At 37.8% G+C, this 72089-nt stretch overlaps 1 protein-coding gene and 1 pseudogene across 4 annotated transcripts; both read right to left on the bottom strand.

The window, feature by feature from the left end:
- Window positions 1-12225: 12225 nt before the first annotated feature.
- LOC119623864 (glycoprotein-N-acetylgalactosamine 3-beta-galactosyltransferase 1 pseudogene) lies at window positions 12226-13851 on the bottom strand (annotated as a pseudogene).
- A 9657-nt stretch (window positions 13852-23508) lies between these two features.
- CPSF6 (cleavage and polyadenylation specific factor 6) lies at window positions 23509-57937 on the bottom strand. 4 transcript variants are annotated; one of them, XM_008003978.3, is made up of 11 exons: window positions 57790-57936; window positions 46553-46762; window positions 44749-44852; window positions 41087-41232; window positions 40025-40198; window positions 39785-39895; window positions 38839-39343; window positions 38391-38506; window positions 37740-37893; window positions 35360-35549; window positions 23509-28341 (listed from the first exon to the last, which is right to left on the bottom strand). In XM_008003978.3, the coding sequence occupies exons 1-10, from the start codon at window positions 57847-57849 to the stop codon at window positions 35363-35365; spliced, it is 1767 nt and encodes a 588-aa protein (XP_008002169.1). In that variant the 5' UTR covers window positions 57850-57936; the 3' UTR covers window positions 23509-28341; window positions 35360-35362. The 4 variants fall into 4 exon arrangements, with proteins under 4 accessions (XP_008002169.1, XP_008002171.1, XP_008002168.1 ...); XM_008003977.3 differs by having other exon boundaries at window positions 27914-28341; window positions 35360-35552; window positions 57790-57937; XM_008003980.3 differs by lacking the exon at window positions 39785-39895 and having other exon boundaries at window positions 57790-57934.
- Between the last annotated feature and the right edge of the window lie 14152 nt (window positions 57938-72089).

Genomic DNA, 72089 nt, shown 5'->3' with positions numbered 1-72089 from the left:
CAACAAAAGAAATTAAATTAGTGGAAGAAAAAATTCAGTCAGCGCAAACAAGTAGAATAGATCCCTTAGCCCCACTCCAACTTTTGATTTTTGCTACTGCACATTCTCCAACAGGCGTCATTGTTCAAAATACTGATCTTGTGGAGTGGTCATTCCTTCCTCACAGTACAATTAAGACTTTTACATTGTACTTAGATGAAATAGCTACATTAATTGGTCAGGCAAGATTACAAATAATAAAATTGTGTGGTAATGACCCAGACAAAATAGTTGTTCCCTTAACCAAGGAACAAGTTATACAAGCCTTTATCAATTCTGGTGCATGGCAGATTGGTCTTGCTGATTTTGTGGGAATTATTGATAATCATTACCCAAAAACAAAAATCTTCCAGTTTTTAAAATTGACTACTTGGATTTTACCTAAAATTACCAGACATGAACCTCTAGAAAATGCTCTGACAGTATTTACTGATGGCCCCAGAAAGCGGCTTACACAGGGCCAAAAGAGTGAGTAATCAAAACTCAATATCAATTGGCTCAAAGGGCAGAGTTGGTTGCAGTCATTACAGTGTTAGTGTTACAAGATTTTAATCAACCTGTTAATATTATATCAGATTCTGCATATGTAGTACAGGCTACAAGGGATGTTGAGACAGCTCTAATTAAATGTAGTACGGATGATCAGTTAAACCAGCTGTTCAATTTACTACAACAAACTGTAAGAAAAAGGAATTTCCCATTTTATATTACTCATATTCGAGCACACACTAATTTACTAGGACCTTTAACTAAAGCAAATGAACAAGCTGACTTACTGGTATCCTCTGCATTCATAAAAGCACAAGAACTTCATGCTTTGACTCATGTAAATGCAGCAGGGTTAAAAAACAAATTTAATGTCACATGGAAACAGGCAAAAGATATTGTACAACATCGCACCCAGTGTCAAGTACTACACCTGCCCACTCAAGAGGCAGGAGTTAATCCCAGAGGTCTGTGTCCTAATGCATTATGGCAAATGGATGTTACACATGTACCTTCATTTGGAAAATTATCATATGTTCACGTAACAGTTGATACTTATTCACATTTCATATGGGCAACCTGCCAGACAGGAGAAAGTACTTTCCATGTTAAAAAACATTTATTATCTTGTTTTGCTGTAATGGGAGTTCCAGAAAAAATTAAAACTGACAATGGACCAAGATATTGTAGTAAAGCTTTCCAAAAATTCTTAAATCAGGGGAAAATTACACATACAACAGGAATTCCTTATAATTCCCAAAGACAGGCCATAGTTGAAAGAACTAATAGAACACTCAAAACTCAGTTAAACAAAAAGAAGGGGGAGATAGTAAGGAGTGTACCACTCCTCAGATGCAGCTTAATCTAGCACTCTATACTTTAAATTTTTAAAACATTTATAGAAATCACACTACTACTTCTGCAGAACAACATCTTGCTGGTAAAAAGAACAGTCCACATGAAGGAAAACTGATCTGGTGGAAAGACAACAAAAATAAGACATGGGAAATAGGGAAGGTGATAACCTGAGGAAGAGGTTTTGCTTGTGTTTCACCAGGAGAAAATCAGCTTCCTGTTTGGATACCCACTAGACATTTGAAGTTCTACAAAGAACCCATCGGAGATGCAAAGAAAAGTGCCTACATGGAGATGGTAGTGTGCCAGACTAGTCAAAGAATCCCGTGTCAAAATCGAGAGAACGAACAAGCCTTCATCGCCATGGCACATTTATATAGAAGAAAAGGGAGAGAGGATGTTGCGGGAAGTCAGGGACCTTGAACGGAGGGACTGGCTGAAGCCATGGCAGAAAAACATAAAATGTAAAGATTTCATGGACATTTATTAGTTCTCCCAAATTAATACGTTTATAACTGCCTATGTCTGCCTTTAATCTCTTAATCCCATCATCTTTGTAAGCTGAAGATGATATATGTCACCTCAGGACCCTGTGATGATTGCATTAGCTGCACAAATTGTTTGCAGAGCATGTGTGTTTGAACAATATGAAATCTGGGCATCTTGAAAAAAGAACAGGATAACAGCGATGTTCAGGGAACAAGGGAGGTAACCTTGAACTGGCCGCCGGTGAGCTGGATGGAACAGAGCCATATTTCTCCTCTTTTTAAAAGCAAATAGGAGAAATATCACTGAATTCTTTTTCTCAGCAAGGAATATCCCTGAGAAAGAAAATGAGCTCTGAGGGTAGGCCTATAAATGACCCCCTTGGAAGCGTGCTGCCTTTTACGGTTGAAGCCGAAGGGATGAAATAAGCCCCGGTCTCCTGTAGTGCTCCCAGGCTTATTAGGACGAGGAAATTCCCACCTAATAAATTTTGGTCAGACAGGTTGTCTGCTCTCAAACCCTGTTTCCTGATAAGATGTTATCAATGACAAAGCTTGCCTGAAATTTCATTAGCAATTTTAATTTTAATTTTAATTTTAATGCCATCCTGTGATCTCATCCTGCCTCCACTTGCTTTGTGATATTTTATTACTTTGTGAAGTATGTGATCTCTGTGTTGGTACCAGAAACTGAGACAATTGCAGGAGTTGCTGATGGCCTCGCAAATCTTAACTCTGTCACTTTGGTTAAGACCATCTAAAGTACTACTATTGTAAATTTCATATTAATCCTTGTGTGCCTGTTCTGTCTGCTGTTAGTCGGCAGGTATACCCAACAGTTCCAAAGAGACAGTGACCATTGAAAAACGAGCCATGATGACAATGGTGGTTTTGTTGAAAAGGGGAAAATGTGGGGAAAAGAAAGATCAGACTGTTACTGTGTCTATATAGAAAGAAGTAGACATAAGAGACTCCATTTTGTTCTGTATTTGAGATGCTGTTAATCTGTGACCCTACCCCCAACCTTGTCCTTGCAAGAGACATGTGCTATGGTGACTCAAGGTTTAAAGGATTTTGGGCTGTGCAGAGTGTGCTTTGTTAAACAAGTGCCTGAAGGCAGCTTGTTGGTTAAATGTCATCACCATTCTCTTAATCTCAAGTACCCAGGGATACACACACTGCCAAAGGTCGCAGGGACCTCTGCCTAGGAAAGCTAGGTATTGTCCAAGGTTTCTCCCCATGTGATGGTCTGAAATATGGCCTCGTGGGAAGGGAAAGACCTGATCGTCTCCCAGCCTGACACCCGTGAAGGGTCTGTGCTGAGGAGGACTAGTACAAGAGGAAAGAAGGCCTCTTGGCAGTTGTTAGCAGTTGAGATAGAGAAAAGCATCTGTCTCCTGCCCGTCCCTGGAAAATGGAACATCTCGGTATAAAACCCGATTGTATGTTGTTTACTGAGAAAGGAGAAAACTGCCTTAGGGCGAAAGGCGGGACTTGCTAGCATAATGCTGCTCTTTATGCAGTAAAAAGGTTTATAGAGATGTTTACATATGCATATCAAGGCATAGCACGTTTCCTTAAACTTATTCATGTCACAGAGAACTTTATTCATATGTCTTACTGCTGACTTTCTCCCTACAATGATCCTATTATCCTGCCACTTCCTTTTCTTTAAGATGGTAAAGATAATTACCAATAAATACTAAGGGAACTCAGGGCCCACTTTTTCTTTCTCTATACTTTGTCTCTGTGTCTCATTTCTTTTCTCAAGTCTCTCGTTCCACCTAACGAGAAACACCCACAGGTGTGGAGGGGCAGGCCACCCCTTCAAAATATTAGCGGTATTAGTGCTGACAGTGGACAATCTTGCTTTATTCCTAATCTTAGAGAAAAAGCTTTCAATCTTTCTCCACTGAGTGTCATATATGACCTATATATACATATACATAAAGAGACAGGGTCTCGCTATGTTGCCCAGGCTGGGGCACAGTGGCTATTCACAGGCATGATTCCATTACTGATCAGCACAGGAGTTTTGACCTGCTCCTTTTCCGACCTGGGCCAGTTCACCCCTCCTTAGGCAACCTGGTTGTCTCCCACTCTGTAAGGTCACCATATTGATGCCCAACTTAGTACAGACACCTGATCAGCATAGCGCACCACAGCCCAGAACTTCTGGGCTCAAGTGATCCTCTTGCCTCAGCCTCTGAGTAGCCAGGAATACAGGCATGTGCCACCATGCCCAGGGGACCTTTATTCGATTGAGGTGAATTCCTTATCTACCTATTTTGTTGCTACTGTACTAATCCAAAATGTTGGTCCATCGTTTTCTTGTTGTATTTTTGTTTTCAGTATCAGGGTACTGCTATAAACCTCTCTCTCACTTCTACTTTCACTGCATTCCATAAGTGTGATATGTTGCCTTTTTGTTTTCATTTATTTCCAGATAGTTTCTTTTTTTTTTTTTTTTGAGACGGAGTCTTGCTCTGTAGCCCAGGCTGGAGTGCAGTGGCCAGATCTCAGCTCACTGCAAGCTCCGCCTCCCGGGTTTACACCATTCTCCTGCCTCAGCCTCCGGAGTAGCTGGGACTACAGGCGCCTGCCACCTCGCCCGGCTAGTTTTTTGTATTTTTAGTAGAGACAGGGTTTCACCGTGTTAGTCAGGATGGTCTCGATCTCCTGACCTCGTGATCTGCCCGTCTCGGCCTCCCAAAGTGCTGGGATTACAGGCTTGAGCCACCGCGCCCGGCCTATTTCCAGATAGTTTCTAAATTCACTGGTGTTTTCTTCTCTGACCATTCATCAAGAGGGCACTGCTTAGTTTCCACAAATTCATGAACTTTGTTTTCCTTCTGCTATTGATTTATTGTTTTATTTCATTGTGATTGGAGAAGATACTTTGTATGATTTCAATCTCCTTAAATTTGTCAAGATTTGTTTTATGGCCTAACATGTGGTCTATCTTGGAGAATGCTCCACGAGTACTTAAGAATGTGTATTCTGCTGTTATTGAGTGGACATCAGTTAGAGACAACTGATCTATATATACTGTTGTTCATGTCTTCTGTTTCCTTGTCGATCTTCTGTATGGTTGTTCTGGCCATAAATGGAAGAGGAGTATTATGTCTCCTGCTATTACTGTGTTGCTGTTAATTTCTTCTTTCAGTCCTGTCAATGCTTCACCTATGTGGGAGTTCTAACATTAGATGTGCATATATTTATAATTGTTATACGATCCTGATGAATGGACCCTTTATCATTACATAACATCCTTTCTTGTCCTCCTGACAGTTTCTATTTAAAGACTATCTTGTTTAATATTACATATGGCTACCCCTGCTCTCTTTTAGCTTCCTATTTACATGGAACTGTTTTCCATCCCTTCACATTTAGATTTTGTGTGTCCCTAAGTCTAAGGTAAGTCTCTTGTAAAGAGCATATAGTTGGACCTTGTTTTTTGTTTTTTTTTGTTTTTAAATCCATTCAGCCAATCTATGTCTTTAATTAGTGTTCATCACATCTACCTTTAAAGTAATTGCTGATAGGAAATAACTCACTATTGCCATTTTGTTGTTTTCTGTATGTCATGTAGCTTTTTTGTCCCTACTTTCTTCCCTTGCTGTCTTTTTTGTTTTGTTGTGTTTTTTGTTTGTTTCTTTTGTAGTGACATGCTTTGATTCCCTTCTCATTTCCCTTTGTGTATATTTTGTAGGTATTTTCTTTGAGGTTACCATTGCAATTACATAAAACACCTAAACATTGTAACATTCTATTTGAAACAGCTAACAACTTCATTCATGTATAAAAACTCTACTCCTTTACATCTCTGCCCCCCTTCACTTTGTAATTAATAACACAATTTTCTTTTTTTTATAATGAGTATCCATTAACTCAAATATATAATTACTTTTTACACTTTTGTTTTTTGTATTCAAAACCGGTACCTGGGCATGTGGTGCACACCTGTAGCCCCAACTACTCAGAGGGTAAGGCAGGAGGACTGCTTGAGCCAAAAATTCAAGACCAGCTTGGGCAACAAAGCTAGACCTCATCTTTAAAAATAATAAATGATAAATTCTATGCTAGAATTAAATGTAATTTACACACCTACATTACAATATTATAGGTCTGTATATATTTCTATGCATTTACCTTATCAGGAAGTTCTTTGCTTTGAATATATCATCCCATTCCCTTCTAGTCTGCAAGGTTTCTGCTGAGAAATCTGCTAATAATTAAGAGCCCTCTTGTACATGATGAGTGCTTTTCTCTTGCTGCTTTCTTGATTCTGTTTTTGATATTTTATTATGATGTGTCTTGGTGTGGTCTCTTGAGATTTATCTTTGCTGGCATTTTCTTAATTTCTTTTATATGTCAGTTTCTCTCATATCTAGGAAATTTTTTGCTGTTATTTCTTTAAATAGGTCTGTGCCTTCTTCTCTATTTTCCTTCTGAAACTCCCATAATGTGGTTCTATTTGATGGTGTCCCATAAGCCCCTTAGGCTCTCTTCATATGTTTTCATTCTCCTATGCCTCAGCAATTTTGAAAGTCCTGTCTTTGAGTTCACTGATTTTTTCTTCTGCCTTTCCAAGTCTGTTCAATCCCTATAGAGATTTTTTTTTTTTCCATTCAGTTATTCTTCAGTTGCAGAATTTGTTTGGTACTTCTTTACAGTTTCTGTCTCTTTGATGATACTCTCAATCTGTTTATCCATGACTTTCTTGGTTTTGTTTAGCTATCTATGCTCTATTTTAATTAAGCATTTTTATAATGGTATTTCTTAATTCTCTGGCACCTCATTTACCTCCATTTATTTCAAGTTAGTTTGTGGAAATTTAATTGGTTTCTTAAATGTGCCATGTTTCCATTTCTTTGTTATGTCTCATTAATTTTTGTTGGGATTTTAGTATTGAAGAATCAGCCATCTCACCCAGATTTTCTCATCTCGTTTTCTATATCAAAGACTTTCTCCATTCACCCTGCCTAGAGATTCTAGAGGCTTCTTAAGCCTTTTCTGGGAATGCATCCTCTTTAGGCTTGTGTGTGAATTCTACTTGAAGAGGTTTGCGGTTCTAATCAGAAGTTCCCCTGCAATACCGTGGCGTCTTGGGTGCTATAGCAAGTCACGAAACTGGAGCTTCGCCTAGTGTCTGTCTGTGGTACTGCAGACTCCAGAGCAGTTTGCTCCCAGAGATTACAGCTGGTGCTCCGTTGCTGTTAGTGCTCAGATTCAGGCAAAAATACAGAAAGCAGTCCCTCAGCCAGGCCCCCAAAACTTAGAATGTTGGATATATGTTCTATATATATCTGTTCTATATATGTATGTTCTATATATACCTTTCCCTCTGCAGATAGAAGTTTGAAGGTTTCCTCCCAATTGCTCCTCGCTGTGTGGGGGTTGGGGGGCTGGGAGGCTCTGGCAAGCGACAGGTCGCTGAATTTACCTACCTGGATTTGATGCTGTTGATTTTAGTCTCACCTGTGGTAAAGCAACCTGTAACTGGTTTCTGGACTTCTCACAGAGGAATCTGGTCTATCATTGTTAAATTCATTTATCCATGACAGAAGAAGGGTCTTGGGCTTCCTGTTCCATCGCCTTGCTGACATGCTACAGTACTCTTTTAAAGACCATTTCTGGGATGGGCACAGTGGCTCACGCCTGTAATACTCACACTTTGGGAGGCCAAGGCAGGAGGATAACTTGAGTCCAGGAGTTCAAGACCAGCCTGGGCAACATAGTAAGACCTCATCTCTACAAAATTTTTTAAAATTGCCAGGGTTGGTGGTGAATACTTGTAGTCCCAGTCACTTGGGAGGCTGAGGTGGAAGGACTGCTGGAGCCCAGGAGGTTGAGGCTGCAATGAGCCATAATCACATCACTGCACTCCAGCCTGGGTGACAGGACAAGACCCAATCTCCACAAACAAACAAGCAAACAATAAAACTGTTTTCACTATCTCCCCTCTTGTTCCCTCCTCAGTTCACTCAAATCATCCTTTTGTCCTCACCACTTCACTCAAACCATACTACTCAGCCACTAATGAACTTAATTGTCAAATCAAAAGGTCAATTCAGTCTTCATCTTAGTCAATCCTTCAGTAGTATGCCAGACACTTAATGTTTCTCCCTCTTTTATGAAACTCTGCTTCAAGGTCACCCAACTCCCTAATTTTTTCTCTTTCTCTCAGTTCTCTTACCTCACAGGTTGTCCCCTCAGTCTTCTTTATTGAGTCACTCTAATTTTCTCTATCTTAAATATAGAACCCCAGGGGTTCAGCCTGCTGACCTTTTAACTATCATTCTCTCAGTGAGCTCATCTGGTCCCACTGCTTTAAATACTATTTATACACCCATAGTTGCCACAATTTTTTTTTTTTTGAGACGGAGTCTCACTCTGTCACCCAGTGGCGTGATCTTGGCTCACTGCAACCTCCACCTCCTGGGTTCAAGCAATTCTCCTGCTTCAGCCTCCCAAGTAGGTGGGACTACAGGTGCCCGCCACCACACCTGGCTAATTTTTTATGTATTTTTAGGAGAGACGGGGTTTCACCGTGTTAGCCAGGATAGTCTTGATCTCCTGACCTCATGATCTGCCTGCTTTGGCCTCCCAAAGTGCTGGGATTACAGGCTTGGGCCACCGTGCCTGGCCCTATACTTCCCACAATTCTATCTCTAGCCCTGACACTGACCTTGAATTCCCAACATGTATATTCAAAGGACTACTTGATGTGTCCACTTGGTGGTCTGTTTTCTCAAACTCAACATACCCAGCATGAAATTTTTGATACCGACCCCCTCAAAAGTTTCCACCCCATTCCCCAGTCTTCTTTCAGTATTAGATGACTTATTTTTTCCTTCATTTTCTTAGTCAAAAACTTTGGAGATATTTTTTTCTCATATTCACCTATACAGCAACAGATGAAGTTAGTTTTACCTTAAAAATAAACTCGGAATCTTTGTTTCCACTGCTATTATCCTAATCTAAGAAACTATACTTTTCTCTCTTACCCATATTAAAGCCTTTGCTTTAATTCCAATTGGTCCACCTGCTTCTGGAATTGTTCCCTAACAGCTTATTCTTCAAATAGTAACCAGTGATAAAATGTAGGATTATACCTTATCTGCTCATATGCTTCCAAATTTTGTCATTCCCATATAAAGCCCTACAAAATCATGTCCCCAAATATCTTCTTGAACCCATTTCTGGTCATTCTTCTTTTCCCTCATTCTATCAGCCTTTTGCTGCCTCAATTACACTTTAGGGCACTTGCACTATTACTTCTGTGAGAATGTTTTCTCTGGCTGGCCACCGTGGCTCACACCTGTAATCCCAGCATTTTGGAAGGCCAAGGTTGGTGGATCACCTGAGGTCAAGAGTTCGAGACAAGCCTGGCCAACATGGTGAAACTCCATCTCTACTAAAAATACAAAAAAATTAGCCAGCATGGTGGCGGCCACCTGTAATCCCAGCTACTCAGGAGGCTCAGGCAGGAGAATTGCTTGAACCCGGGAGGCAGAGGTTGCAGTAAGCCAAGGTCGCGCCATTGCACTCCAGCCTGGGCAACAAGAGTGAAACTCCATCTTAAAAAAAAAAAGTGGTTTTCTCCCTGATAGCCACATGACTATCACTCCCTCTCTCTCTTCAGTTCTGTTCAAATCACACCTTATAACGATCTTCCATGACAAACATATATAGTAATACCTTGCTTCATATTGCTTAATAATTTTTAACACAAATCGATATATTTGATCACTGTCTGCCTTTCCTGACTATAAATAATCTTCAAGAGATGAGAGATGTTATGTTATATTCACGGCTATGTTCATTTTGGCACCTGTATATGCGACCAGAATATTTGTTAAACGAATCCTACCTGAAGAGATACTAACTATATCTTACCTGATTCAGATCCCATGACCTCACATAAACTCTTCTTCCAAGACATAAGACATCCTGAATACTGCAGCACCACCTCTTTTTGGCTAACCCTGAAAAGTGCATATATGTGAAAGCCCAAAAAATGAATAATTCCTGAGCTACATCTTTTCTAAGTTATCTCTATAAGATTCAACAAGATCTCAGACAAAGCAGATTGGAAGCCCTACAGATTGAGCAAAATAGCTGGGTTCAGTGGCAGGCACCTGTGGTTCCAGCTACCCAGGAGTCTGAGGCAGGAGGATCACTTGATCCTAGGAGTTCAAGTCTAGCCTGGGCAACATAGTGAGACCCTGTCTCTAAGAAGATTAAAATATTCACTGCTTCATGCAAATATTAGCTAATCTTGAAGTGGAGTTTTTAGTTTGACCCTAGCACAGTGCCTGACATCTAATGGGCAACTCAGTAATTCTGAATGAATGAATACACAGAACCCAACAGTACTTAAGGTTTCTCAAATGTTGGAAGACACTATTCATCATCACCAAAATCCTGTCTTCCCCAACACATCTTGGCAAGCTGTCATGTAATGGTAGTTGCTTTCAACAATGTTAAGGTTTAATCTGTCCTAGAAAGACTATGGTTCTGGTAATCTCTACCTTGGCCAATTTCTCCAGGAAGCAGGCTCCAATTGAGGTCATCATTCTGAGATTTGAGAGCTGTTAGGACTCTAAAAAGTATTTGGAAAAACGAGATACCACACCACCACAAGGGCAGAAATGGTTTGGCACAGGTAGATTACCACCAGCTGCAAACATGTCAGGAAGATATACAGGCTCAGCAGAGTGGCCCCAAGTTGCATGGAATTCTACAGTTGTCTGCTTCATAAGGGAGGATGACTGTTAGGTCTCCATTCAGGTACATTAATTGTACTGATCACTATGTCCCAATCAAGACAACAAATAGAGAAATTTTTGTGTGTCATCAACTGCAAATCAAAGTTTCAAACTGTTTACCTTGCTGTGGACCTAGAGATACCATAATTGGTAACTGAAGTCCTCCCAACCCCCAGTCCAGTACTTGGGATGCTGGTGACCAGGCCCTTGGCTTTGTCCACCTGGTGCTGTATGAAGACTAATTTTGTGGCTATCTGGAGAGAAGTGGTGTTATATGCTCACTTCTGATAAATATACGCCTTATACTCTCCTTTGATATTATTTGAAAGAAAATATATCAAAGCAGTAAGTTTCAAAATACGCTTTTGCAAACTACATGTTCCTCTCTCTCATGTTGAGATTCTCTGATAGAGCAGAAGACTGTTTATAACATTAACTATTTGTTACTTCCATGCGCTCACTGGACTATTATCTCCTACTTCAAGTAAAATGTACTAAAACAAAATTGCAGATAATATAAATAGAAAATTATTTAAAAGTAGTATTTGTCATGTTTTTGGAAAAATACCTAAGCATTATTTTAAATATTTATTACTACCACCTTCTAGTTATGATGGTCAAACTCTAGAATTCAGCTACACATACAATAGTAAGCATATTTCTATCATTTTATTGATTATAAAATACATCATACTTGTGTATTAAAATATATACTGTCCAAAGAGTAAAAAGGCTTGGGTGCCAGCCATTCTGGTTGGTTACGGCACATTAGATGCCCTGTGAGACCTCCTCCTTGATTACATCCCTCTACCCTCCTGCCCCTAGAAAACTATGCTGAATTTTATTAATGGTTTCTTACGTTGCTTTTCTAATATGTCTCTAAATGTTAGAATCTCTAATATAAATGGAATACTGTGTGAATTTGTCTGTGACTTCCTTATTCCAGTAAAGAAGGTTTTTTTTTCTTTTTTTTTAGAGTTTCGCTCTGTTGCTCAGGTTGCAGTGCAGTGGCGTGACCTCGGCTCACTGCAGCCTCTGCCTCTTGGATTCAAGCAATTCTCTGCCTCAGCCTCCTGAGTAGCTGCGATTACAGGGCGCCTGCCACCACATCCGGCTAATTTTTGTAATTTTAGTAGAGACAGGGTTTCATCATCTTGGCCAGGCTGGTCTTGAACTCCTGACTTCATAATCCACCGCACTCGGCCAATGTTAAGATCTTTTTATGTTCATGTGTATAACTAGTTCTTACATTTTCAGGTTCCACATTATTTTATTGTATGAATGTCCTACTATTTATTCTATTGGTGGATATTTGAGGTGTTTCCAGTTTTCTGCTATTACAAATGGTGTTGCTATAAACATTCTTGTAAATGTCTCCTAGTATAAAGATATGAGTTTCTCCTGGGAATATATGCACATTTACTTTACCAAGTAATGTTAAACTAGATTCCAAAATCGTTGTATGAATTTATACCCCTTCCAGCAGTATTTTCCCTTGCACCATATACTAGCCAATAGATTACATTTTGAACAATTTTTTCCCAATATTGTAGGTAAAAAATGGCACCTGTGATTTTAATATGCACTTTCCAGAATAAAATTAAATTTTATTTCATGTATTTATAAACTTTCTTCTGTGAAATGTCAGTTCATGTCTGTTGTCCATTTTAAAAAAATTTTCTTTGGGGCAGATCTGTTTATTACTAACATGGTGCAGTATAGTTTTAGCAAATTTAATTGTTTTAGTTTCTCAGTGACAATAATAATACAGATGGTCAAAAACAGGCAACAAAATATCTTTTCTAGTTCCTTTACCTGGCCACCATTTTAAAAACACAAATTCTTCATATATATAGATATACTTATGTATTACTGTATGAAAACACATTTTAACAGACTTCACAGGTCATTTAAAGCTTCAGTTTATAGTCATTCATGTGAAAAATTTCTCCATGGAATGTTCACTTAGAATTCCTCACTGGGATTCCTGTGTTCTATGTTAGAAATGCAGAAGTCCTTCTTCAGTGCAGTGCTAGACGTTTTACCTTTGTTCATCACAACTTCCATTCAAGGGTTTCCTAACCTCACTTTTGTATCTTCATTTTTGTTTGCTTGACTAATCTCCTTTAGTATATTTTCAGGTAAGGTAGGTTGATGCCTGTATAAATAATTGTATAGATGAAGATGATAAACAAGGTATCCTAACTCATGCATAGTTGTAGAATCAACATAGTGAAAAGAAACTGCAAGATCAGAACAGCAACCAGGACTCTCTCGAGGAGGGTAATAGTTGTAATTCCAGTGCCAAAAGGTTCTGGGTAGATAACCTTTAATTAAATGTTCTGGCACAAAGGGATGAAAAGTTTCTTTTCCAGTGGTATCTCTGGAATCTCCTGCTTCTACATTTATAATTTCCATGCATCTCCCCGTGCTGTCTTCAACGGAGGAACTAAATGTACACTTGTCTTGTTTTAAATGCATCAACAAATCTCTTCAAGGCTTCTTTGCTTAGTACATATTCTGCACCTCCATTCAATGTAGTCCTGCTTTATGTAGGGTTTTAATTTTCTCCCAAAGTAAATGGGTCCTTCAGGGTCATATTTTGAAAGAAGCCATGGCTTCTAAATAATGTTCATGAACATACTGAAAAGCTTTGTTTTCCAGTATAGCTGATCTCTCTGCCTTCTTTGGTTTTCAATCTCAGAGTAGGGAAGTCTTTATTTTCTTCTGAACTCGTAACAACACTTTGTGACAATGCTAGGCCCACGTAACTTTGAGGCCTTTTTCTCTAGGTTTTAAGGGCTTGTCAAAACCCAGCAAAGAATTTTAACTTTCTGATAGAGGTTTTCAGCGATGTCAGTGTTCTCATCTTTATGTTGGCTAGAATCTGCATTGAAGTTCATTTGTCCTTCTAGATGATTGTGTCATTATCATCTGAATGCCTCGCATGAGAATCATTATGAAGCGTATTAGGCTGAGTGCCACCCTATTCTCCCAACAAAATACTAAATAGCTGAGAACATTTAAAAAAACACACACAAAAAATCCTATTGCCGATCCACAGAGGAAGGCTAACAAATTCAGCTGGGATTTAGAGGCCATTTCCCGAAAGTCTATTTCTCAAATCAGCCGTATAGCTCCCTCTCGCTCCTCCTGGGGGGCGGAAAAGACGATGATTCGGGATCGGCGACCTTTGGTTCTCTGGGCAGCCGCAGAAGTGGCTCGTGGCCACGAGCCGAAACCGCCCACTGCAGCCCAAATAATTCAGCAGCGGCCGCGGCGGCCCAAATTGCCCATTTTTCTATTGGGCTTCTATTGTTCTCATGTATGTATAGTTTATTACCTATTCTTGATAAAAGTCCTTTGTCAATTATCTGTGTTCCAATATCTTCTCCCAGTCTGGGACTTTTCGTTTCACTCTTTTAATAATCAGTTCTTAATTTTACTCAAATTTATCAATCTTTCCCTTTATAATTTGTACTTTTATGTCTTTATTGTACTTTTACGTCTTACTTTTACGTGAACCCAGCATGATCACAAGGTCAGGAAATCGAGATCATCCTAACACGGTGAAACCCCGTCTCTACTATAAATACAAAAAATTAGCTGGGCGTGGTGGCAGGCACCTGTAGTCCCAGCTACTCCAGAGGCTGTGGCAGGAGAATGGCGTGAACCCGGGAAGCGGAGCTTGCAGTGAGCTAAGTCTTAAGAACTCCTCCAATCCAAGGTCATACAACTATTTCCTATATTTTATTCTTAAGAGAGTCTGGTTTTGCCTCTTACATTAAGTCCACATTTAATCCACCTAAAGTTGACATTTACATATGAGATTCCCATTCTATCATAAATCTAGTTTTCATAATATGTGGTTTCTAGTCTCTGTATATTGTTCCATGGTCTATTCCTGCATCATGTCTGTATTATCTTACTTACAATACAGCTTAGTATCTGGTAAGGCAAGTCTCACTCCATCTCCCTCTTGGTTATCATTTGCTTTGGAGCTTCCGTATAAAATTTAGAACCAGACAGTCATATTCAGTAACAAAAACAAACTTCTTGGGATATTATTCTGATTTGCATTGATGCTATAGATTTGGGAGGAGCTGGCACATTTAATGATACTGATTCCTCCTGCCCAACAACAGAAATACTGATGTCAACAATGCCAGTCTGTAGAACACACTTTCAGGAGCAGATGTCCATTGATTTGGGTCTATCTTAATGTCTTTCAGTAAAGGTTTAAAACTTTCTACAAAGAGAACTTTGCACACCTCTTATTAAACACTAGTTACATTATATCTGGCTTCCAAATTGTCTTTATATTAATTGATCTTGCTAAATTTTTAAGTCTATTAACATTATATGTAGATTCTTTCACAATATATGTATCACCTCATATCTTCAAATAATGACCTCTAAGAATCAGTTCTACTGTCATATTCTCTGGGTTGGCTTTTCTGACTCCTAACGTGGATCAATGCTCTGCTACTGAATCTTACAAGATATCTTACCTCACCTGTAAACGAGGAACACCAATAGTACTGTTTTTAACACTTACATGAAACAACATATGGGAAAGTGACCAGCATATATTAGTCTCTTTAGTTCTTTTCTTCCAGACAGTCAATTGTTTTTTCTTTGTATGCTCAAGGTATTTTGCACATTGCAATCACTTTGAGTTACTCACTGAATGAAAATTATTTCATTTCCTGGCTCCTAAAAAAACAGAAGTAATATTCATTGGCTTTATATCTCCTTCCTGAATACCACACACATAGACATTCAAATGCTATATATATATATTATATATATATACAGCCTATAATATGTTTTGACCAAGGGCTAAAAACAAAAAGCAGCATTACACAGCTAAATAAAATTAAGACCACTTTCTTACACCTACCACAAGAATTCTATTCAGAATGTTAAGATACTATAAATTTCCTCAAAAAACAAAAAACAAAAAACAAAAAACAGCCTGGGCAACATGGCAAAATCTGCCTCTACAAAAAATACAAAAATCAGCTGGGTGTGGTGGTGCACACCTGTAGTCCCAGCTATGCGGAAGGCTTGAGCCCAGGAGGTTGAGGCTACGATGAGCCATGATCATGCCACTCTACTCCAGCCTGGGTGACAGAGTGAGACCCTACAAAAAAAATAACTATTATCTAAGGATTCTCTAAGGTGACAATCTAAATGCAAAATAACTTCTTTTTAAATGACTCTCATTGTGTGCACTAAGTAAACTTAGAAAAATTTTCAGTATAAGAATGGAAATAAAAGGGTTTGATTTGATTAGCTGACTCCACCATAATAGTCAAAATATTATTAGGTTAATTCTGGTTTGACAGATTAGAAAAGGATCTTTCAAATCTTTCTTGGTTCCTATATCAGATCTTCAATTCCTGGGTCTTCCCTTTACTGGTTGTATTACTGAACTATTTCTTCAATTATTAAAATGGAATTACCAAATCATTATTTACTGATTCATTTTATATATATGCCTATCTCTAGATGGAAGCACACAACTAACATTTAAAAATATTTCAGCTACTGTAACAATCAAGAAATAGTTAAAAATAAGATACCCAATTTCCACCACTAAAATAGATTTTTTTAAAGCACTAGTTATTGAAAAGAATGTGGAGAAATACACATTTTCACATACAGTGAGGGTAAAAGTAAATCGGGGCAATTTACTGTGTCAAAAAACTCAAATATTCATACCCTGAATCAAGCACTCCAAGAAATTCATTATTGGAAAACAGGTATTTGCACTAAGATTTACCTATAAGGAAATTCGTTGTAGCATCCTTTATAATACTCAAAAACCTAGTGAAATAACCCGAACACCCAGTGGCAAGAACTGGTTAAAATTATGTCACAAGTTGAAACAGCAGGTAGCCATTAAAAGTAGTTTAAAGGCACAATCTGTCAATCTTTGATGTGCATACAAATCACTGGGGATCTTGCTCAAATGTAGGTTTTGATTTTACATGGTACATTCTGCACTTGTAACCAGTTCCCAGACCAGGTGATGCCAATGTTGCTACCCTGTAGACCATACTTTCAGGAGCAAACTTAGAGCATTTAAGAAAATGTCATTACTCTAAAAGCCCTCAGTTGGCCCCACATAACCTAACTACATTCTCTCTATAAAACTGACTTAGTCACACAAAATACATCATATCCAAGAACTCATGCTACTAGTAATGTTTAGAGCCAGCTGTGTTTATTTCTAAACAATGTCAATGTAATTTTGTCGTGATTTCATCACATTATGTAAACCAATGAAACACTGAGTGCAAAAGAGAATTGGTTCGATGAAAACTAAGTTTACTCTGGCTTTTCTTTTTTTTTTTTTTTTTTTTTGAGACAGAGTCTGGCTCTGAGGCTGGAGTGCAGTGGCCGGATCTCAGCTCACTGCAAGCTCCGCCTCCCGGGTTTACGCCATTCTCCTGCCTCATCCTCCCGAGTAGCTGGAGTTTTTTGTATTTTTTAGTAGAGACGGGGTTTCACCGTGTTAGCCAGGATGGTCTCGATCTCCTGACCTCGTGATCCGCCCGTCTCGGCCTCCCAAAGTGCTGGGATTACAGGATTGAGCCACCGCGCCCGGCCTGGCTTTTCTTTTTGAGAGAGGGTCTCACTGTCGCCCAACCTGGGGTGCAGTGGGACAATCTTCACTTGCTGCAGCCTCGACCTACCAGGCTCAGGCGATCGATCCTGACACATCAGTCTCCTGAGTAGCTGGGACCACAAGCCTGTGCCACCACACCCAGCTAATTTTTGTATTTCTGTAGAGATGGGGTTTCACCATGTTACCCACGGTAGAACTCCTGAGCTCAAGCGATCCACCTGCCTTGGCCTCCCAAAGTGCTGGGATTACAGACATGAGCCACTGTGCCTGGCAAGTACTTTGTGAAGTCTCAATAAAAATGAGCTGCTTTAAAAACTGCCATTGACAATGAAATAACCACTTGTCCCCATTAGGATGACTACTATCAGATAAAAAGAAAAGCACAAGTATTGTTAAGGATGTACAGAATCTACAATCCTCATGCACTGCTGGTGAGAACGTAAAATGGTATAGTGGCTGTGGGAAAGTTTCACGATTCCCCCAAAAGTTAAACATAGAATTACCATTACCCAGCAATTTCACTCCTATATACCCAGAACTGAAAACGGGACTTAACAGATAGTTATACACCTATGTTCATAGTAGCATCATTCACAATGTTCAAAAGGTAGAAACAGGCTGTCCACTGACAGATGGATAAACATGTGGCATATATGTACATAAAATGGGATGATATTCAGCCACATATTGACACATGCTACAACATGAATGAATCTTAAAAACGTAAGTGAAATAGCCGGGCGCGGTGGCTCACGCCTGTAATTCCAGCACTTTGGGAGGCCGAGGTGGGCGGATCACGAGGTCAGGAAATCGAGATCATCCTGGCTAACACGGTGAAACCCCGTCTCTACTACAAATATAAAAAATTAGCTGGGCGTGGTGGCAGGCACCTGTAGTCCCAGCTACTCTGGAGGCTGTGGCAGGAGAATGGCGTGAACCCGGGAAGTGGAGCTTGCAGTGAGCTGAGATTGCACCACTGCACTCCAGTCTGGGCAAGAGCGAGAGTCCATCTCAAAAACCAAAAACATACTAAGTGAAATAAACTACACCCAAAACACAAATATTGTATGATTCTATTTATATGATGTACCCAGAACAGGCAAATTCAGAGACAGATGTACAATAGAGATGATCGGGGGCTGGGGCTAGGGTGGGAATGGGGAGTTACTGTTTAATGGGTAGAGTTTGTTTGGGATGATGGAAAAGTTCTGGAAATGGACAGTGGTAATGGTTGCAAAACACTGTGAATGTATTTAATGTCACTGAATTTTATGCTTAAAAATGGTTAGAATGCCAACTTCTATATGCTTTACAATTTTAAACATGCTGACACAGCTCTTACAATAGTTGCTAACAAGACAGTGAGGCAGAACTGTAATTCAAGATCACTCATTCAAATATTAACATTTGCTTGCCCCACACTGATGCAGACACTTGGGATTTAACAGATATTACAATAAGATCCTTGCTTTCATGGGACTTTATATTTGAATGAACAAGCAAAATATATAGTTAGGTTGTAAATGCTTGTGAAGAGTAAAGGATAAAACAGAGTTAAGGGAGGTAGCAGTTTCCATTCAATAGAATGGTAAAAACAAACCTCACTGAGATTCTTCTCAGGCGGCTATCTCCAGCATTCCAGTCAGGGAAAATGGCCCACACAAAGGCTTAGACGCAAGATGATACCTGGCCTGTTTGAAAAACAAAGGCCAGAGTGGCTAGAATGGAGTGAGCATGGGGAAAGGTACTGGCAGATCTGGTCAGAGGTAAGAGGAGCCAAATTGGTGCGGCACCTCACACCAGTAATCCCAGCACTTTGGGGGGCTGAAGCAGGAGGAGCCTGAGTTCAGGAGTTTTGAGTACAGCCTTGGCAAGATGGCAAAAAGCCCATCTCTACAAAACAGACAAAAATTAGCCAGGTGTGGTGGGGTGCACCTCCAGCTACTCAGGAGGCTGGGGTGGGAGAATTGCTTGTGATAAGGAGATGGAAGTTGCAGTGAGCCTGAGATTATGCTACTACACTCCAAGGTGAGAGACTCTATCTCAAAAAAAAAAGGGGGGGGGAGGGGGAAGGGAGAGCAAATCATGAACTTTTGTCAGGACTGTAGCTTTACTCTGATAGAAATGAAGAGCGGGCTGGGTGAGGTGGCTCAAACCTGTAATCCTAGTGCTTGGGAAGTTGAGGTGTGAGGATTGTTTGAACCCAAGAGTTCAAGGTTGCTGTGAGCTATGGTCACACCATTGCAATCCAACCTGGGTGACAGAGATCTTGTCTCTTAAATGAATGGGGAGCCACTGCAGGATTTTTAAGAAACAATATAGATTGAAAGCTATACTGAAAACAGACTGTGCAGTGGCAAAGACAGAGAGCAACCCCAGCATTAGTAAGAGGTCCCAGGTATCTTCTGGTGGTAGAGACAAAGTATTTCCCTGTAGATGTAGAGTGTGAGGAGTCAAGAGTGATCTGTTTTGGGTCTACACAAATGAAATGATAGTATTTATATTCGCTGTTGGGTAAGACTGTGGGTTGAGCAGGTAGGTGGTAGGGGAGAGGAGGGGCTGAAATATTAGCCCATCTGAATTGGAAATATAAATTTGGAAATAAATCCTACAGCCATGAGACCGGATAAGAGAACCAAGTGTAGAGACAAGTCCCCTGGAAGTGCCCTCAAAATCAAAAAAAAGGTTAGGGGAAACAGCAAAGGAAACTAAAAAGAATATAAATTTGACTCCCTGCTTTTAATCTTTTCTATTAACCGATCAAATAACTAGTCTTGGCCAAATCTAATTAGAGGGCACGTTCTGACCGTGTGTGTGTAAGCGGAAGAAACGACTATTAGAAGATAAATTACTCTAGATTAACTTACTGCCCAGGTACGCATAATAGAGGTAAGAGAAGTTGGGCCATTCGTCTTTTAGTGTCCATCCACAGATGTAGTAAGTCAAGGAAAACATAAAATGGACTGCTACAGAAGTTTATAGGTAGGCAGTCTCTCACTGTGCACAGACAAACATAGCATGTGTTTACAATGTGAAATATAAAAGGCTCAAGTTTACATACTTGGAGTAGAATGGGCTTCCAGTATCCTTGGATCAATTTCTGAGTTGTATAAAAATGACTTCATCAGAAAAGTGTTTATAATAGATAATCTAAGATCCACCATGTGAAAAGGCAGCCATCACTAAAATCCTTTAATAACTTATTAGCTCCAGTTTTCACATTCTGCAAATCACTTTTGACTGTATTCTTAGGTTAGATGCCTAGGAAGATTCTTGCATTTTGTGTTAAGGTAGTTTTCTCCCCTCACTTGAGGAAAGTTGAAGAGGTCATGATGTAAAAACAATAATCTATTTCAGGGGGAATAAAGAGCTAAAGTGGTACACATGGCTGGTTCCTATACTGTACTGGGGAGGGGTCCAATTTCTAGATCAGTGCCAACATTTCCCACACGTTATACCCACCTGTCTCATATCTAATATGACAGCCATAGTAATTGTGTAGGTAGAACCTGTAGAAGTATTTACAGGAGACTACAAGATACCACACTAAAATGCTATGGCCTATCTTACACAAAAGTATCTAACACTGTATCTTGTAGAGTAGGTACTCAACATTTGTGCAAATGAACATTTTAAAGTCATGAGTTCCTAAATGGTTAGTTTGGGTATCAGTAAAGCTTAAAATCTTATGGTGGTGGCAGCTTAGTATCATGACATTCAGTAAATAACTGAAAAATCATTCTAACCTCCACTGACTGTATTTTGCTAGTCATACCCTTTCAGAGCCCACTGCCTCCCTTTAAGAGTAGAACACTGGCCAGATGTGGTGACTCACGCCAGTAATCTCAAAAATTTGGGAGGCCAACGCAGGAAGATAGCTGGAGCCCAAGAGTTTGAGACCAGCGTGGGCAACAGGGCAAAACCCCATGCCTATCAAAACTGTAAAAAAAGCCAGGCATGGTGGCATGCATCTGTGATCCCAGCCACTCAGGAGGCAGAGGTAGAAGGACTGCTGGAGCGTGGGGAAGGCTGCAGTGAGCCACGACCACACCACTGCGCTGCAGCCTGAGTGACAGCAAGATCTTGTCTCAAAAAAAGAAAAACAAAAGAATACTGTCTTATAGGATAATTAAGAAACTAATGAAGCAATAGGTACAAAAACAATTTTTTAAAAACACTGATGGGTGACCAGGCACAGTGGCTCATGCCTGTAATCCCAGCACTTTGGGAGGCGAAGGCAGACGGATCACTTGAGCCCAGGAATTCAAGACCAGCTTGGCCAACATGATGAAAAGCCATCTCTACTAAAACTACAAAAAAAAATGGCCAGGTGTGATGGCTCACACCTATAGTCTCAGCTGGTCGGGATGCTGAGTCTCGAGAATCACTTGAACCTGGGAGGCAGAGGTTGCAGTGAGCCAAGATCATACCACTGCATTCCAGCTGGGGTGAGAGAACAAGACTGTCTCAAAAAATAGTGTCCATGGCAATCTCTTAAAAACAGGACAGCATCAGTGTGTTCTTCAGCTGGGTTGACAACCGTTAAACTGAAAACTGAGGAAGACAATTACTGCCGTCTCCGTCCCATAGCTTGATCCATCTAACCTCTCCCAGGGGATGAATGTGTTACTAGGTGAATTGCCACCATAAAAATGGGCGCCGAATCTTAGATAGCAAATCCTGACAATCTCACAGATCAACACCGTTACTTCTAAACTAAGCCATGCCCACACCACAATGCCGTCAATTTCCATTTCAAAGAAAACATAAGTCACTAAATATGACATCTTAAAATTTCTACCACGCACCTACAGCCCACAAACTTCTATTTTTATCTACCCTTATCTTCTCTCCTGACAGGAAGGGGTGTTTCTCTTTTATCTGTTCTTTTACCAATTTAATCTGCAGCCAAGAAGCTTTTTGAAATGCTGATTGTGACACTTAACACAATTCAGTGATTCCACATGACTCTCAGGACAATCTTTATTATGACCTACAAGCTCTGAAGAGCCTAGCCTTGCCAACTGCTTGAGCTCCACACATAAGGCTGTGTTCCTCACTCCCTGCTTCAGCCAAACTGGCATTCTTTCAGTTCCTACTAGAATGCTCCTCTTGCCAAAAGCCCTTTTTGCAAGTCTGTGCTTAAAAGGTACTTCCCTTTCCTATTCACCAAGTAAAGTCATTTTTTTCCCTACAGATCTCAGTATTACATTAAAACAGTAAATTTTTAAAAAGTTTTTCTATAAATGAATATAGATTTTTGACAGGTAAAGTATACATCATTTATCTGAAACTGACAATAGCTTATCAGAACTGATATACCATACGAAAATCCAAGTACTATTAATGAACGACCAAGAACAGCATTGGAAATCACTTCTAATAATTATTATTTCATGGTAATGGCTCTGAAACAAAACTAGGAAGACTGGGAAAAATCTGTCCACAAATCTTTTGTAAAAAAAGCATCTCTCTTTCACTAAATCAGGTCTTGAACTGAGTCTTACGTACTGTGGCATCTGGCCAAAAAATATTCCTAATGATCTTCTCTTAAAGTTAAATGCCCTCACAGGGCAGAGACGAGAGTCTCAACTAATTCAACACAAATGGGGATTGATCAATGGAAAGATGTAACAAACAGTAATAGGAAATCTAACAAAAACCTGAACCATAATTTTAGTGGAGGCATGGAAAGGGATCCCAGTGATGGTAATATTATTTCTCATGTTCATATTCACTTGTTTATAAGTTACCTTTAACATACTCTGAAGCTTGCAGGTTGAAATCAGACCTGATATTAACACCTGAAACAGAAATATCTATTGAAATCACAAGTCTGTTACTGTTTCAAAAGTACCCCATAATGTTTCCAAGCTAACTAGTAAAATATTTTTGCTGCAAACATTTTTACTTGATTAAACTCTAGTGAGGTTAATGATCCTCTAAAACTAGACAAATGCTTTCTGAATCTTTGATTTAAAAACAATATAACAGCCTGGAAATCTGTTAGGCCTCTTAATTCTAATTTTAGCCCAATTATCAGTTGCTTTAAAGAGCACCAAAATGTCAATACACAAGAAAACAACCACTATCTAGGGGGCTGGCTTAAAGACAAAATACAGACAACAGTCCAATTTCTGTTATACTGCATACTGCCAATAAATATTAACTATTTAAACCATACACAATGGTTACCAAATCACAAATCAAACAAAAAGGACAAACTGCAAAGTCTTATCAAAAGTTTATTTTATTTTCAATACAAGATAACACCATGCTTGTTACCAGTGCAGTTTAAGGCCGACAATGGCCATATATCAAACTGCCGAACAGTCACCTAAATGCTAAAGAAAGGAAAGACAAAGTAAACATTAAACACAAAATTGCAATTACAAACATTTTAATAAAATGGAATGAGCTTTTTAATAGAAGCTAATATGAAGTCTAATTCTCATGGACAGCAAAAAAAAAAAAAAAAAAAAGTCTATTTGATCAATTATCACCTTACCTTTTCGCACAGAAATCTTATTGTGAAGTCACCATAGAGTCAATAGCTAAAATTTTAAGACTTTCTTTGGCCTTCTGATATTAAATTATTTACAAACTGTAATCAGTAATTCACGGATATTGGTAATATGATACAATTTTTTTTTTGTTAAGGGCTTTCCATTAAAAATTGTAAAACAACTTTGTAAGGCTGTACAGGGCTGTAAACTACTTTGCTAATATACCATGGGATGCAGAGGAAGGAATAATAGACCTTTTTTTTTAAGGCTAAAGTTATCAATATTATAGATGCATTCCTTAAAATACATTATGATTTATACCCAAAGGATCCTTTCCCATTAAATACCACCTGAGTACAATTTTCAAAGTAAAAAAATAAACATGAATTCACCATAGTATTTTAAAATAATTTAAATTACAGAATGTTGAGAAGTGTTACGCAGTAACAGTGCGACAAAAAGAACACACTTTCAAACTAAAATGTTTTTGCTAAATGCAGGGTCTGTCCAATTAAGAAATTACTGTAAAACAGTTACACCCATGGCAGAATTTTAGGATACTCCCACATGAATAAACTCTTGGTAGTATTTACTATGCACAGATACCATTTCAAAGTGTGTGTGACTTCAATTAAATTCAACCTAATATTTAAGACTCCCATTACAATATGTTAACTAATATAGCAGGAAGTCTTTAAAGACATTAAAATGTATATAATCAAGTATACGTCCCATACAAAAACCATAGTAGCTGCATACTCAGTGAATGCCAACAACCTGAAATTCTAAAAAAAGAACATTGGTTAAGACAAACCTAAATCAATCTGAACAGTGTTGCCTGAATATTTAGAATATTCACAAAAATTCCTATTGCTTCTTTCTAATGCCAAGAAAGAAGAGTATAAAAACTTTCTCCCAGAAGCCTAGACATTTCAATACATTTTCTATTTCAACTTACAATGAAACTTTAATCCTGAATCTTGATTTCTCTAAATCAAAAATCTCACATTACGAACACAAGGAATGCCATATGTAAGGCCACATCTTAATAAATTTATAATTTTTGGTTGAATATTTATTGAAAAAAAATCAGTCTAAGGCTTCTAAGAGTCAAGTTGCTTAAAAAAAAAATAAATACACCAGTGTTTAAACTGAAGTTTAAGGTTAAAAAAAAACGCGGGCGCGCGCGCGCGCGCACACACACACACACACACACACTGTAAGAACAGAAAAATAGAATGCTTTGCTACAAAAATCCCACTTAATATATTTTAGCACAAAAATGTCTACTATACATAGTGGATAAGCGTGCATTTACGTACATACAACAACATTTACAGAGGGCTATGGGATGCAAATAAACTTAATGAGTAAAATTTAAAAACCAGTTATCTGTAAAACAGCGAGAATCTCAATACTGTATTCTCAGTCAAGAATTAGAACATAAACTTCCTCTTAAGCTGAAGCTTAAAACACAAAATTGGAGCCATTGTAGAAAATACAGAAAATGCAATGATCATTCAGGTATGAAAACCAAAATGTCGAGAGCACTCCAACAGAAAAGTCTTGTAATGCATCTCATTGTATAAAACAGTATGTATTTAGATTGGCACAGTTAAATACATAAGGGAAAGAGAAAGTCTTTACCCTTTCAACAATTTTCCTTCACTATAAAATATTATACAACATTCATTAAAACCTCCACGTTTAATAACTGACCTGAACTAGTAAAAAATAAAGCAATATTCTCCACAGGAGAATTAAATGAAAATAGTATCTTAAGCTACAAGTTATCTGTATATTCCAAATTGTCATTAACTGCTTAAGAACATTCTAGGTAAAAGGACCATTAAACGGGCTAAACTATGATCAAAAGCCACTGCAACTTACTCCAGATCTTATGAAAATTGACAAAATAAAATACACATCTGCAAATTTACACTGGAATATGCTTTCCACAACATAGTTCCTTTAACCAAAAGCAGCACTTTCAATCCAAAGTGCTGTCTGAAAAGCAGTACCATTCAGATACCGTATCACTCATCTGTTTAACTTTACTACTGGCTGAAAGGAATGTGACTGTATAGCACTAATAAATGCTGTTTTTAAAATTCAACTCGTTTTTCATATCCACTACAGTTATTAACTAAGGAAAAAATGAAAAGGTCTCTGAGACACTGTTTTTGGTGTCTATGCAAGGATTTATCTCTTTGGATTGTTTTTACACATAAAAAAACGGAAGAGTTTTCAAATAACATCAACCCATAAACAACTGAAGGGGGTATGAAGAATGAAACAAGGCTTGCAATTTTCACCTTTACTGCTATACATTCATGTGTTATCAGGTAGAGAAGGACTTTGCAAAATTACTTGGTCAAACCAAGAAGTTATTTCCTTCTGACAACACTTAAAATAACAGATTAGCAGCAAACAAATCTAATACACTCACACTGTCTGCAACAAAGTCACGTAATGAGATCAGCCAAGCAGGGAGAAGAGTGATACAGAAGGAGCAATTAAAAGGTTCCACTGATAAAAAATGAAAAGGTAAAGGATTTAATTAGTATAAAATTTCCAGTTTCATTTCAAGTGCAGTTAGATTTTTGTGATTACATTTTCAAATTGTTCAAAGAAATTTTATTTTCATGGACATTTTACTTACCTTTTAACCTTACTATTAACTAATTTCTCTTGTAATATTTATATGTCCATACTTCTTCGCATTAGGGTATTGTAGTCAAAATATTAAAAAGCCAAGAAATGACAAAAACTAACAATATACAGAAAACAGGAAAGTTTTGATACAACTGTAAAAAAATGTTTAAAAAGCAACTGCATTTTCAACAAAATGCTTAAAAAATCATTTCTGAAAGCGAACAGTTTTGATAAATATCAATGATCCCATGCAGATACTTCAAACACAAAATATTTTAAAATAAAACTGGCAGTGATATGGGTAATTCAAAACAGCTAATTTTGTCAGAAGTGATTTGATAGCAGACAAGATGAAAGTGAAGAACAGCAGTGGAAATTTCTGGAGGGTTTCTACAGTTTCACATAACATAGTATCTAGGGTATTTTAACACTTTAAGCATTGTCCTAGAATTTGGGTATACTTTAACAACCAATGTGTATCAACAGAAGATCTCTCAAAGATAATCAGATCTTAAAAATATATTAACGTGCTCAAGAATTTTAACTCAAATTTCTGAAGTAGTGATTTCAAATTACATTCCCATAAAAACACCTAATCAAGTTGACACCCTGCCTCTGCCAATTTTGCAATCAAGAACACATGCTAACCAGGTGCTTTTAAAGTGGGCCTGTATGTAAGGCAGGTTTGAGAAAAATCTTTGATTACGTAACTATAGCATGAATTAATACACTGCATGAATACACATAGTATTCCTTAAACTATGCAGACACGGTTTATCTGTAATTTCCCATTACAAATACTGGGGAATACAACCGAATGTTAATGAACATCACATCCTTCAAAAATATATACCAATTGGAAAATAAAACTAAGGCTCTCTTTTCTCACATTTATCTGCTGCAGGGCTGTATTTACACTGCCTATGGCTTAAGAAATAAACCATAAGATCAATAAAAACAGCAAGTAATTGCAGCATCAAATCAGAATTGTCAAAATTTCTTCAATGTTAGCAGTTCACAATTAAGTGTTTCAGTACATCTGTATTGTAATTAACCTGCATTACACATCAAATATGTATGGGTTTTTACTTATGTATTAAAACCTCTGCTTTTTTGACCCCTTACACATTGACTGGATTGCTATGTCCGTCAAATTTCAATTTTTACAAGTTTACATACCATTCAGCAAAGTCACAAGCTAACTAGGTAAAAACAGCTAGAAAAGCAGAATATAGAAATATTAAATATCCATGTAATCGCCTATTCTAATACCAAAATCAAGGGCAAAAGACACTTAATTACTATGTTTAATTCGCTGAACGCAAGATTAGATTGATGCATATCCAAAAACGCTATTGCAATGCTTTAAAGGACAGTAAAAATGTTGTCATAGTAACATTATCTTTAGATATTGCTGAACACAAGACTTTCCCTGAGGTGTAAACATCAAATAACTTGAACAGCTTTACACATCAGCCCCATTAAACAGTTTATTACAACACTACATCTATTGTAATCAAAGTGATGCTGTTTACAGACATTATCATATAAACATTTTTAACAAGAACAAACTACTACAAAAACAAGCATTTACTTGACTTTTTTTCCAACTGCTTGCACATTATAATGGCCAAATGTATATAACCAGTAATAAAGTTGCAAAAGCTATAACTTTTTAAATCACACAGGTTTCCTTCAAATAAAACAGTTAAGCAACATAAAAAATAAAAGTAGAGCTACTGGTTACCATTTATGCAGATTTGCTTTATTCAGATCTATTCCTGTTCATTTTATCCATGAATCCTTACAGGTTCAGTTCAATCACAAGAAGCAAACTGCTGGACAAGCGTCATTTTTCCCCCATGAAGACTGTTTTGTCTTGGAAGGTGATCCTCTTCCTTCAGCTGTAATGTGTCAAAATTTGTGATGTAGATTTTGCTATTCCCCAAAATACACAGAAAAACGCTGGCTTAACTATACATACACAAGTCGTGCATCTACTTCACTGTTACGTATTCTAACACAAAGTAAGAATTAACGGAAACAGTAGCTGCCTTTGTGGCGGTGAAATGTTCCAATTTACCTGATGATTAAACTGAGACATTCTGATTTCATTCTTCTTAGATATTATTGCCTTATAAATTTAATGACTGAAGCAGTAATGAAAACATAGCAGCTACTGTTTCTGTGATGATGGAAACAATCGTAAGTCATTTTCTAAAATATGCAAGCTACAAAAATAAATGGAAAATGCTTGGATGATTTTAATGTAAATATTTTTCATTCACCCACATTATCAAGTCTATAAACTCATTTAACAATTAAATGCTGAACTAAATATAAAATTCAAAATTATTTTACAAATTAATTTATTTAACAGCATACAGGAACTTCTGCAAGTATTATAAATCAAATGGTGTTCCATGTTACAAAATTTATAAATAAGATTTATAAATAGAGTATGGACATTTAAATTAATGACATCCACGTACAAATCTTTAGACATAATACAAATTTAAAACATTTACTTTACTTTTACTCTATTCCACCTATATAGAAATACCTAATGTAGTATTATAAACTAACCAAAACAAGCTAAATGGGAATCTACAATGATAAAGTTCATTTAAAACTCACATAAAATTAAAAAAATAGAATAAAGTTGATAAATTAAAATTTCAAGAATACATATATATGCAAACTTCAGGTAGAGGTTCACAAGAAACATTCAATTAACTTGGATATAAGTAACCATTGAAACATTAGGTAATTAAAGTATAAATGACAAGAAACCACTTCAATAATAAAGTGATTTAAGAGTCAAGAGGGCAGAAGGTTTTTCAAAAAAACTTTTTTCAATTTGAACATGTTCATAGGGCACAGTTTAGTGATATTTTGCCATAAAAATAACTGAAAAAGACTTTCTGCTCTACAATTAAGAGTTATTTCTGCCACTGCTATAAATTTTTCTTTTATGCCCTTTCCTCCCCAACTAGGTTGTAAGTATCTTAAGAACATCAGTACATAGATGAATTCATACTGCCTAGCAGTAATAACATAAAAATTTTAAAACTGCAAAAGAAAAAAAATAGATGGTACAATCCAGGACTTTCTATTTTATATATAATAGTTTCTATATACCCATATTTTTCAGATAACTTCAGCCATTGCTATTGTTATCTTTTACTGCATCTTCATCTTATATAGATGAAGCTATTTAGCAAAATTATTTAGTGGGAAAAAAATCTAAAATGGCAGCTTTCAAATGTTTTATTTTTATTATGTGCAATGTTTTTAAAAAACTGGTTTATGTATTAAAGAAAGACAGGCATATGTTCTAATCTTAAATAATAATTACTGGGAAATTAATAAATTTAACTGCAAAAGAATGCTATCTCCCTCAATTTTCTGTTGCGCTGGAAGGGATAAAAAGAGATCAGGTCATTAAGAGGGAAAAACTATTTAAAGTCATAGCAAAACAAAAATATTCCATTCTTCCATAAAACATATCACATACACTGCATCTTTGTATCATTATCACTCCAATGGAGAATTAATACTATTTTTATATAGAGAATCCTGTTTTAAAATTGCAACACACATCTTTTTCCAGGACTAATGCACTCATTTGTTTAATTATACTTTATATAGATCTTTTCTATTAATAAATCTAATTTTCACCATACAGACATAAAATATGGGGGATAGTCTAGCCATTTTTATTTCTATTTCTAAACACTTTACATTTATGCACTTGGAAATACAAATTTTACAGTCTTAAACGAAAGTGACTTTGAAGGCAATACAACCCATTTCCAATAATCCAATTCCATATTATACTCTCAAATGTCTAAGTAGGCAACTACATCAACAAAGATAGCAAAAACCAGCTTAAAAGTGACAAATACATTCAATGCCCATGTTTTCAACGTATCATTTGGCAAAATCTGTAATGTCAAAGTCACACAATTACTTGCTTTAGCTATTAATTATAAAATAAAGGCCTATGTAAACAGATGTTAAAACAACTGAAAGATAAATGGAATCTACACCTTTTTAATAAAGTCTGTAAACTAAAGTGAACACTAAGTAAAATTTCAACACACAGAGAAGTACCTGTATTTTAATATATCAAGCCATTATTAACAACTCAAATTATAATTGTTTCTGTTAGAAATTTACGTACATTTGCTAGAATTAGTATTTTAAATTAATGGTAAACTCATCTTCTAAGATTCAAATAAATACTTAATAGGGCACTTTTATAGATTTTCACATTAATATACTGAATTAAAAGGATTCTCATATAATTTTAGAGATGCACTATTAACTCAATGAAATATAATTCACTTTTCTCTATCTGAAAACTTCTTAAGAGGAATGGAAATGAGGTGGGCAAGAGAAATAATTATCTACACACGAGTTAACTCTAAAATTAAAATTCCTTCTGGTATTGACTAGAACATATTACATAAAAACAATTCTAGTTATTGTAGATATTTACAAGTTCTCACTACCCAAACATTCATATTTTCATCTTTCTACCTCTGTACATAGTACTTACCTCATTTTAACTAAAGCATTTTATTACTCTATAAAACACATACATAACCGTTGCTCTTACAACCCAGTAAAATAGTAGAAATAAACTTAATCACATTCAAAGAAAAATGAGCTTTGTTCCCAAAATATTTACAAAATGAACATCCCAAAATAACCTGTTATTTATAATTCATGGAGAGTTAAAACATGCTACCACAAAAGAAAAATTCCTAAAATTTGGATAGCATAAATGGCACCCTTACCCTTTTTGGTTATTAGGTTTCTTTAAACAACGTTAACTAAATATTCATTCAAGACAAAATTTATTCAAAACAATCTATTTTACAAACTAAAACAATGGTAGTAAATTTAACACTGAGATGAAGGTGAGAGAGCAAGATGACTCACACTGGCATTGAATTTTTTTTTCAACAGGGAACATTAATCATTTGTAAACAAAACTATATTCTTAAACCACAGTGAGCAAAACACACTATACATCCATTCAAGGGATCACTTCCTACTCCCTCTTGTAACTTCAATTAAGTCAGCTGGGCAGTGAGACAGGTTTTGTAATACTCAAAGCAAGAAAAGTCAGAGCTAAAGCAATGAAAGCTAGCATACATATCCAGATGAAGCAGAGCAGTTAGGCTATATTAGAAAACATACGGAAACAGGGCTGGGAGCTATAAGGCAGACCTCACATAACCTAAGAGCTGCAGAAACAATTTTAAAATCTTATTACAACCAGTATCATTCACCAGGTAATTAAGATAATTTAGTTTTCACATAAGCCTCAAAGCAACACTAAGAAGAAAATGAAACATCTTCAACATGTAAGAATTTTTTATATTCTTTTGACTTTTTTTGGTTGTTTTCAAATTAACACAAAGTTAATAAGCTGAACACACAATGCAAAGCATCCTAAATCTTGGGCAATAACAAAATCTACGATCCTAAGATCATATTTAAGGTAGTAGAAAGATAATCAGATGAGGCTGGCCGTGGTGGCTCATGCCTGTAATCAATCCCAGCACTTTGGGAGGCCGAGGTGGGCGGATCACCCGAGGTCGGGAGTTCGAGACCAGCCTGACCAACATGGATAAACCCTGTCTCTACTAAAACTACAAAATTTGCCAGGCATGGTGGCACATTCCTGTAATCCTAGCCACTCGGGAGGCTAAGGCAGGAGATTTGCTTGAACCCAGGAGGCGGATGTTGCGGTGAGCTGAGATCGTACCATTGCACTCCAGCCTGGGCAACGAGAGTGAGACTCCCTCTCAAAAAAAAAAAAAAAAAAAAAAGTATTCTGACAGCAAAGGCAAGTTATTTAACCCAGACCCCATATCCAATGCTTAAAAATTGTCATGGATAATAAAGATGTGAGAATTGTAAAACCTCATAAAATAGGGAGAGGAAAAGCCTGAAAAAAGAGTATTAAAAAAAAAAATTTGATTTCAGTAAACAAAGAAAAGCTGAATTGTTAACACAAATTTGCCGAGCAGAGATGTTCCAAAGAAGTAACAAGAGGAATGCAACCTTTTAAGTAACTCAACTATGAAACTAAAATTATTTCAGTAAGAAATGTACAATCTTAAAGCACTGAACTACTTTTATTTTGCTCAGAGTGGTCTGAGAATAGAGGCAGAAATTACAGAATATGAAGCACAATGTATTTACATACTGAAATTTACAATATTGGTATTTTCTCATTAAAATATTATCTATTTGAACTTAGATATTGAATACTTTTAGAAAAACCAATACATTTTAAAATGAGAGAATGCAATTAACATTACCAACAGTTCAAACACAAAAAAAATTAAGATGGGACAGACATTAACAGCTTGCCAAGATCATTAAGTTTCCAGTTAAAAAATTAAGAACTTGCCCTTTTAGCCATTCATCATCACTTTAATAGATTACATTAGTATTTTATTTGTATACAGCCTTACTAGTGACATTCACTTTAGCTTTCAAATCACTCATTCCATTTAGTCCATTTAAGATTTACATGAAAGCTCAAAAGGACTCATATTTTAAAACTTCTAAAAAGGTCAACAGACCTTATTATGATGGTGATCAAATTTGCAGATAGCTTTTGTTTTTATTAAAAAGTTTTACTTGAATATATTTAATTGCAGTCCCCACCCCTTTATTCATGTCTACATCCACAATAAATACTGTTTGATATAGCAAATGTACAATAATCCAGGATAACAGAATTTTTTGCACTAGAAATGCTTATGTAAAATTTTGCTTGGATGAAGGCACATACAGTATTACAACTCAATTCTGATTAATGTACAAACAAAACATGGAAATTCTGGTATGGTACATCAGTGATTAAGAAAAATGTCAACAATAGTTTGCACATTAGGAATTTGTAGCTAATGTCTGAATGTAATGAAACTCAAGTCATGATATAGTTAGGTGTACCCATTACTAGAAAGTAATGTTAGTTAACTCAAATACTTTTAAGATTAACAATGGATTTTGTTTACTTGGCTGACTATGCTAGTTTTACTAAAACCAGTAAGAAATTTAATTAGTTAACTTTGGGTTTAAATTGGTTTGGAGGCCCCTTGATGGGCACATCCAATTTTGCAGATGAATTCGTTTCATTATCATGTCTTGACTAATTAGAAGCTTGCTGATAACTTATAAAGTCTAAAAAAAAAAAATAGGTAACTTACAGAACCTGTACCTTTCTATAATGGAAATGAGTGACATAGATAAGCATTTCAACTAATAACCCAGTCACAATCCACCTTAAGCAACTGATGGATATTGAGAATTTTTTTCATTAAGATGGGATCAGATGTATTTAACTCGGGAAAAAAGTGCTACATCTTTAAAATTTAGTGTTTAGATTTACATAACACAATATTCAATTTTTACATTCAAAAACAATATCAATTTCAATAAGCTTAGTTTTAAAAGTATAAGATATGTTTTGCCTCATATTAAAAGAATGTTTTGAGTTTATATTAAATTTTGTAATACATGGAAAACTATATAAAAATCAAAGTTTTGATATTCAATCTGCATATTCAAAATGCAAAGTATCAAAACCAGCTTTTTAACTTAAAAAGTCCTTAAAATTGTAAATAGTGTTAAGAGCTTATTTGTGTTCCATAAAAATAGCATGCTTATTTTCTAGGCATTTAAGGACCTCATTTGCATATCTGTTATGGTTAAAGAAATTGCTCTTCTGTCACAGAATTACATACACTTTTGATAAAGCCTTTAACTTTGCCCATAACAATTTAAATACTAACAATTACCATGACTGAATTTTCAGTAAGTTTCCCATGATTACTGAAAATAATCACATAAAGAGTATTTACCTGTGAGGGGTTTGTTTAGCCTTAATTTAATTTGAATATGCCAACCAACATATAAAGAAAAAAATATTTTAATTTACAAAATAACCTTTGTGTCACATGCGTAAGCCTTATAGTGCCCTCCCCCCAGCTCTTCACATGAATAAATGCTGTTAACAAATATAAAAAATAAAATTACATGTGAAAATGAAGCATAAACAGACAACTCTTCCCACTTTATGAAAAATGTACACAAGAAATAGTTTTAAAATACAGAAAAAAAGACAATGATTATGATTTATGAATGAAACATCAAAGAAAATTATTTCCAGTTATTCTAAACTTGGGTATATGGCTTGACACGATTTAAAATTTTTTAGACATGGTGCACCCTGAACCCATTTTAATTGAATAACTTTTACATCTTCTTTGCAAATTAAAGGATACTGTTTCTTTTAAAAACAAAAACCAGATGTCAGGATAGTGTCTCTTCGAAAAAAAAAAAAAATTTTTTCTTTTCTTTTTTTTTTTAAAGGAAAAGTCTCTTTGAATGTTGAGAAAACATCCTCCTGTATCATAAACTATTATTGTGTCAGATTTTCTCATAAATTTTTAGGGACAAATAAAACTAGTTCAGGAATAGTAACTTTCCATTTATTTTTAAAAATCCAAACACATAATATATATGTGAAACAACTCTCTGTATTTTGTATTCTAAATTACACGCAACCTAAGTATGTGATTACAAGAATCCCAATTTTTAGATTTTAGAAGTACACAATGAGTCCTCTTGATTATTTCCTTGCTTTGTTAAGACCATTAACTATTTGAAACCTAAAAGTAATAACTCAGCAATAAAACATTCAAAGATAAAAGGGTCAAAAATTTACCTGTCATTACTTACCCATAATTTGTTTCAGATGTTTCCAGAAGATTACATTCACAAGTAGTTGGACCATTTAAAATGTAGGTATATACTGTACGAACAGTAGCCTTGGAGTTATAGTTACTGTTAAGAATACACACACATTTAACAGGAACAAGGAATACCCACCTTCTAACGATGACGATACTCGCGCTCTCGGTCACGCTCTCGGTCACGGTCTCGGTCACGATCCCGGTGCCTCTCTCGTTCTCTGCTTCTCTCTCTATAATAATCGTCATGACGGTCTCTACTACGGGATTTATGACGCCGACTCTTTTCTCGTGATCTACTATGGTCCCTCTCTCTTGATCGTTCACGTCTTCTAAAAGAAATTACTGGATTAATGCTCTCCATAATTAGATAGCTTAAAAATATTCAATTTTTTGATGTCTAAAAAAATCTAAGGGAGCAAAAAATTCTTCATAAATCTGGTTTAAACTTACTATCCTGAGCTGCCAATAATGATTTACCAACTCACCAGTAAGCATGAACCAGAAATTTCATTATTAAAAACACTACCAAAAAATCAGCAACCGAACACATCACAGAAATGCATCACATCATCTATTTAAGCTAGTAGCCTAAAACAGACGTGTAGTATTTACTGAATGAACAAATAGAAAGGTACAGGGAAAATTTCACAGCATTCGTGTTTTAAGCTAAACAACGTCTACAATACGATTTTTTTAGATATAAGAGTCATGAAGTCATAACATACGATGGGGCTTAAATATAAGAAAATGACAACCTATTAACATACGGTTCATGAGGAGCAGCGTCCAACACAAAGAAACTTTCTAATACGCATGTTATACTTAGGGAAGGAGAAGAGGCACAGGAGAGGGCTAACAATTGCGACCAGTAAAAAGAATTGATACAGTATTCACACTGTATTTAATATGTAGAAATGTTTCATGAACTGCCATTTTTTAAAAACAAATAATTTAACCAAAGCTTACTGCCTAAAAGACTTCTACAAATTCTGCTAAATTTACAGTAAGGAAATAATAACTGTCTATTAAATAATATTTATGTCTTATATTTCTACACCAGACAGCTAAGCTCCTTGATCAAGGCCTAAGTTATTACTTTTTTTTTCACGATAAGGTCTCTCTCTGTCACCCAGGCTGGAGTGCAGGGACACGATTACAGCTCATTTCATCCTCGACCTCTGAGACTCAAGCAACCCTCCCACCACAGCCTCCCAAGTATCTGGGACTATAGGCATGCACCACCAGGCCCAGGTATTTAAAAAATTTTTTTGTAGAGATGAAGTCTCCCTATGTTGCCAAGGCTGGTCTCAAACTCCTTGGGCTCACGTGATCCTCCTGCCTTGGTCTCCCAAAGTGTTGGGATTTAAAAATTACTACTTTGGACTTTAAAACTTAAAAAAATGATACAAGATACCTATATCTATGACATATTTGTTCAGACACAAAGATTCTTACACTGGGTCAAAAAGGTAATAATTACAAAATTGGGGACCATGTCAAAGGCAGGCTCCTTTCTGTTAACTTAAAGAAGACTACTACCAGATAGAGTACACTAAAGACACATCTAAGAATACCAAGTGAAGCTTAAAGGTCTGCCTTTCAAAAACATATAAAATTTAAAAGTTAGCAGCAATGCTTTAAAAAAAAAAAAAAAAAAGGGAACTACCTATAAGATAGATCAGTAATTTATTCAGTCACTCCCTCATTCAAGACATTTTTATTTAGCACTCATTCTATACCAGACACTCTGTAGGCATTAGGAATATTATAACAATTGTGCATGGCTGAGCACAGTGGCTTATGCCTATAATTCCAGTACTTTGGGAGGCCAAGCTGGGAGGATCACTTGAGCCCAGGAGTTCAGGACCAGCCTGGGTAACTTAACAAGACCGCATCTCTTAAAAGAAAAGAAATACAGTGAGCAGGATAGATAAAGCCCCTGCTTTATCTCATTAGAGCACATGTTTATTCAACATGTGTTTATTCAACATGTGCTCTAATGAGGAAAAAATATGCCTTGATAACGAGCATTGGTTATGGTAAGTACTATGGAAGAAATAAAAAGAACAATATAACAGACTAACTTGGGAGAAGCCCCCTCCTAAGAAGTTAGAATGAGACGTGAAGAATAAGGTGCCAGCTATGTGAAGAGGCAGGGAAAACTGCTCCCAGGAGAAGGAATATAAAGTGAGGTGGTCAAACATTTGATGTATCTAGAGAAAAAGGAGAAATATGGCTGGAGAACAGTGAGGGAGGGGTACAAATGAAGCTAAAAAGATAGGCAGGGGCTTTATCACACAGTCCCTCAATCTTTACAGTCTTGCTTTAAGACTGAGTAGAAGTCTTTGAAGGGTTTTAAGCAAGCAACTAACATTTAGAGTTAAAAAAGAAAAAACACTCCAGATGCTAAATAATAAGTAAAAGCAAAGTCCTCTTTTTAAAGTCTCAAACACAGTATTTTTTCCATTTGTAAACTAACAGTTTTTTTAAATGGAAATGAGACAGGAAAGTTTTACCTTGATCCAGAACCATAAGACTTGGACTCAATTCCATGAAGGCAATCTTGCAAAGAACTAATAAGAACTTTGCAACGATCATCAGCGGACACTTTGGATTGTTTAATTAAAGAAATTGCAGTTACCAATGTCTCAATAGCACTCCCATAATCACCTGTGAGGGAAAGGAAAGAGTTTCAAGTCAAACAAATTTTGTTTTCAAAATACCATCAAACCACTTGAGATAAGAGTGATAAGGCATTTTACAAAAGTACTGTGCTATAAAATAACTATGCAAGGCAATGTCTTCTTTTACTGTTTCACCATTTGCAAAAGACTTTCATGGTCATGATACTAACTCAACTTATTATTACAGGTGTGTAAAGCACATTATCATTTTGCAAATATAAGAATAAATAAGCTGTCATAAGGCCCCGGAACCTTTAAATGTCAAGGGTAAGACTTACATCTATACCAAATAACTTAAAATTTGGATTTTCCCCACTACACTGTGACACACAGCTTTTTTCAATGCTTTTTAAATAAATCACAGGTAATGATTTCGGAATACAAAAAGAACATGTAAATGACCTATCTTCTAGATTGTACTTACATTTTTAGGTCATTCCTAATAACATAAATAAGAAATATTAATACAAGAAATATACAAACCAGCACTGGCATCAGATACAGCTCTCGAAATAGCACTGCTTGAGATTGCCCTATTTCTATTCATGATTTCTTCAAATTCAGCTTCACTCAATGGCGTTCTTGCAGTATCCATTTCTCTGTAAAATAAAAACATAAACCTTAACTCATACTCAACAGATTTCCTAAGTTAGTCACAATAGTGTATAGCAATTCATACTAGCTGCTTCTGACATGTGCTTTAGCGATAGTAGTTACTTTTCCATATTGAAGCATGCTACTTTTGCTACAAAGAGAATGTCTAAAAATTCTCCTATACCAGTATCTTTCAGCTAAAACAGGGTAGCAGCTTAAACACCTCATCTTCTTGGAAGGCAGAAATAACATATTTATATAGCTACAATCTAATTATTTACAGTCATCGTTCCTATCTTTTATCATCAAGTACTTGCACAGATACACACTAACCTACCTTCCAGGGGGGCCATAGTCACCCCTATCATATGGTGGAGGTCGACCATATGGGTCTGTTGGTGGTGGACCTCGGCTATCTGATGTAGGCATGCCGCTGTTAGTTGGTGGAGGAAAGAAAGCTGGGTTCACATGCGGAGCTGGTGGTGGGGCACCTGGAGGTGGTCCAGGAAGATGCGGAGGAGGAGCTAGTGTAAGGGGTGGCCCAAGTGGACCGGGTGGACGAGGTGGAAAGGGGCCTGGAGGTGGAGGTGGTCCCTGTTGTGGAGGTGGTGGGCCAGGAGGAGGGCCATAGCCTGGAACTGGAGGTGGAGGGCCAGGAGGAAGTGGACCCAATGGAGGCTGCCCAAAAGGTTGTCCAGGAAAAAGAACTGGTGGTGGAGGGCGATCTCCTCGATTAGGAGGCCCAGCTAGAGGAGGAGGCAGAACCTGACCAGGAGGTGGAGGTCCTGGTGGACCAGGTGGGCCTGGAGGACCTAAGGGTGGACGTGGTGGAGTCTGTCCAGCTAAAAAACAAAGGAGAAAGAGAAAAAAAAAACCACTTCACTAATAAGATATTTTCTTTCATATGCCAAGATTATACTTTAAAAGCATAAAGCATACACCAAGTCTTTGTCTTTAAATAAAACCCATATGGTAAATATTACACTACCAACTACAAAGAAGTATATCCTTACAAACTTAACTAGCTCCATTTATGCTTAAGAAAAATTACTGAAACAAAAACTTTAATAAAAAAGATTACAATGCCTAGAGATATTTTCCATCTTTCAGTGTACACACACTTCTTACAGTGAAATCACCCACCTTATATTCTACTCTGATGCCAAGCTAGAAAGTGAAACAAGGAAAAATGATCTTGAAAGGATTTTTTTAAGAGGTAAGAAAATAAGACGGATGTAAATATTCTATATATAAGTCAAGCAAGTTTGGAGAAAAATAAAGACCTTTTAGGCCAAAAATGGGTATTTCCTCTATGCTGTGCCCCATATGCCATGGAATCCTAGTTTCCAGGAACAAAGGCCGAGTTCCTTTAACAAGATGCTTGATCAAATTTCCTGGATTCCAAAAATAGCATAACAAGGAGAGTAAGTCACATTAATAATGCATTACTTGAAAAAGAGAGAAAAGGAAAAGAGGTATTAGGTAGACATGTTTTATCCATGGTAATTTAAGAAAAGTTTTACCTGGAAAAGGTGGGGGTGGCCCTCCTGGTCCTGCTGGCCCAGGAAATCTGTCCCCACCAGGAACAGCCCCTGGAAAACGGCCCCGTCCTCTACCACCTTGTGGAAATGCTGCACGGGAACTGCCTCCTGGAGGACCAGCTTTACCTTCCCCAGACATTTGTCCTGATTGTGTAGCTGCAAATATCCAAATACTCATAAATAGCAATTATTAAAAAAAGTATTCTGAAATGCAACCATTATTATTAAAAACAACTCTATTTCTAACATATTAACTTGCAAATGCCTTGTGCCTATGCAAACTACATAAGGAAGTATGGGTTAGGAAAAACATTCACATCTATTTGGGTACTTTTAAAGACTCAAATTTTTCAGGTTTAAATATATTTTCCATAAGTAATCATGAGTTACTTTCAAAATACCAGCACTCTGCAGCAGCCAAGACCGAAATTCTTCAATAGATATCTTAATTTCAGTATTACATCATTTAAATTTTGTAACATACTTCTTCTTAAGTCTTAAGTGCTAAAACATTAAAAGAAAAGGAACCACTTGAATTTCTGTTAATTACATAATCATCCATCTTATCTCTTTATATGACAACATCCTTAAATGTGTAATGACAAATCCTTTCTATATTCAGTTTACCAAGTGGTGAAAGGTCTTGTTGCCAAGCAGAAAAATCAATGAACACTTTCTGGTTATCAGTGATCTCTCCCCCACCATAATACATATCCACATAGTTTTCCTTTAATCTAAGAATTAGAATGTAGTTTCCTTCTGTATCTAAGATGGAAATAACAGGACAAGAATGGCAGGGCTACAGAACTTGCACATTGTTGTGTAGTATTGGGTCTGTTATATCTGGAGAAAAATGGAACAAGAGGTTTCTAGTACACAGGCCCACAGTCATAACCAGTGATTAAATCTAATTCAAAGCATGGACTTTGTGAAATGGAGTTTCTAGTGACCAAGTATTAAGATGACTTCTCTAGTATAAAACGCCTAACAAATGCACTGGTTAAAATGTACATATTTTAATAAAAGCCTCTGAGGACTGCTTACTTTTCCTGGACTGCATTTCAAACTGACTCAGGAACTGTTTATTGCATGGAGTTACAACAGGATTCTGACCATGAAGTTCTCTTTTAGGCAACAGATCCATTAACTTTTTTGAAGACGCTTCAGATCCAACACCAACAAGGGCAAACCTAAAAGGTGTTTAAGGGGCGAGGATACAAAGTAAAAAGAGATGAATATTATTACTGTTATCCTTCTGTAAAAAGGTCTTAATCTGCTTTTATTTAAAAAAACAGCTGGGCACAGTGGCTCATGCCTGTAATCCCGGCTGCTTAGAAGGCTGAGGCAGGAGGATTGCTTGAGCCCAGCAGTTTGAGGCTACAGCACATTATAATCACACTACTGCACTCCAGCCTGGGCAACAGAGTAAGATCCTGTCTCTAAAAATAAATAATTTTAAAAACTGAAAATATTTCTTAAAACTATACGAGTACACATTTTTGTTCATATTCTATAACATACCATAGAATTCAGTCATTCAAAATATATAATTTGGTGGTTTTTAGTATTTCACAGTGTTAAAACCACCACCATAATCAATTTTAAAACATGTTCATTACCCCAAAAAGAAACTCCATATCCATTAGCCAACGCTTCCATTTCTTCCCATCCCTGTACCCTACGGAACCACTAAACCTAATTTCTGTCTCTGGACTGGTCTATCCTGGACATTTCATCTAAATGGAATCATACAATAGGAGGTCCCTTATGACCAGCTTTCTTTAGCATGTTTTCAAGGTTCACCCATTGTTACAGCATGCATCACCACTTCATTTATTTTTATGGGTGAATAATTTTCCATTATAAACATACAACATTAAAAGAAATCTATCCATCAGTACACAGACATTTGGGTTGCTTCCAATTTTTGCTACAATAAAAAGATGTACAATACCATTAACCATTGGGGAAGTGCAAATCAAAACCACAGATACCATCACATTCCCACTAAGATGGCAAAAATCAAAAAGACAACAAGTATTAAAGATGTGGAGAGGCCGGGTGCGGTGGCTGGCCTGTAATCCCAGCACTTTGGGAGGCCAAGGCAGGCGGATCATGAGGCCAAGGCAAGCCTGACCAACATGGTGAAACCCCATCTCTACTAAAAATACAAAAACTAGCCGGGTGTGGTGGCACACGCCTGTAGTCCCAGCTACGCAGGAAGCTGAGACATGAGAATCGCTTGAACCTGGGAGGCAGAGGTTGCAGTGAGCCGAGATCCTGCCACTGCACTTCCAGCCTGGGCGACGGAGTGAGACTGTCTCAATAAATAAATAAATAAATAAATAAATAAAGATGTGGAGAAACTGAAACCTTTGCACATTGCTGATGAGCACGTATTAATAAAATGGCACAATGGCTCTGGCAAATAATCTGGTAATTCCTCAAAAGTTTAAACACAGAGTTACCATATAACCCAGTAATTCCATTCCTAGGTACACATCCAACAGAACTGAAAATAACACATTCATGCAAAATGGGTACACAAATATTCACAGGGGCAGTTTCCTTAATAGCCAAAGGTGGAATTAACCTAGATGTCCATCAACTGATAGATTAAAAGAAGAAAGTGCTATATCCGTGTAGTGGAGTATTATTCAGCCATAAAAAAAAAAATGCTGAGGCATGCTTCAACATGGATGAACCTTAAAATCATTATGCTAAGGAAAAAAGCCAGTCACACAGGACTACATATTTTATGATTCCATTTAGATGAAATGTCCAGAACAGGCATATCCAGAGCACATTAGCGGTTACCAGCAGATAGGAAATGGGAGTGACTGCTAATCGGGTACAAGGTTTCTTCTTGGGGTGATGAAATGTTCTGGAATGAGACAGTGGTAATGTTTGCCAAACTTCATAAATACAATAAGTATCCTGAATTGTACATTTTAAAAGGGTGCATTTTATGACATGTGAATTATACCTCAATAAGAAAAATAAATTTAAAATAATCAGAATGATTACCAATTTGTACAGTTACAGGATATTCTAAATTATTTGAGGGAGGGAGGATCTTAGTAGCTTAAGAAGCTTAAGTTCTTTTCCCCCTAATGTTCAATATGATCTTGTAAACTATACTTCTTATTCCAGTCAACAAGTTCTGCTGTTTGCACCAGGATTATCTTGGGTCACAGCATTTAGAAACAACTAAATTAATTTAACAAATATTTATTAAGCACTTCTTATAAGCAACGTACCATTCTAGAGCTGGAGATGTAACAGTGAACAAAAAATCTCTGCTCTCATTAAGCTTAAAGTCTTGGAAGAGACAACAAACAAGTAAAATATATCAGAGTGGAAATAAAGGAAACAGGATAGGAAGGTGCTACTTTGCACAAGGTGGTCATGGAAGAAAACTCTTGAACATTTTGAGTTCTGAATGAAGTGAAAGAGTAAGCCATGTAGATATTTGAGGGGGAAAAGTAAACCAAGAAGAGAAAACAGCTAAAGGTTCTAGGTAGGAATTGGTCTGGCAAACAGCAAAGAGACTAATGTGGCTGCAAGAGAGTGGTAGGATAGGGTTAGAAAGGTGGTGGGAAAACAGATCACAAAGTACTTTGTAGACAATGGTAAAGACTGAGACAGAGAGGAAGCCATGAGAAGATTCTGAGCAGAAAGAATGTCATTTTTTTTTTTTTAGAACTTCTATAATGTGGAGCATAGACTGTAGGGGGCAGTCTATACTTCCAGTTAGGAAGCTACTGCCAAGTTTAAGTGAGAGATGATAGTGGCTTTGACCAACTGGTGTAAGTGAAGTTAGTGAGAAGTGTTCAGACTCCGCATACATTTTGAAAATATTCTCAGTTTAGTATAACGTGGTATAACCTTCTAAGATAACTAAGCAATATATGAAATAAGCATATTCTTTATCATTTTGCATCTAACAATTTATCCTTAAAAGAAAATCCAAAATCTGTACCAAGACTTATATAAAATGATGTCTGCTGCAACATTATTTACAATAGGCAAAGGTGGAAACAACCATGATAACTAAAAATAAGAGGTAAATTATGGTAGTATACCAGCTATGATGCGAAAGAATTAGACATTAGAGATGTGTATTTATTTTTATTCCTTATATCAAACATATAAACACATGAATTATAATTCCATTAATTAATTTATTTATTTTTAGGAAAAAGCCCAAAAGAATCTTCACTAAAATGTTAAAAGTAAACATCAACGGACGGTAGGATAGTGGCATTTTATTTTCTTACTTTTGGATATCTATATTTTATAATGTTCTCATTCTGATCCTATCTCACTTGTATAGTTTACTAGTGAAATACAGCAAAACATTCATGCAACACACAGTATTCAGCTGCCCATCTTCTCCCATCTCTTAATCACAGGGAGAGTAATGGTTCCTAAACTGTGATTTCAACAACCATTTCAACCACAGATGGAACAAACTTGGGAAAATCAGAAAATAGATCTGTCCACATCTCCATTCTATTGGTTTTAGTGTGCTAGGTAATAGGGTACATAAAGTGAACAGTACTAATCTCTGTTCAAGAACCTCCTTCCAATGTAAACAATCATGTGTTGTATGCACGCGTAATTAACATTAACTTAAAGGAAAGTTAACTTGTTAAAAACTGTATCACTAGCTACTAAATCAAAAAGAAAGAAAAAAATCTTACCCCTTTGACTGGCCGTTTGCCCGATTTTCAAAAAATTTTATCTCCAAAATATCATTTACTCCCAAAGAATGAACTGCTTCAGTTAAGTCTTCATCTGTTGTCCACTGCAAGATATTTTTCCCCTTATTAACCATTAAAATATAACCAAGATTTTTATTATCCCAGTTTAGTTTTTAAGGGGAAATTTGGGACATACAAAATAAATGCTGAGTGCAAATCTAAGTCTAGTTACGGCCAGTCAGGCTCCAATTTTTAAACAGCACAAAAAACATCCGGGAACCTAACTTCATTCCCTGATACATATTTCAGAAACTAGACGGTACCCTTGGGGTTACAATAGGATTTGACTCTCAAGAGTTTCTGGTCCCTTACAGCTTTAAATTGCTATGATTTTAAATTGTGAATAAAACCAATTTCACTTCCTCCCATTAAAGGAAAATATTTTGAATTTCATCTTGTTTTTGAATTAAAACATAGACAAGAAAAAACTAACATGTATTTAATATTTACCATACACTTTATGTATTAACTATTTAACTCTTATAACAACCCTATAAACCCTATTATTATCCTCATTTTACACATGATACAATAGAAGTTAGAGTTTGCCCAAGGTGACAAAACTAATAATAGATGGTGGAGCTAAGATCCAAATACTTACTTAGCAACCATACTTACATAACTACACTGCTACTGTTTCCAATACTATAGAATACTCAGACTGGGTGGTGGGAGATGTGTTACAAATTAGTTTTAAAAGAAATGTGAATAGGCTGGACACCATAATGCCAGCACTTTAACAGGCTTGGTTAGGAGGATAGCTTGAGGCCAGGAATTTGAGGCCAGCCTGAAGCAATATAGCAAGAAGTCAGCTCTACAAGTTTTTGTTGTTTTTTTAATTAGCCAGGTGTAGTGACACATGTCTGTGTTCCTAGCTACTTAAGAGGCTGACACAGGAGGATCACTTGAGTCCAAGAATTTGAGGCTTCAGTGAGCTATGATTACACCACTGTCCTCCAGCCTGGGTGATAGTTTTGCAAATTCTGTCTCCTCCACCAAAAAAAGAAATGTAAATAAAAAGGTTAAAAATACAGTGTTATTAAGGAAATGCAACGGTGCCAAATTTTACTGATTTTTGGATATACAAGTTTTTAACTTTTAAGTATACATAATAACTAAGTAGAGATATAAAAATTCTATAGGACTATTTTAATGATATTTAAAATGTCATGTTAATAAAAATATAAATATACATATGTGCATTTAATGAAGCTCTAAATCAATAATCTTAGTCTCATGACAACCCAAATTAAAATATAATACATACAGCAGTGCTTCTATAAATCAGATTTCAAATTTAAGAGCAGAAATAAAACTCAAATTTGTAATACAAATTAAATGGACACTATTTTTAAACCAGGAGTGACACTATGTCTCTTGCCTTTTACACTTGAATCCTGGTTTGAGACCCCATGTGAGCATTATTTTTAGTGAAATTGGGCTATCTGAAGCAAGGTAAAGTGGTAGCATAAAAAAGGTAACTGAAGACAAAACTAATTTAACTATATTTAACTAGTATCTCCAAAAAGAAAAGCTGAATGACCACAAAACTCAAAACTAGAAGAACTGGAATTAATGATGTTGCAAAGATATCTGTATTTCCCTCTTCACTGGACAAGCAAACACATATAGAAAAACAAACACAGTAACTTCAAACTTATAAAAATCTGGAGAAAAACATTAATTACTAGAGCAGTTCAAAATCAATTACCAATAATTTAATTCATATATTAACTTCACTCACCCATGTTAGATTTCCAATATATAATGCAATCCTCTTTCCAGTATACGTATAGACAACATTTGGTGCCGCTCCTTTACCGACATCATCACCAACTGTTGGTGGGAGAGTATCCATGTAATCCCGGTCTTCTGGGGCATCTCCATTATTTGCAGATGGAGATATGACATCGTCATACAAATCTATCTGATCATGCCCACCATATTCAGCTTCCTAAGATACAGAAATAATGTTCTAGATTATACAAAAGTCAAACTACTACTAAAACAGATTTGAACACAAATTCAATTTTTTGTTTTAAAAATCTGATAGAAAAAGGTCAAGGATTTCAGTACCAATTTTTTTCCATTTTATGCAATAGATGTATTCTTGAACAGGCCTAAAAAGTAAATTTCTTGCCGGGCATGGTGGCTCATACCTATAATCCCAACACTTGGGAGGCCAAGGCAGGTGGATCACTTAAGGTCAGGAGTTCGAGACCAGACTAGCCAACATGGTGAAGCCATGTCTCTAGTAAAAATACAAAAATTAGCCAGGCATGATGGCTCACGCCTGTAATCCCAGGTACTCAGGAGGCTGAGGCAGGAGAATCGCTTGAACCTGGGAGGCAGAGGTTGTAGTGAGCCAAGACGGTACCACTGCACTCCAGCCTGGGCGAGAGAGAGAGACTTCACCTCAAAAACAAAAAAGTGAATTTCCTTTTTTATTTTTATTTTGTGTAGAGACCAGGTCTTGCTACAATGCCCAGGCTAGTCTCAAACTCTTGAGTTGAAACAATCCTCCTGCCTTGGCCTCCCAAAGTGCTGGGATTATAGGCTTGAGCCACGGCACCCAGCCTAAAGTTAATTTCCATATAATGAATCCTACTTTTCCACTGACACTTATAATATAAAAAATAAGTTCTTTTGGAAAAAGAAAGACATGGAGACAAATAACATGAAACTTTCCTTGGAAATACTCTTAAGTAATAACACATAAAAATGCAAATAGACAAGTTTTTTTTTAAACTGACATTAGAAAAATCACCCCCAAATCCAAAGCCATTGTATCTTTAATATTTGATCACAGAAAAAGTTATTATGTTCTATAGTATTCAGATCTTGTTTTCCAACCTTGAGGAATCTACTAATATTTTTTTAAAATGCATAGTGAGCTGAGGCATCGGAAAGAAGAAATATGGGCACATAAATAATTCAAAACATCATAATGAACAAGGGAAAGAGAAATAACAAACGAAATACATGTAGAACTATCCAAATTAATTATCTTCCAAGTTGTATCATTCTCAGTGAACAAAGAGCTAATGCTTACCTGAATTCTTAGTTATCTAGTCAAGTAAATTAGCAAGAGAAAAGCAACAGACCACAAAACAAAGAGTAAAGCCCTGGCACTGTCACCAACAGAATTAAAGCAATGCTACTGGGTGTCACATGCCTAAATGATAATTAGGGAAAAGGAAAACTAAAATGAAACAGACATAGGAGCAGGAAAAAAATAGAAAAGAGGGTTCAATTTGTGACTAAGTACATGAAAAACGAAATGTAGGTAAAAGCAGAATACTCAACACTATTTAATTGCCTTTGATAACCATTACTAGACCATAAGCTTGACTGAGCCTGTAGCACAGGAAAATTTCCATTTTTATCTTCTACTCTCCCTTTCCACAACTAAGTACCTGTATTGGTGTGAACCATTTTATTCTTATGACGTAGAACATTTGACATAAGGAAAAAGACAATTACAAGACAACTTAAAAGTTCAGATATAACTTACAGATTTTCCCACTAATACAATTTACTACAGAAATATACAAATGGCACATATGGAGGAGCTAATGGTTTTAGGGACGATGAACCAAAATAGTCCCTAAATGGATAGAGAATGACCCAGAGAAAAGCATTTGTTATATGATGGTAAACAGAGCAACAAGATATTATTATGGGCCCAGGCTCCTGTTTTGTTATTTAAAAGACAGCCAGAATAAGATCTTTTTAAAAGAAAAAGAAAAACATCTAGAAGGGGGAACATCATTTATATACATAAAGGGACCTCAAGTAATCATCAGGTAATCTATGTAATTAATGACTTATCCAATTTACTAGTTACAGGATCTTTACATACCAATTTTACTTGTTATGAGGTAGAATATCTAAAAGACTTATTTAATAAGGGGTCTGGGATCTCAAGGTTAACTCAGAGAACAAAGCTAAATTTAACAAAGGGCAGAAACTAAGACCACAAGTCACCGAATAATGCCATAATTTTATTGTTTGTACAGCAATCTAAAATCATTTTTAAGAAATGAGTTTTTGTTAAAGTAACATGCTCAAATTTCAATGACCACAGAAACTAGGAAAAAAGAGGGTAAGTTTTGTTATGAAGTTTCAGTGTAGCTGAAGCTTCAGGCGATGTGGCTGCAGCAGTAGTTCCATGCACTTAAGATACTAAAAAGTTTCCCACAAGGGGTGTTGGGCACTTTAATCTCTCTTGAAATCCGATTCTGTACATCAAGTAGAATTATTAATATTATTCAAAGGGAGTTGAGTTTCCATCCTCCTCAGCAGAAACTATAATCACAATATATGGTCTGAGGGAAAGTAAAAAAGAATGGAAGGGTTATTAACAGCAGTACTAAATATATTTTTAAATTTACACTTTCACTTACATAAATAGGTGAACAGATTATTTTTCTTCTATTAGCTACAAACCTGTGAAAATGTTTACATAAGTAGACAAAAAATTTACAAGCATAATTGCAGCTACACTAACCTGGTACACCACAATCACTATTTTTGTCCATCCATGAATTCCTATGTTGACACAAACCAATTTTCCATATTGATATGATTCTACCAATATTTAGGATCAGCCATTTTGTCTGGCAGTTGTACTGCTTCCAAGTGGTTGTAGTATGATCCTAATTAAGACCATGGTCCCGGGGTCCATGTGGACTAGTTAGCTTCTCTGTTCCAAGGCCACAGCCTGTACACTTAGCCCCAATGGTATACATTTAAACTTTGTGAATAAAATATAATGAATCTGAATACATTTGCTGCCATTACTAAAAATGAAACTCAAAGCACACTCTTATGTAGTATCAGTAATCTTCCTTTTAATCAGCTTCATATCACGTCAATCCTCCAGAGTAAAAAAATACAGAACACACTGAACTTTGTTCTTACTTCAGAAAGTGAGAAAACATGCATGATGTTTGCATGAGAAATTACGAAAAATGTATATCACAGGTCATATAGAAATAGAGCTCTGCAAGCCTACTGAACAAACTAAAAAAAAGGTTTCCAGTTTTAAAGAAATATTTAACAGTATCATTTTTTATTACATGAAGGGTCTTTTCAATTATTACTTTTAATTTTAATGACATTCAAAAACAAGAAAATATCATCATCCCTCTAGTTATCTGATACCAAATGCTGCCCAATCTTATCTGCTGTTCATAGTAGCTAGCTAGCTACATTACATAAAGATGGGAATAAACAACAGCTCTTAGGGTTTGTTTAAAAAAAAAAAAAAACAAAACTCACTAATCTTTTTCATTCCCTACCATTCTAAATCACTACAATCATTCTAAAGGCAAGGTATTTTCTCAACATTTTACGAAATAAGATTACGTTCTACATGACATACAAGTATCTGTTGCCAAGCCAGAGAAAATGGATGGTAAAATGACCAAAATCCTGTTAGTTCCCTTAAAGTAAGGCTTCTCAACCTTTTCATTATCCCTGTCTACTCCTTCCCTTCAACAAGTTACTTTTAGACATTTTTTTCCCTAATTACCCGCCTTACAATTTTAATATCACAGATACATGATACATATTGTATACCACTATTGGGATGAACTTGCTTGCTGTCAAAATATTCATCATTCTCCCTGACAGGCCTGACATTTTTTTGATGGTTCTAAAATTACAGTAACATCATTCAAGGCTAGGCATGGTGGTTCATGCTTGTTAATCCCCCCACTTTGGGAGGCCAAGGCAAGAGGATCCCTTGAGTCCAGGAGTCTAAGACCAGCCTGGGCAACTTACGGAGATCCCATCTCTACCCGCCCCCCCCCCCCCAAATATATGTATATACACACACACACACACACATTTCGTGCATTACATGATACTATCAGTAAATACACAGCAAAGGCCACTTGTTTCAAAGTCTATTTTAAATTATTTCCATTTAAAGAAATATATGAAGGGGGGAAAGTTACATTTTGCATTTACAAAATATATCCTGTACCTAGGAAAAGAAACACTAGTATGCAAAATCCAACAGCAAATAACCTAATGCATATATTTTTAAAGAAAATATATCATTTTTTGGTTTTATCTAATTATGTTTTGAGTAGGCATTAAAATTGGCTAGTAATCCCTGTAAAAATCCCTTCCTTAACTAATGGTAAGGAAATCAATTTGGTACTAAAAATATGCCACATAAACCAGTGGACAATTCATAGGCAACTAAATTAACTGTACCCATAAATAACAAAACAGAGAAGAGTTCTAGCTTCCCTGAACATTCCTATCCATTTTTCTGAATCAATTCTAACTAGCTCATTCTCAAACTGACAGTTTTATTTCAGATGGTTTCCTAGTAAACATAAACAAATCATAAACGACGTTTCTCTGATATTTGTCCAAGAAACTTATTTTCATTTACTGGCTAAACAATTGGCTAGAATACATACATAATGACTGAATGTAAAGCAAAATGATTCAGGACATAAAAACTGACTTATCGGATGTCCAGGTCCATAACTCCTAAGTGAATTTTTTGTTTCAACTACCACCTCTATACACCTACATTTTTAAAAAAGTAATCATTTCTGTGTATGACAAAGTCTTGCTCTGTTACTCAGGCTGGAGCACAATGGCGTGATCTCAGCTCACTGGAGACTCTGCCTCCCAGGTTCAAGCAATTCTCCTGCCTCAGCCTCTGAAGTAGCTGGAATTACAGGTGTGCACCACCACGTCCGGCTAAATTTTGTATTTTTAGTAGAGACAGGGGTTTTATCATGTTGGCCAGGCAGGTTTCAAACTCCTGACCTCAAGTGATCCACCTACTTCAGTCTCCCAAACTGCTGGAATTATAGGCATGAGCCACCACATCTGGCCTACACTTCCATTTTAAAGTTGGGTGGTCAGATTACTAAATTTGTGCTCAGCGACCAACTGCCTGACAGGCCAGAAACTAAATCCCACATTAAGAGTTTTTGACTCCCAAACAAGCAACAAAATACACCAACAAAATACACTACTTCAATGAACGCAGTGTGAAGTTCACAGAATTTCTTTGACTTTCCTCTCCAGATCAACAAAACTCTACAGATTAAACATAAAGGAATGGTAACTACAATATAGGACGGTCAGTGTGCTATAATTACAGTAGTCCCCTCTCATCTGAGACCCCCAGTGGATGCCTAAAGCCAAGGAAAGCAAGGAACCCCACATACTATGTTTTTCCTTACACATACCTATGATAAAGTTTAATTTATAAAGTAGGCACTGTAAAAAATAACTAATAAAACAGAACAATTATAGTCATGCATGACGAGGTTTTTGGTCCAGGTGGTCAGATTAGAATGGAACTGAAAAATTACTATTGTTTAGTGATCTTAGCCCAATGCATTACTCACACGTTTGGGCTGGTAATGCTGCTGTAAACAAAACTACTGTGCTCCCAGTCATATAAAAGAATAGCACATGCAATTATGTACAGTACATGATACTTGACAACAAGCGACTGTGTTACTGGTTTATATATACTATACTTTTTTGTTTTTACTTTTTTTTTTTTTTTAAATAGAGATGGGGTTTCGACATGTTGGCTGGGCTGGTCTCCACCTCCTGGCCTCAAGTGATCTGCCACCTCAAATGCACTGGGATTACAGGTGTGAACCACCACACCAAGGCCAATTATACCATACTTTTTATCATTATGTTAGAGTGTACCCTTTCTACTGTAAAAAGTTAACTGTAAAACAGCCTCAGGCAGGTCCTTCAAGAGGTATTACAGAAGGCATTGTTTCCCTGGGAGGAGAGCCCATGCTTCTTACTGCCCCTGAAGACCTTTCCAGTGGGACAAGATGCAAAGGTGGAAGACAGTGCTATTGATAATCCTGACCCTGGGCAGGCCTAGGCTAATGTGTGTGTGTGTCTTCAGTTTTTAACTAAAGTTAAAAAATAAAAATAAAAAAGTCCAGGTGTGGTCGTTCATGACTGCAATTCCAGCCTCCTTAGGGAGGCTGAGGCAAGAAGATCACTTGAGACCAGGAGTTTGAGACCTGTGCAACACACTAAGACCTTGTCTCTTCTAAAATAAAATTAATTTTAAAAGTTTTTTTTAAAAAATGTAATAGAAAAAAGTTTAGGCCAGGTGTGGTGGCTCACGCCTGTAATCCCAGCAGTTTGGGAAGCCAAGGCGAGAGCATCACTTGAGGTCAGGAGTTGGAGACCAGCCTGGCCAACGTGGTGAAACCTCATCTCTACTAAAAATACAGTAGTTAGGCAGGTATGGTGGTGAGTGCCTGTTATCCCAGCTACTCGGGAGGCTGAGACAGGAGAAGTGCTTGAACCCAGGAGGCAGAGGTTGCAGTGAGCCAAGATTGCACTACCGTACTTCAGCCTGGGTGACAGAGCGAGACTCCATCTCAAAACAAAACAAAGAAGAAAAAAGTTTATAGAATAAGGCTATAAAGAAAATATTTTATATAGTTATACAATGTGTTTGTGTTTTAAACTGTTATTATTGAAGAGTCCAAGAAGTATATAAAGTAAAAATGGGCCAGTCACAGTGGCTCACGCCTGTAATCCCAATACTTTTGTAGTTCAAAGCAGGAAGACAGCTTGCACCCAGGAGTTGCAGACTAGCTGGGACCACACGGTGAGACCTCATCCCTATAAAAAAATAAAAATTAGCCAGGCATGGTGGCACACGCCTGTAGTCTCAGCTGCTCTGGAGGCTGAGACAGGAGGACTGCTTGAGCCTGGGAGATAAGGGCTGCAGCAAGCCACAATTGCACCACTGCACTCCAGCCTAGATGACAGTGAGAAAATAATCAACCAATCAATCAATCAAGTGAAAACACTACAGTAAGCTAAGGTTAATGTATCATTGAAGAAAAAAGTTTAAATAAATTTAGTGTAGCCTGAGTGTACTGTACAGTGTTTATGAAGTCTACAGCAGCGTACAGTAATGTCCCAGATCTTCACATTTACCCACCACTCACCTGCTGCCCCTCCCAAGGCAACTTCCAGTCATGCAAGTTCATGATGAATGCCCTATACAAGTGTGCCACTTTTTATCTTTTATATTAAGATTTTCACTTACCTTTTCTATGTTTAGATATATTAGATACACAAATACTTACCACTGTGTTACAACTGCCTACAGTGTTCAGTACAGTAATATGTTGTACAAGTTTGTAGCCTAGGAGCAACAGGCTACACCATACAGCCTACATATGTAGCAGGCTGTACCTTCTAGGTTTGAAATGCAAAAGCACTCTATGATCACAAATGATGAAAGCACCTAAGATGGACTTCTCAGAACATATCGCCATCATGAAGCGACACGATTGTATAAGTTTACTGTAATAAAAGTTACCTAAATATAGTATCTCTCAAAGTACCTTACTGTATGTAATATTTTCAGCCCTCAGAACCACGAGTAACTGAAACCACAGAAAGTGGAACTGTGGATACGTGTGGACTACTGTATGTAGGTATCTCTCAGCTCCCCTACAGTGTACTCTAAGGGTAGAGACAACCTAAACTTTGTATCCCTTGTTGCTGGCACATAACGGACACTCAAGAAATGTATTTTCAACATTTTTTTTTTTTTTTTGAGACAGGGTCTTGCTCTGTCATCTAGGCTGGAGTGCAGTGGCCTGATCTCAGCTCACTGCAACCTCTGCCTCCCAGGTTCAAGCGATTCTCCTACTCAGCTTCCTGATTAGCTGGGATTACAGGCAGGCACCACCATGCCCAGCCAATTTTTGTATTTTTGATAGAGATGGGGTTTCACCACGTTGGTCAGGCTGGTCTGAACTCCCGACCTCAAGTGATCTGCCTACCTCGGCCTCCCAAAGTGCTGGGATTACACGCATGAGCCACCACACTCGTCCTAAACAATTCAACTTTTAAATTATTTAGTTTTGGCCAGAATTTTAAAATCTACAATTACTAAATATTGGGCTAGTAATTACTACACTTGAGTATAAATCCCAGTTAAAACTGAATTGACACACTATTGAGTGTGAGACAGAATCACTTTCTTCTCAACTTCAAGTAATATGGAGGTTTGGAAGACGTTCAAATTGCCCTTCCAACTGTTCTCAACTTGGTGACATCCAAAGACCTCTAAGAACTAAAGAGAACCCATAAGGATTAGTCAGTCCCTTGTGCCTCCTCCCCCTTCATTCTCCATTCTTAAGTTCACCTGGTGAAGAACTCTATTAGAGCTTCACTAAACTATTATTCTCAATCTATCCCCAAACAAATTAGTTTCTGCTAAGACTGTTGAATGCCTCACTTTTTTCTACTTCAATAGATGCAAATCACGTTTTGAAATAATACTGTGCCTTACCAAAATACAAACAAGCTTCATAAAAGTATGACATTTAAAATATGAGACTCAGCAGGATACAGACAAAAAAAATAGTAGAAAATGGAAATAAAGACTATGCCGAATTTCAAAGTACACAAAATCCGATTAGAACTGCAGTTTACACTGGAAAACAAAGTTTTTTCTTAATGTTTACAACAGTTTTGAAGCCAAAATAAGTCAAAACTGGCTAATACTTAGGAAAATATTTTACTCAACAATAAAACAAGAGGTCAAATCTACTATAGCAACTAGTAGAAATAAGGTCACCAGCTAGTAAAGATTAAATCAGTTGTAAGTTATTTTGTGGTTGCCTCTAATGGCGGTAAAATTTTGGAAAAACATTTCAATGACAGTAACATTTTAAAAAGCAGGATAAGCTCTGAAAATAACCAACTATCCTTTTGTGACTTTTTTTTTTTTTTGGTACAGGAACTACCACAGCAAGCAGTGGTACTGCAAAAAGATAAACAAATCAATCAATCATTGATTGGCCAACGATATGCAAAGTAGCAAAAACAATGCCTCTATGTATCCTCGCCATCAATCTATTCAAACATATAAAGATTTTACTGGTAAAATTATACAACTGTGTTAGATATGTGGTACGTACCTTATACAAATCGTTGAAAAGTTACATTTAAAAGGAGTCCCTCATTGGGTCCACAAAACTAATCTCTTCTTACCTCCCGCCCAGTCAGCACTTGCTACTGCACAGGGATAACAATCCACCCAGCTATCCGGAAAAGGGAGATGTCCCTCTCAAATTAAGTATGCAAAAGCCCAAACATATTTCATTAAGAGGTACTGAAAAAAGCTTAACTTCTAAAATTGTGTCCCAATTCTTCTTTTATTGTGCATAGAAAGGTGAAGCAATGTATTCTCTTGTAAGAAAAGCTAACAAGGGCAGCCTTGAACACTTAATCGTTGTTCCTTGCAGTTACGGCCCTCTTCTAAACGCACTGTTATATTCACTCGATAAATAAAAGGAAAAAAAATTCCTAGAGGTCTTATAAGCGTTAGAATCTGTGTTGCACTCGAGGAATATATCTGATTTGTAACTGACACAATTCAAGCATTATTATTTAAAACAAGCACAATTTTAAAAACACAAAGATTTAAAAACTTAACCTTTGATTACAATGTATTACATTTAAACAAATCCAGTCTTCAACGGAGTAGCAAACATTTAAAGCCAACTAGTAGTTTTCTGTTTTCTAATATTTAAACCAGAACAAAGTCATTCCTGAAAAATAAAACAGTAAAGAGCTCTTGAGTTTCCTTGTTTTTAAAAAGCCTGAGCAACTAGTCACGAATATGACGGTTAATGGAGGCGGAAAAAAACACATTAAGCCAGTATTATTTTATTAAGCTTCTCATAAGGACCTGGGAAATACAAAAAAATAAAGCTTTTAGGAACACGGCAGTTAGGCACAATTTGTTTTAAATGTGTTACTACATAAAATGCAGTAAAGATACGACCAGCAGGTTCAAACCTTAAACGTCACTACTCTAGCAACAAACGACATCTTTTGCAAGGATGCCCATTATCAGACATCACAGCTCCGCGTTACCTCTAAGCAACGTCGTTCAGGAAAACCTTGCATTCTCACTTTCGCTCAACCTTTCAAAAGGTAATGCAGGGCCGGGGGATTTAACACTTTGTTTTCGAAAATAGGGTCTTATCTGCAACTCTATTTTTAAACCACATCATAGGATTTGGGGTGAACGTTCTTTCATTTTAATCACTATGAGACCTGTGGGTGAGCTAACATCTTTTTGTTCCATCCAAACATCGCGCTTCCAATTTTCCTTTTGGTCCCCGGCCACCCATCTTCACAGGTATTTTCATAACAAAGGCCAAAAACGACTGGGCTTCAAAGGCACGGCAAGCCCTGGATTAACAAGGCAAGATCAGCGCACCGACTTTTATCTGTGGCTCCAAAAGTCAAATGACTTGTTGCAAACAAGCCTGCACCTCAGCCGCCTTCAGAAAGCGTGAAGGGAGGAGGAAGGCGCCACGCCGAAATCTGTCGCAAACCCGAGGAGAGCCCCAGGGACTGGGCGCGCGGGATACAAAGGGCCGTGAATGCGGCCTTCCATGAGGCGATAGTGCGCGGGCAGGGAGACAAAATGGAGCAATGGGAGGAATCTGGGCCCGAGCGGCGGCGGCGGGGAAGGGGCGGCGGCGGGCGCGCGCCCTGCCGGGGCTTCCTCCTCCGGCCGGCGACGGGGGAGGGGGCGCGGCGGCGGCCAGTTCTCTCCGCCGCTTACACGCGGCCCCACCGCCCGGGCCTAGTGCGGCGGGAAGCGCCAGCCGGGTGCCGCCAACAATAGGGAGCGAGGCAGCGCCGGCGAGGGAGGAGCCGGCGGCAGCTGCACAGCGGCCCGCATCCGCGCTCCAGACCCCGCGACGGGTCGCCGCGTCCGCGGCCCGTGAAACGACGCGGTAGAACGAAGGGCGGGGGGGGGGGCCGGCACGCCGGGGGTCCGCGGCGCGGCCCAGAGGCGGCAAGGGCGCACAGTCTGCAGCCGCTTCGGCTCGCGGCCGCAGCGGGCCCCGGGTCAGCGTCCCAGCCGCAGCGCCGCCCGCGTCGGCGACGGGGACCCGGGCTCTCACGTACCTGGTTGAACTCTTCGCCCACATCCGCGTAAATGTCTATGTGGTCCACGCCGTCCGCCATCTTCCCTCAGCCTCGGCCGCCACCGCCGCCGCCGCCTCCTGCAGGTTCGCCCGCCGCGGCAGCAGCAGCGGATCTAGCGGCGGTGGGGGGGCGCTTGCGTCACTTCCGAGGCCCGAGGGATGGAGGCGGGAGCGATAGGGGCCGGCCGGGGGCGGGGACTGTGCAACCCAGCCGCTCGGCTGGCTGAGGAAAGGCTGCTCCTCTAAGGGCAGAGGGCGTTTCTTTTGTGTCTGGGTGAGGCCCGGGAGTGGGGGGCAATTTCTTTGTCCTACTCGCGCATCCAGCTTACCAGTGGGTCCCACCTGTTTCCGCACACCGTCTTTTCACGTGGCCTCTGGCATACTCAAACGTTTTGTTAATATTTTCATTTATCCGTTTTTCTTATCTTTCACACATGCAGGACTTCTAAAGGTGGAAGTTATATGTTCATGGCTAAATACAAAGTGTAACCCCCGGGCATTCTGTGAGCGGCTTAAGACCAAAAACAATGTGTTGTTTCTGCATCCTCAGAGACAAGCAGAGTTTTATTTGCATGTAAACGCTAGATACCCGTCAGTGGTTATATTTGCACGCTGTTTATGTTGCCATTTCCATCTCTAATCTTCATGGGCTTCTTTCCTCTCCCCTTCCTCTCGCATTCATTGCCCTTCATTTTTTCTTCCTTAGATCTACAGTAGGTTGTCTCTGGCATAGTTCAGATGCTTCTAAAATGAATGCAGTCATCTTAGAGCACACCCAAGAGAGTGGAGGTCTCTTGAGGCCAGGGGCTTCTTTCTCAGAATCCTAGAGTGTCCCAGCGGGAAGGGAACTGGAAAGGTGTCCTTAGGTCCAAACATCTCATTTTACAGAAGAGAAGACTGAAGCCTAATAGAACCTAAGTGATTTAACCAGGTCACATACATGGTCAATAAAGGTAGGAACATTCAGCCACCATACTTTACTCAAGGATGTCTCTCCAGTTTGAAACTTTCCCCTCCGTTCTTTCATTTCTTTTTCATTCATTAAGAAATATACTATAGTAGAGCGTGTTTCCTGAGAAACTGGCCAGAAATCATCCATAGAATAACCCAAACAACATCTGTAAGGTTGGGCATCTCTAATCCAAAAATTTGAAACGCTCCAAAATCTGAAACTTTTTGCGCACTGACATGATGCCGCAAGTGAAAAATTCCACACCTGATCTTACGTGCCAGGTTGCAGTCAAAATGCAATCAAAACTTTGTTTCATGCACAAAATAACTAAAAATATTGTATGACATAATCTTCAGGCTATGTGTATAAGGTATATGTGAAACATAAATGAATTTTGTTTAGACTTGGGTCCCATCCCCTAGATACCTTATGTATACACTAATATTCCAAAAGCCACCAAAATCCAAAATCCAAACACTTCTAGTCCCAAGCATTTTGCATAAAAAAGACTCAATCTGCACTTGGTATGGTGGAAAAAGCTTGGTTGCAGTCATGGAGACCAGTCTGGTGATCTGGGTACCCATTTCTAATCAGACATTTTATCAGCTAGATGACCTCAGTCAAGTTTTCTTTTTTTTTTTTTTTTTTTTTGGAGACGGAGTCTCGCTCTGTCACCCAGGCTAGAGTGCAGTGACCGGATCCCTCCCAGGTTCACGCCATTCTCCTGCCTCAGCCTCCCAAGCAGCTGGGACTACAGGCGCCCGCCACCTCGCCCGGCTAATTTTATGTATTTTTTAGTAGAGACGGGGTTTCACCGTATTAGCCAGGATGGTCTCGATCTCCTGACCTTGTGATCTGCCCGTCTCTGGCCTCCCAAAGTGCTGGGATTACAGGCTTGAGCCACCGAGCCTGGCCTAAGTTTTCAACTCTCATAATCAATCTCAGAATCTTTAAAATCCAGGCAATAATATCTACCTCACCAAGGCTGAAGGTTGGGTGATACTTTAAATGAGTTAATATGAGTTAATATGCAAAGTGCCCTGTCCTGTTCCAAGAATCAGTACTTGAATACTGATTCACTTTGTTTCATAGGGCATTATAGAAGAAAAGAGACACTGAAGTTTAAAGATGAGAGCATTTTCTAGATTGGTTGTGTGGTAGAATGATGGCCCACCATAGATGTTCATATTCTTATCCCTGAAATCTGTGAATATGTTACCTTTGCAGATATGATGAAGTTAAGGATCTTGAGATAGAGATAGGGACACCTTGATTGCCCAGTAGGCTCAAAGTAATTGGAAGGGTCTTTAGAAGTGAGAGAGGGAGGCAGTAGAATCAGAGAAGATGCAAAGATTTCTATTGCAGTTTATTTTCTTTCAATACAATTAAAAACCATTCCAGCCAGCATGGAGGCTCATGCCTGTAATCTCAGAACTTTGGGATGCCATGGAGGGAAAATTGCTTGAGCCCATGAATTTGAGACGAGCCTGGGCAACATAGGGATACCTTGTCTCTACAAAAAAATAAAAAAATTAGCCAGGCATAATGGTGTGCACATGTAGTCCCAGCTACTCGGGAGGCTGAGTTGGAAGGATCACTTGAGCCTGGGAGGTTGAGGCTGCAGTGAGCCAAAATTGTACCACTGCATTCCAGCCTGGGTGACAGAGTGAGACCCTGTCTCAAAAAAAAAAAAAAAAATTATTTCAAGGCTCTGACTTCTACTGTTGTCTGTAAAAAGTCAGCTGTCAATTGACTATTGCCTCTTTGGAGTTAATTGGTCCTATTTTTTCTGGTTGTTAAGATTTTTCTCTTAGACTTTAGTTTTCTGTTCTCTTACCATGTGTGCTTGGAAGTGTATTTCTTGTTATTTGTGATGCTCAGGATTCAATGAACCTCTTGAATATATATATTGATGTGTTTCATGAGTTCTGGAAAATTCTCAACCATTATCTCTTCAAATTTTGTTTCGCCCCCACTCTCTTCTCTCCTTTCCTGATTCCAATTAAATATATGTGGCCAGGCACAGTGGCACATGCCTGTAATCTCAGCACTTTGGGAGGTCAAGGCAGGTGGATTCCCTGAGGTCACGAGTTCAAGACCAGTCTGACCAACATGGCGAAACCCCATCTCTACTAAAAATACAAAATTAGCCAGGCATGGTGGTGCATGCTTGTAATCCCAGCTACTCAGGAGGCTGAGGCAGGAGAATCACTTGAACCTGGGAGGCAGAGGTTGCAGTGAGCCGAGATCGCACCATTGCACTCCAACCTGGGAAATAAGAGTGAAACTCCATCTCAAAAATATATATATACACATATATATGTATGTATATGAATATATATTATATATGCTATATATATTTTAGTATAAAATGTACATATACATACGTGTGTGTGTGTATGTTAGATCTTTTTATTCTATGCACTATTTGTCTTACCCTCTTTTTAAAAGTTTTCCATCCATTTGTCTCTCCATGCTTCATTGTAGGTCTCCATGCTTCACTCATTTTTGTGATATATTTTCTAGTTTACTAATTCTTCCTCCTATGGTGTTAATCTCATCTACTGAGACATTAATTTTGTGTTTTTTATAATTTTCGATTCTAGAATTTCTACTTGATTCTTTTAAAAATCTCTTAGGTTCATTTTTATGGCATCTAATTATTTGCCAAAATTGTCAGTCTTGGCTTTCATCTCTTTGAATATAGTAGGCATCATTGGTTCACAATCTGGGGTCTCTGATAATTCCCATATCTGGAATTCCATTGGGATTGCTATGTGTTATATATTCTGACTGTGGCTCACTTCCAGCAATCAAAATAATGTAAACTCAAATATTTAAGAAGAGCAGGAAAGAGGTTGGAAGGCAGGTAATGTTCTAAGGTTCTCCATATGTCTGCTTTTTCTCTGTGCAGAAGAACTTTCTCTTCTTTTCCGTGTGCATGGCAATGCAACGATGAAACCTCAGTGCAAGTTCCAGGGTTCAACCAACCACTATTTAAGCAAATATTCAGCAGTCTTAGTTTCAATTACAAAATCTAAGGAATGTCAAAGTAAGGTTCTCTGTGCTGGAAAAAAAAATCTAGGGAAAAAGGAACTGATTAACCCAATTTTTATGAGATTCTACTCCCATGCCAATCAAGATTTTTAAAGGGAATGGAGTCCAGAGTAAAAACATGGCTGACAAATCCTACCCTGTAAGTCAGGAAATGGTGGAGAATTCTCCATAAAAGATGGTAGCTTTGAGCCAGACAGACATCTCAAAGAATGTCTAACACATTCTACTTATTAGACAACAATATATAAAGTCATCATGGTTAGGGAAGACAAATGCAAATCCATAAATATTTTACACTTGCTATCATTCCAATTTACACCAAACCAAGACAATGCCATAATATCCATAGGAACAAGATTTGCGTTCCAATATACTACGGGCCATAGTTTAGCCCAGTGGTCCCCAAACTTTAAAAAATACTTACTTGTAGTCGGGCGCAGTGGTTTGCACCTGTCATCTCAGCTGCTCAGGAGGCTGAGGCAGGAGGATCTCTTGAACCCAGGAGTTTGAGGCTGTAGTGAGCTGTGATCACATAATTGCACTCCAGCCTGGTTGTCAAAGTGAGACCTCTTCTCTAAAAACAGAAAAGAAAATTAAAAAAAAAAAATCAATTGGCTGGGTACGGTGGCTCATGCCTGTAATCCCAGCACTTTGGGAGGCTGAGGCAGGCGGATCATGAGGTCAGGAGTTCGAGACAAGCCTGATCAACATGGTAAAACCCCATCTCTACTAAAAATACAAAAATTAACCAGGCGTGGTGGCACATGTCTGTAATCCCAGCTACTCATGAGGCTGAGGCAGGAGAATCTCTTAAACCTGGGAGGCAGAGGTTGCAGTGAGCTGAGATCATACCACTGCACTCCAGCCTGGGTGACAGAGCAAGACTCCATCTCAAAAAACAAAAAAAAGAAAAAAATTTAATTAAAATGCCTGTATCAGTATAACATTTGAAAACATGCAGCCATAATATATGTAAATGTAAACATTATTTTATTAAAACTTTTTATGCTAACACCATGAACACAATACAAATATAAAATTTTAAATCATGAAATGAGATTTTTTAGTATCTTGCCATGCATAAAGGCCTTAGATTATTATTAGTGGATTTAATCCATATTTCAAATAGTTTTCATTTTGATTTTTTAACATTTTAACATTTTTAATTTTTGTGTGTACATAGTAGGCGTATATATTTATGGGGTACATGAGATGTTTGATATAGGCATGCAATGTGAAATAATCACATCCTAGAGAGAATGGTCAAGCATTTATCCTGTGTGTTAAAAACAATCTGATTACATTCTTTCAGCTATTTATAAATATACAATTAAGTTATTATTGACTATATACTCACCCTAGTCAAATAGTAAGTCTTATTCATTCTTTCTATGTTTTTGTACCCATTAACTATACCCACTTTTGACCCCCAAACCCTCATTACCCTCCCCAGCCTCTGATTACCACCCTTCTATTCTGTATATCCATGAGTTCGATTGTTTTGATTTTTAGATCCCATAAATAAATGAGAACATGCAATGTTTGTCTTTCTGTACCTGGCTTATTTCACTTAACATAATGATCTCCAGTTCCATTCATAGTGTTGCAAATTACAGGATCTCATTTTTTTTTTGTGGCTGAATATTACTTCATTGTATATACGTATCACATTTTCTTTATCCATTCATCTAGTGATGGACACTTAGGTTGCTTCTAAATTTTAGCTATTATAAATAGTGCTGTAACAAACATAGGAGTGCAGATATCTCTTTGATAAACTAATTTCCTTTCTTTTGGGTATATACCCAGCAATGGGATTGTTGGATCATATGATAGCTCAATTTTTAGTTTTCTGAGGAACTTCCAAACTATTGACCATAGTGGTTGTACTAATTTATATTCCTACCAACAGTGTACGAGTGTCTCCTTTTCTCTACATCCTTGCCAACATTTGTTATCTCCTGTCTTTGAGATAAAAGCCATTTTAACAGGGGTGAGATGATGTCTTATTGTAGTTTTAATTTGCATTTTTCTGATGATCAGTGATGTTGAGCAATTTTTCATATACCTGTTTGCTATTTGTATCTCGTCTTTCGAGAAATGTCTAGTCAGGCTTTTTGCCCATTTTTAAATCAGATTATTAGATATTTTCTATGGAGTTATTTGAGCTCCTTATATATTCTGTTTATTAATCCTTGGATAATAGAGATGGGTAGTTTGCAAATATTTTCTCCCATTCTGTGGGTTGTTATATTAGTCCATTCTCACACTGCTATAAAGAACTACCTGAGACTGGGTAATTTGTGAAAAAAAGAGGTTTAACTGACTCACAGTTCCACAGGCTGTACAGGAGGCATTGCTGGGGAGGCCTCAGGAAACTTAGAGTCATGGCAGAAAGGTGAAGGGAAAGCAAGCAGGTCTTCACATGGTGGCAGGAGAGAGCAAGTGAAGGGGGAAGTGCCACATTTTTAAACAACCAGATCTTATGAGAACTCACTCACTATTATGAGAACACCAGGGGGGAAATCTGACCCCACCAGTGATTCAGTCACCTCCCAGGTCCCTCCCCCAACATTGGGGATTACGATTCAGCAAGAGATTTGGGTAAGGACACAGACACAAACCATATTATTCCACCCCTGGCCCCTCCCAAATCTCATGTCTTTCTCATATTTTGAAACCAAACATGCCTTCCCAATAGTCCCCCAGAGTCTTAACTCATTCAAGCATTAACTCAAAATTCAAGTCCAAAGTCTCGTCTGACACAAGGCAACTCTCTTCCACCTATGAGCCTGTAAAATAAAAATAAGTTAATTACTTACTTCCAAGATACAAAGGCAGTACAGGCATTGGGTAAATGCTCCCATTCCAAAAGGGAGAGATTGGCCAAAACAAAGGGGCCCCATGCAAGTCCAAAACCCAGCAGGTCAGTCATTAAATCTTAAAGCTCAAAAATAATCTTGTTTGATTTTATGTTTCACATCCAGGTCACACTGATGCAAGGGGTGGGCTCCTAAGGTCTTGGGCAGCTCTACCCCTGTGGTTGCTTTCATGGGCTGGTGTTGAGTGCCTACAGCTTTTCCAGGTGTACAGTGCAAGCTTTCTGGGGACTGGAGAACAGTAGCCCTTTTCTCACAGCTCCACCAGGCAGTGCCCAGTGGGGACTTTGTGTGTGGGGGGCTCCAACCCCACATTTCTCCTCTGCACTGCCCTAGTAGAGGTTCTCCATGAGGGCTCTGCCCCTCCAGCAGACTTCTGCCTGAACATCCAAGCATTTCCATACATCCTTTGAAATCTAGGCAGAGGCTCCCAAACCTCAACTCTTGGCATCTGCATACCCACAAGCCTGACAACACGTGGAAGCTGCCAAGGCTTGGGGCTTGCACCTTCTGAAGCAATGACCTAAGTTGTATCTTGACCCCTGTTAGCCATGACTGGAGCTAGAGCAGCTGGGACGCAGGGTGCCACGGCAGGGTGCCACGTCCTGAGGCTGCACAGAGCAGCGGGGCCCTGAGCCTGGCCTGCAAAACCATTTTTCCCTCCTAGGCCTTCAGACCTGTGAAGGGAGGGGCTGCTGCGAAGGTCTCTGAAATGCCCTGGAAGCATGTCCCCCATTGTCTTGACTATTAAAATTTGGCTTCTCTTTACTTATGCAAATTTCTGCAACCTTGAATTCCTCTCCAGAAATTTTTTTTTTCCTACCACATGGTCAGGCTGCTGCAAGTTTTTCAAACTTTTATGCTCTAAGCCTTTTAAATATAAGTTCTAATTTCAGACTGTCTCTTTGTGAACACATACGAGCATATGCTGTTAGAAGCAGCCAGGTGGCACCTTGAATGCTTTGTTGCTTAGAAATTTCTTCCACCAGATACCCTAAATTATCTCTCTCAAGCTAAGTTCAACAGATCCCAAGGGCAGGGGCACAATGCCATCTGTCTCTTTGCTAAAGCATAGCAAAAGCAGCTTTTACTCCAGTTTCTAATAAGTTATTCATCTCCATCTGAGACATCCTCAGACTGAACTTCACTGTCCATATAACTATCAGTATTTTGGTCACAGCCATTCAGCAAGTCTCTAGGAAGTTCAAAACTTTCCCTCATCTTGCTGTCTTCTTCTGAGCCCTACAAACTGTTCCAACCTCTGCCCATTACCCAGTTCCAAAGTTGCTCCCACATTTTCAGGTATCTTTATAGCAATGCCCTGCTTCTCTGGTACTGATTTTCCATATATTAGTCTGTTCTCACACTGTTATAAAGAACTACCTGGTACTGGGTAATTTATGAGGAAAAGAGGTTTAATTGACTCACAGTTATGCAGGCTCTACAGGAGGCATGGCTGGGAAAGCCTCAGGAAACTTACTATCATGGCAGAAAGGCAAAGGGGAAGTGAGTATGTCTTTATATGGTGGCAAGAGACAAAGAGAGTAAAGCGGGAAGTGTTACACACTTTTAAACAGCCTGATCTTGTGAGAACTCACAAGTACAAGAACAGCAAGGGGAAATCTTCCCCCATGATCCAATCACCTCTGATATGGTTTGGCTATGTCTCCACCCAAATCTCATTCAACTGGTAATCCCCACGTGTCAAGGGAGGGGCCTGGTGGGAGGTGATTGAATCATGGGTGGCACGATTCCTGAAACAGGAGGCATGTCTGGGAAGGCCTCAGGAAACTTATCATTCATGGTGGAAAGATGAAGGGGAAGCAAGAGACATATTACATCACAGCAGGAGAGAGAAAGAGTGTAAAGCGGGAAGTGCCATATGCTTTCATCCAGATCTCATGAGAATTCACTCGCTTGATCGTATGGACATTTTAACAATATTGATTCTGCCAATCCATGAACATCAAATATTTTTCCATATTTTTGGTGTCCTCTTTAATTTTTTTCATCAGTGTTTTATAGTTTTTATAGTTTTATTTAATTAAATACCCAGGAATTAACTTAACCAAAGAAGTGAAAGATCTATAGAGATCTTTCTATATTTTATGTGTGGCTATTGTAAATAGAATTACTTTTTTATTTCTTTTTCAGATTGTTCACTGTTGGCATGAAAAAATGCTACCGATTTTTACATGTTGATTTTGTGTCCTGCAAATTACTGAACTTGTTTATCAATTCTAATACTTTTTTGGTGGAGTCTTTAGATTTTTCCAAATATAAGATCACACCATCTGCAAAGAAGGATTTTTTTACTTCTTCCTTGCCAATTTGGATGCCCTTTATTTGGCTGATTGCTGTAGCCAGGACTTCCAGTACTATGTTGAATAACAGTGGTGAAAGTGGGCATCCTTGTTGTGTCCCAGATCTTAGAGAAAAAGCTTTCAGATTTTCTCCATTCTATATAATAGTAGCTGTAAGCCTGTTATATATGGCCTTTATTATGTTGAGGTATGTTCCTTCTACACACAGTTTTTTTAGGGTTTTTATTGTGAAGGGATGTTTAATTTTAACAAACACTTTTCCTGCAACTATTGAAATGATTATGTTTTTTGTCCTTCATTCTGTTGATATATCACATTGATCGATTTGTGTATGTTGAACCATCTTTGCATCACAGGGATAAATCCCACTTAGTCATGATGAATGATCTTTTTAATGTGTTATTGAATTTGGTTTGCTAGTATTCTATTGAGGATTTTTGAATCAATGTTCGTCAGAGGTTGGGCAAAGTGGCTCATGCCAGTAATCCCAGCATTTTGTGAGGCTGAGGTGGGCAGATCAACTTGAGGTCAGGAGTTTGAGACCAGCTTGGCCAACCTGGTGAAAACCCATATCTACTAAAAATACAAAAATTAGCTGGGTGTAGTGCTGGATGCCTGTAATCCCAGCCACTTGGGAGGCTGAGGAAGGAGAATTGCTTGAACTCAGGAGGTGGAGTTTGCAGTAAGCTGAGATTGCACCATTGTACTCCAGCCTAGGCAACAGTGAGACTGTGTCTCAAAATAAAATATATATATGTGTATGTGTATATATATTTATAAAATATCTATGTATATATGTTTATCTCATATATATTCATCAGAGACATTGGCCTATAGTTTTCTTTTTCTTTTTTTTGATGTTTACCTGGTTTTGGTATCAAGGTAATACTGGCTTCATAGAATGAGTTTGGAAGCATTCTCTCCTCCTCTATTTTTTGGAATAATTTGAGTAAGATTGTTGTTAGTTACTCCTCAAATGTTTGGTGGAATTCAGCAATGAAGCCATCAGGTCTTGGGCTTTTCATTACTGGGAGTCTTTTTACTGTAGCTTCAATCTTGTTATTTGTTATTAATATGTTCTGGTTTTACATTTCTTCTTGGTTCAATCTTGCTAGGTTTTATGTATCTAGGAATTTGTCTATTTCTTCTAGATTTTCCAATTTATTGGCATAGAGTTGCTCATAGTAGCCACTGATAATCCTTTGAGTTTCTGCCATATCAGCTCTAATATCTCCTTTATCATTTCTGATTTTATTTATTTGTATCTTCTTTCTTTCTTAGTCTAAAGGTTTGTCAATTTTGTTTAACTTTTCAAAATACCAATTTTTTGTTTCATTGATCTTTTGTATTGTTTTCATTTATTTCTGTTCTGATCTTTATTTCTTTTTTTCTACTAATTTTGGGTTTAGCTTGCTCTTGCTTTTGTAGTTCTTCAAGATGCATTGTTAGATTGTTTATTTGAAGGTTTTCCTCTTTCTTGATGTAGGCACTTATAGCTGTAAACTTACTTCTTAGTACTGTTTTGCTGTATCCCATATGTTTTGGTATGTTGTTTGTGTTGTCATTTGTTTCAAGAAATTTTTCAATTTCCCTTTTAATTTCTTCATTGATCCACTGGTCATTCAGGAGGATATAGTTTAATTTTTATGTATTTGAATAATTTCCAAAATTTCTCTTATAAATTTCTAGTTTTATTCTATTATGGTCAGAGAAGGTGCTTGATATTATTTGAATTTTTTGAATGTTTTAATACTTGTTTTGTGACCTAACATATGGCCTATCCTTGAGAATGATCCATATGGTGAGGAAAGAAATATGCATTCTACAGCTATTGGATGAAATGTTCTGGAAGTATCTATTAGATCCATTTGGTCTCTAGTGTAGATTAAGTCCAATGTTTCTTTGGTGATTTTCTGTCTTGAATATCTGTCCAATGCTGAAAGTGGGGTGTTGAAGTCTCCAACTATTATTGTATTGGGGTCTATCTCTTTTTTTAGCTCTAATAATATTTACATATCTTGGTGCTCCAGTGTTGGATGCATATACATTTAAAATGAGTATATCCTCTTGCTGAATTTACCCCTTTATATGCCCCATTATATAGTGATATGGTTTGGATTTGTGTCCCCACCCAAATCTCATGTCAATTTATAATCCTCAATGTTGGAGGTAGGGCCTGCTGTGAGGTGATTGGATCATGGGGGTGGATTTCCCCCTTGCTGTTATCATAATGAGTGAGTTCTCATGAGATCTGGTTGCTTAAAAGTGTGTGACACCTCCCCACTTGCTCTCTTCCTCCTGCTCTGGCCATGTAAGACATGCTTGCTTCCCCTTTGCCTTCTGCCATGATTGTAAGTTCCTGAGGCCTCCCCAGAAGCAGAAGCCTGTACAGCCTGCAGAACCATAAGCCAGTTAAACCTCTTTTCTTATAAATTATCCATTTTCAGGCATTTCTTTATAGCAGTGCAAGAACAGACTAATACATATAGTGACCTTGTCTCTTATAGTTTTTGTCATAAAATCTATTCTGTCTGATATAAGTATAGCTACGCCTGCTCTTTTTTGGTTTCCATTTGCATGGAATATCTTTTTCCATCTCTTTATTTTCAGTCTATGTCTGTCTTTACAGATGAAGTGTGTCTCTTTTAGGCAACAGATCAATGGGTCTTGTTTTTTATACATTCAGCCACTCTATCAAATAGTCTTAAAATTTTGATGTTTTGGGACCAAATCTTGTTAAATCTGATTACATTATCATTTTCGTCTCATTATGTAGATCATAAAAATTCTTACCATAAATAACACAAGCATTGGCCCTGCCATTTTTTTGTCTTTCACTTGTACTTTCATTATTGGTATTAGCTTTGAACCATGGTTTTTTAGGAATCTTCATAAGACACTTGGGCAGGGGTACTTTGTGATGGTTAATTTAGGTAATCTAGAAAATATGGTCTGTAAGTCTAAGTATGTGAGCTCTCATAAACTGCCATGTATCATACTACACTGCAAACAAGGTGTATTATGTGCCTGTGTGAGGGAATCACCTGAGAATCCTCTGCATTGTAGAACTTCTCCTCTTCCCTTTTAATTGCGCAAATACTAGAGGAGGGATGACTGGGCAGCTAAAGTAGTTAATGATTCAAAACTCCTCACTTTCATGAGTACCTTCCACAATTTGTTTAAGATGACTGTTTCCTTTCACTCCACTTTCCTCTTTCATAAATCCTCTCATGTAGGGTAGAGTTGGAGGGGCAGCAGCATCTTTTTGTATTTAAGTGGAATTTGAATAAGGGATACATTTACTTGGGTTTAATAGGAAATATCTGTGTTATTGTTAGCCATCTTGGTATAGTGATAATTCCAAGAAATATTTTTACTGCCATGGTGCTGACTCACACAGCTTCTGTGATACAAAGATACAAGGCCAGGGATCGTATTGTGATCTGAGTATGTCCAACATGGTAGACTCTAGAAGTATGTGTGCAGTGGAGGAGAAACAGTTGAAAATGTCTAGAGCCAGATATTACTAGGTGGAAAAGTAGTTTAATCACGAGACATACAAAATTGTAAGTGGAAGATATGGTTTTCTTTTTTTTTTTTTTTTTTTTTTTTGAGGCGGAGTCTTCACTCTGTCGCCCAGGCTGGAGTGCAGTGGCACCATCTCGGCTCACTGCAAGCTCCGCTCCCGGGTTCGTGCCATTCTCCTGCCTCAGCCTCCCGAGTAGCTGGGACTACAGGCGCCCGCCACCGTGCCCGGCTAATTTTTTGTATTTTAGTAGAGACGGGGTTTCACCGTGTTAGCCAGGATGGTCTCGATCTCCTGACCTCGTGATCCGCCCGCCTCGGCCTCCCAAAGTGCAGGGATTACAGGCATGAGCCACCGGCGCCTGGCGAAGATATGGTTTTCATTAATGCCCACTCAAAATGGAAATCTCTAGTGGAGGGAGTACACTAAATAATGGGGCACATAAAATAATCACTTTTTTTCTTCTTTGTGATAAAATCACATGAAATTTCTGTTTTTCCTTGTAAAATAACTATTTATATTCATACCTTATTTTGTATTCATTTAAAAAATTATTTTTCTTTAAGAAAGCCCCCAAAGGATAGAAATATTAGGCCCCATAAAACCTAGATTCATGTCTGCCTTATCCCTTAGCAATGTGAAACCATTTGACATCAGTGAGTGAGGACATCAGTGTCAATTCATATATTAAATATTAATTATTTAATATTTTTTTGAGGTGGAGTCTTGGTCTGTCACCCAGGCTGGAGTGCAGTGGTGCGATCTCGGCTCACTGCAAGCTCTGCCTCCTGAGTTCACACCATTGTCCTGCCTCAGCCTCCTGAGTAGCTGGGACTACAGGTGCTCGCCACCATGTCCGGCTAATTTTTTTGTATTTTTAGTAGAGATGGGGTTTCACCATGTTAGGGTGGTCTTGATCTCCTGACCGTGCGATCCGCCCATCTCGGCCTCCCAAAATGCTGGGATTACAGGCGTGAGCCACCGCGCCCGGCCTAATTATTTAATTTTTAAAATAAAAAATATAAAAGTATATAATCAAGTAACTTTCGTTATTCCAATGAATAGATGTGTATACCTCACTTTGAGACAATTGATTAAACCAATTATTTTACTATGGCTAAATTTGAAAAACATTCTAAGCTCAGAGAAGTGTATCATATGTTCTACTAACCCTCCTTGATTCAGTCAATCCCACATTTCAAGCACTACAATTCCTGTTACCAAATTCTGTTAGGTTGAACCATATGAGAGAGCAGCTTTTTGGTTGTTTTGAGACAGAGTCTCGCTCTGTCGCCCAGGCTGGGGTGCAGTGGCGCAATCTCGGCTCACTGCAAGCTCCACCTCCCAGGTTCACGCCATTCTCCTGCCTCAGCCTCCCAAGAAGCTGGGACTGCAGGCACCCACCACCACGCCCAGCTAATTTGGTTTTTGTATTTTTAGTAGAGACAGGGTTTCACCGTGTTAGACAGGATGGTCTCAATCTCCTGACCTTGTGATCCACCCGCCTCAGCTGCCCAAAGTGCTGGGATTATAGGCGTGAGC

The sequence above is a fragment of the Chlorocebus sabaeus genome, chromosome 11 (genome assembly GCF_047675955.1).
Source record: "Chlorocebus sabaeus isolate Y175 chromosome 11, mChlSab1.0.hap1, whole genome shotgun sequence".
NCBI lineage: Eukaryota > Metazoa > Chordata > Mammalia > Primates > Cercopithecidae > Chlorocebus > Chlorocebus sabaeus.
This window is presented reverse-complemented; position numbering and strand designations above follow the sequence as displayed.

What these genes read in the sequence shown, in the direction of transcription:
- CPSF6 (XM_008003977.3), bottom strand. Translation starts at nt 57,849, where the DNA reads ATGGCGGACGGCGTGGACCACATAGACATTTACGCGGATGTGGGCGAA. An exon ending in GCCACCCCCACCTTTTCCAG is followed by an intron (nt 39,896 to 40,024) that starts GTAAAACTTTTC and finishes TTTGGAATCCAG; the next exon opens with GAAATTTGATCAAGCATCTT. An exon ending in GACTATGGCCCCCCTGGAAG is followed by an intron (nt 38,507 to 38,838) that starts GTAGGTTAGTGT and finishes TTTATTTTACAG; the next exon opens with AGAAATGGATACTGCAAGAA.